General features: G+C 31.8%; 1 protein-coding gene across 3 annotated transcripts; it reads right to left on the reverse strand.

The window, feature by feature from the left end:
• Positions 1–10,697: 10,697 nt before the first annotated feature.
• Positions 10,698–43,171, reverse strand: LOC127699847 (F-box/LRR-repeat protein 7-like). Of its 3 annotated transcripts, none has more exons than XM_052203232.1 (3): positions 43,015–43,171; positions 14,952–15,851; positions 10,698–12,054 (listed from the first exon to the last, which is right to left on the reverse strand). In XM_052203232.1, the coding sequence occupies exons 2-3, from the start codon at positions 15,760–15,762 to the stop codon at positions 11,321–11,323; spliced, it is 1,545 nt and encodes a 514-aa protein (XP_052059192.1). In that variant the 5' UTR covers positions 15,763–15,851; positions 43,015–43,171; the 3' UTR covers positions 10,698–11,320. The 3 variants fall into 3 exon arrangements, with proteins under 3 accessions (XP_052059192.1, XP_052059190.1, XP_052059191.1); XM_052203230.1 differs by lacking the exon at positions 43,015–43,171 and adding an exon at positions 31,148–31,387; XM_052203231.1 differs by lacking the exon at positions 43,015–43,171 and adding an exon at positions 18,476–18,844.
• Positions 43,172–72,089: the final 28,918 nt, after the last annotated feature.

Genomic DNA, 72,089 nt, shown 5'->3' on the forward strand with positions numbered 1-72,089 from the left:
TAAAAAAAGTACATTCAAACATGACAATAAATCGTTCCATTGTTTACAGCTAAATTGTAATATTAGAATAAGGAATTGTTTTAGTAAAATTGAGAACCTTGATATTTTTACTTAGTTAAATAAATCGTTGAACCCTTTTAACTGACATCGGACTCAAAATATACCAGAAAAAAATATGTAACCTTTGACATTTGTATCTGCCCTGGCACCTTTTACATGACTTATTAATCACAAATGCATAACAGGAGATGCTTACCCTATCAACGCACCTGGTTTGGCTCCTTTTTAAGTTCATGTATTTTCACCAGGATTGTTTTGTTACCTTGATTTTGTATCTTTCTTATCGATTTATGAGATTTGAACATTGGTAAACTAATGTTGCCTTCATTTACCCGTGGGTAATATCACGTGGTTAGAATTCGAAAATATTGTTTTTCTTATTCATAAGTATAGAATGAAAAAAATACCAGTACCAGAACCTCTTCATAAAAATATAAAAGTCAGAATAAGTCGTTGTGCTAGTAAATTAATATAAAGTGTGATCAATTTTAACAGCTTCTTAATACAAATTTTGGTGTTTCTAGCAAGCGTTTGACAGCACATACATTTGTAGTCCTAAACAACTCCATTATATTCTCACCTAATTGAAACGCAAAATACTTCCAGATATAAGATTCATGTTCATTGTCTCTTAAATGCACGAACAGACATAATTTCACACATTTTCTAATTAAGGGCATTGATTGAATTTTTATTTTTTAAGATAGTTATCAGAAGTAATTACTTCAGTGTCTTCTATCCTGATTCAATAAAAGATTTATATTTTTACAATGCAAGGAATTTTCTTCGAGAAAGACATGCAATAAAATCGTTTGTAAAGTATTGCATTTGTAATTAAAACCTAACATAAATTCTGTAATGAAAATCTTCATTCGCATCATCTTAGTCACTTAAAGGAACAGAGATTTGTAGTTATGAAGTGAGTAACATAAACTGCCATTGTTTATTCTGTTTGTCATGGTCACGTCACCATATTAATGCTAAACGATCAATCAGTATAATGGAATTTACAGGATTCAGAAAAATCGCCATTTTAGAAGATCAGGAGGCTATCACTATTGCATATAAGGATGTAAGGGATGATCACACTGACACTAAATGGTAAGTTTAAATAAATAGCATTCTACGTTGTGAGTTCCTAGTTGACCCTTTAAGAAATGTTTGATTGTTGCTTAGTTCAAATAAATTAATTACAACAACTAGAAACAAAACTACCCACTTTTGTTTGGAAGAATAGAGCTATCCACTTTTGTTTGGAAGAATAGAGCTATCCACTTTTGTTTGGAATAATAGAGCTATCCACTTTTGTTTGGAAGAATAGAGCTATCCACTTTTGTTTGGAAGAATAGAGCTATCCACTTTTGTTTGGAAGGATGAAACTATCAAACTACATTTGGAACAATGAATCTATCCAAGTATGTTTGAAGAATTTAGCAACCCACTTATGTTTGAAAGAATAAAAATATCAGCGTATATTTGGAAGAATAAAAATATCAGCGTATATTTGGAAGAATAAAAATATCAGCGTATATTTGGAAGAATAAAAATATCAGCGTATATTTGGAAGAATAAAATAAGACATACAATGGAAAAGACCCCTTTGATGTTGGCTGTGTACTGATTGACATTAAATCTTTTAAATACATTTAGTCGTATATATATATTTTATTAGTTGATTTCGGCTTTGAACTAGCTTTCAGTAGTAGCTGCGAGCACTCTCAGATCTGTACTTTGTGTCTTTAGTAATTTTTTTGGTTGTGTTTATGCTTTGTAAAAATCTGATAAGTTCAGTCCTTTTCAACTGATCTTTATAGTTTGTTAACATGTTTAACACAACCACACTCTGGATGTGCCTGTCCCAAGTCCGGAAATTGGAATTCATGTGTTGTCATTTGTTGCTGTATATCATAATAGTTTTTCGTATTTTGTTTTGTACATAACTCAGGTCGTTAGTTTTTGTCGTTTGATTTTTTTACATTAGTCATTCCCGGTATACACCAGCAAAGTGGTTTTCACGGTATGAGTTTTACTCATTGTTGAAGGCCGTTCGGTGGCCTATAGCTGCTAACATCTACGTCATTTGGCCCCTGATGGAGAGTTGTCTTATTGGCAATCATACACCATCTTTTCGTCTTTATATTTACATGTGTTCTTAACACATTTGATAATAAAGCGAAATAATGAATACCTATTACCTTTACATTTCAAATTACCATTACATTGTTTATCACCTACTCCTGTCTACTTTTTAAAGTTATTCCTTTTATTCACAGGCTACTGTTAAAGTACAGCGCTGAAAATAAAATAGTACTACATTGGACAGGTTCCGATTTCAAGAACTTTTTTGTCAAGTTTACAGGTAAATAAAGAAAAAGAATTTGATGTTATTTTATGTCCCACAGTAAAGTTATTTAGTTTGTATTATTACGACAAAACCAGAGGATACAAAAACGTCTTGTAGTCTAAGCGTGAACACGTGATCCGTATTATAACCAGATTATAGTCGCACCTAACATAAAGTTGTTTCTTGGGTGTTCACATACTTTTTCAATATGAAATATATTCAAAAATTGATTCAATATATCAGGTAAATCAAGAAATATTTACAAAAATTACAAAACAATTATTCAATTTCCGCCATAGTTTTTTGCATTAGTACCTCGTTAAATGGGAGATTTGCTTTTATTTTTTGAACAACCTTTTGCTAAGCCTTGTAAGGGCAACTTTGAGATCATAACGTTTAAATTTGCTATTAACTTGCGGATAAATATGGCCTTCTGTATTGCCTGGTTGTCATTATCAAAAAAATACGTAATTAAAACATCAACAAACGTTTTAAGTGCCAGTCTTTGTAAGAATCAGTCAATTTGGAAAAATTTCAAAACATGGCAGAAAAAAACCCACCGACCTAACCATCCTATTATGAAGTTATCCTCATCCTGAGTTAGAAATGGTAGGTCTTTTGTTTCTGCGTGTCTGGTAATTCTAGAAATCTCTAGAAAACTTTTGGTTAGAATGATAGCAAATTACGGAGTTAGCTCCCCTTAGTTGTCAATTTCTAGTGCATTTCAACCAAACTATATCTTGAATTACCAGAACAGGAAAAGGAAATGAATGTTATATTCGTGCACCATTATACAATTTGAACATAAATTTATTTTCAACTTGAATGGGTTTTTGTTTGTCATGTAATCACCACTGCCTGCTTCTTAGGCAGATTGGCATTTAAAGGTTAAGTTTATGTACTGTAAATGGGCTATATCACACATTTTGGTATTATTGTACATACAATTTGTCTTGTTGATTTATAATTGAAAATCGAAAAAAAATATGCATTTTCTAAAATACTACTGAATGAATTTTTTCAAAGTAGTTGTATATTTGTATAAAAAGCACATAAGATACATAAACCGTTTCAATGATGTTAAATACTAACACTGTCACCGTTTTATCAGTATGCATCAGTCAAAGTGGTGTTCCTGATGAAAAAAATACCACAAAACGTCCAAATTAAACGTTTTTCACAAATAACTAACGTTAGGTAAAAGATTCGATTTATGATGAGTTTATAACAAAAACAAGATGGTGACCCTTATATGATTTTTTTTATCAATCAAACGGAAGTGTATTTATCAACAACACATCAATATGTTTTTCGATTTTCAGTTTAACATACCAAAGCTAACTGCATGCAAACTTTGACAAACAATATGTGACATGACCCATTTAATATAACTCGACCTTGAAACCAAAATTTGGTCTTCCAAAATGTTTTTGTTATTGATATGTAACAACAACATTTATAAATTTCATGCGACCGAACGCTTTTACCTAATTGTAATATTGATTTATGTACATTTATTCTTACATTATTATTATCATATTTGTTAAAGTTTTATGTTGCCTGTAGGTCATACTGATTAAGTCCTAACTTACGACATTTCTTTTAAATAATATATACTTAAAGTAAGTATCCGATGTATAGTCCCTAGTGTGGATAGTGTATAACTTGCAAATTTTTTTTATACACTTTCCAAATTCATTTCTTTATATTTTATGCATGAAATATTACGTAGTGGGATATATTACATGCTAAAAAATTCGTTTGCTGAATTTTTATGTAAAGTAGTGTTTTGGTCCAGTTAGAAAAGGTCAAAAATTAGTATGTCTGAAGCTGTCAAACTGAATTCCCTTAACATAGAATTGTCCATATTTTGAGTTAGAGCTGGTAGACTTTTCTATAATGTTGATATTATTTGTCCCAAAAGTAGAACACTACACTGTAGAAATCTTTTTGAGATAGAGCAGGTGATATTTTTTTTTAATTTGAATTTATTGTCTAAAAGAAATGCAGTTACGACATAACTGTGTTCTCGGGCCAGAACGTGACTCAAATTGGATTGTCTCCCGTTTACTGGAAATAATCTCAAATGAATAAAATAAGCTTTGTTTGTAGAATGGGAGTTAGGTCTGATACCTAAGTTATGTTTATGTGACGTTATATTACGTTAAGTTATGATATAATCATGAAAGCAGCACTTCATAAATGTTGAACTTCCGAAGCGCTTTTCTAGATTTACCTTCATCAGGAATGCTCAAAATCGAAAATCTGAAAGCTAAGTAGGATGTATAAGAACCGAAACAGTTGAAGAGCTTTATCATGTATAGGACCAAAAAGGACCCACAATTTAAAGCCAAATCCTTCAAAGGTCAACTTTGCCTGAGGGAGTTGTGAACCTTAGTTTTTTAAATAAATTCTAAATTTATAAACGGACAATGAAAGAAAGTTTTGATATAAATCAAGCTGTGTTATGTTTAATGGTACGTTGTTAAAGTCAAAGATTTTATTGATATAGAATCCAAAATATGGATTGTTATGCTATATAATATTCATGTATGTATGGGTTCAGAACATTAATTTATATGGTCAACTGCATTTGTATTTTTATTCCAGATAAAATCAGACTGTTTGCCTTCATTCGACTGGATTTCGAGGAAAAGGGACAGGAGACAATTAAACGAACAAAATTTGTGTTGTTATCATGGATTGGTCAAGAAGTTGCTAACGAAAAGAAACAGAGGGTCCATGGAGACAGGGGTTGCATCAAAAGTGTAATTAAGGTGCTCATGCAAAGTTACTTTTATACTGATTAAAAAAGAAAGATCTGAGTGTTCGTGGATCAAAAATTTAATCTTAATTATATTAGACTTTAGGAAGCACTCATATAGGAATACTAAATTTCACGCTGCATGGGAATATCTTTTATATTGTGGACAAGAAAAGTATATTTGTAAATATTCTTAAATATTGTAACTCATTTTCACTTATTTAAAGTGTTCTTGCTCTTATCCATACAATTTTACAGTAGTTTATGTATAATGTCCCTCTATTCATATTTACACAATTAAGAATTTAAAAAAAAACGAACAGTTACCGATTTGACGAGTCCATTCTAAAAACTTCTGCATTGAACAGTTTCTTTCAAAATATAAAACTATAAGGCCACAAATGAAATGCTCTTAATATATTTGTTTAAAGTAAAAGACCGTATATTAACTTTGTCCTCCAGATGCCTTTTCCGCCTTATTGTATTATAGGATTGCTATTTCACTAAAGAATATCCTAATATATCTCTGTCTTTTCACAAGTATCACTCAAATTGTGAGCTTTTAATAATCGAGATTTTATAAATAAAAATAGTAAAAAAATTGTTGATTATTGACGAATGAACCAATTCTTCTAAATTGTTTGGCCAATCGAGAGTTGATTTGAATGACAGAATGATAAAGTAAGAAACTGACGTTAATGTGTGTCCACACTTCTAACATTCAGATCACCTCGGGAAATTCCGAAAACAACCTATCAGTAATCGGAATATTTCGGTTGAATGCATCTGTAGTGATGTTCAACGTTATCTTCAATTCCCATATTTTTTTAATATGTTACATAAGAAAGTGTTTAATAATTATCAAAGTCTTTTTAATCTTTTTTCTTTCTTCCAGGATTATGACTGTGAATTATTTTTGTACGAAGAAACTGGTATTGATGAAAGATTAATAATGGAAAAAGTAGAAGAGGCAGAGACAAAATAATTACAATGTAGTCACTAACAGTAACATTTACAACATGAAATCGGGAAAGTGTTTGTATTAATGCACTTTCAAAATATATCAGGTGTTTTTATATTAAAGGGAATAAGGATCATCTGAAACTGCTTTGTTTAAATCGGTGTTTGTCTAGGTCTGTTACTTTCTAGGCTTAGATTGTGAATGTTTGTGTAATATCAAACTGAAGTTTATCATAACAGAACTATATGTTTAATCTCATCACATTCTGTATACGCTTGTGCCAAGTCAGGAGCCTGTTATTCATTGGTTGTCGTTGTTTGTTGTCTGCTTATTTGTTATTTGTTTTTTTTGTTTTTTTTTTGTTTTTGTTGTTTTTTTTTTTTTTTAGCATTTATCCAACCGATTGTTTTCTTTTTTGATATTTATAACTGTGAATGTAGCTGACAGTCTTATTTATGTATTTAAGCGCAAAGTTTAAGAATTATGACAAAAACAGCAACGATTTATTGAAAAGATTAAAATGTTAAGGTAATATAAATAAATGTTTAAAAAATATAGAGATTCCGTCTCCATATCGTGAAATCTCTGACCTTATTGTACATATCAACATAGTAAAAAACAGAAAAAAGTTCAGTATAATTAATAACAAACTTGAATGAAAAATATAATAGTTCTAGAGTTTAAGGTTATATATAACATACAGTCAAAATTTTGAGTTATTTCGCTTTGAATATTAACATTTTTTTTAGAATTTTTCCCAATTGATTATTGGTTGTATAATATCATCTTTTTCGCTTAATAATTAGAAATCTTTTACTACACTTGATAGAGTTATTCTCTTTTAGTGAGGTTTTTTTTTTCTTTCTAAAAATGGCCATTGTTAAAGATGCATGTGAGCGACACATGCCCTTTAGAGTCTCTAGTTTGATAAGCCATTGATTTTCCAATATTTTGGCCTCGAGCTGAAGAGACATTTATTGTCGAAATGCGCATCTGTTGCAGACAAATTGTTATTCATGTTATTACTACAACTAAGTCGATACCTTTGCTTTAGACTGTTAGTCCCCGAGAGTATTGTGTTATAAAAATTTGCTGTTACAAAATTTGGAAATTATTTAGGAATATATATCCCTAATGCAAAGCTCTGATTCCTTATCCAGCTTTCAATTGGCTATACTTTTTTTTTTGGTTTATAAGCTCATCATTTTTTTTAACCAGTTTCTGATTTTCAAATATTTTGGCCTCGAGCATCACTGAAGAGACATTTAATGTCAAAATAAGCATCTCGTGCAGACAAATTGGTACGGTTCATGTTAGTGAGATCTGATACGTCACTTAGAACACGAGCATATCGAACCAATTAAGAAATGTATACTCAATAAGAAGAGGAAAACGTAACATCACCGCCGAGAAAGGGAAGATTAACAATAGGAAAGGAAAAGTCGTCCCGGTATCAAGATTTTCAGGAAAAAGTCCCATTTCAAGGTCTAAAAAGAACAATAGTCACTATTAAGGTTGGATTTAGTAGACTCAGATAGATAAATTTCATTCGTATATTTTGAAAAAGTCCGATTTGTTTACAGACATTTTTTATTGCTGAAAGAGAAATTAGAACGACTGCAACAGATACATCCACATCATAACGGGTAACGAAATCTAATAAATACTGTCATAATTTTTTGGCAATGTCATTTTGAAATACATAAAACCAATAAAAACATTTCGACGGCAACTTGATTTTTGATAGATAACTTCGCAGGAACTACATGTACATCTTAAATGTAAAAATAAGGAGATGTGGTATGATTGACAATGGATTAGATATTCACCAGAGACCAATGGACGATGTAGGATGCTAACAACAATAAGGCACTGCACGGCATTCAACAATGAGCAACATCCATACCGTATAGTAAGCTGTAAAAGTCCCCGGCATAATGAAAGTTAAATAATTCAAAAATGAAAACCATCTGTCTGGTTTATGCTTAATATGTTAAACGAAACACAAGTTTATATAATGCCAGACAGCAGCCAATGAGAACAACTGAATCACATGCTCCTGACAGGGGACTGGCACATAAATAATGTTCAATGTATGTTTTAAAATATTCACCAAAACGAAACATTCTAATATTAGAGGAGTTCAGCAGACAGTGCGTCGCATACGAAACTTAACAAATATTGACATAGTTCAAACAACAACATGGTCTAAAATCAAAATCCTAACACATTACACATCGTAAGTAAGTGTATAATAAATAATAAAAAAACAGGAGACAATGTTCAACAAACCATCATTTTAAATACACAAATCAGCTAACTGACAATATACACATCATTGCTTTACACTAAACCATTAAAAACAAAAACATTTGTCCATTGGACACCATGTGCCGCTTGACTTGAACCGCGAAATCTAGGTCAAAATCTTGATTTGGCACATCGAAATATTCACATCATATAATAAACGTAAATATTACGGACAAACCACATACCACTTAATCGAACAGACAATGGTATATTTTCGGAGTGAGTAACGATAGCTCATTCGTACAACGTCGAGTATTCCAAGTTGTCAAATTGTCAAACTGTAAAAAAAAGAGGCGAAGGATACCAAAGGGACATTCAAACTCATAGTCGAAAATAAACGGACAATGCCATGGCTAACAAAGAAAAAGACCAACAGACAAACAACAGTACACAAAACACAACATAGAAAACCAAAGACTGAGCAACACGAACCCCACCAAAAATTGGGGGTGATCTCAGGTGCTCCGGAAGGGTTATCAGATCCTGCTCCACATGTGGCACCCGTCGTGATACTCATGTTAGTACAAACTCGGTGATAAGTCTAATTCGGTAGTTCACATTCGGGGAAAAGGGGACGAGATTGTAGTTACGAGAATTGGAACTTATCCCTTGTCATCTGTGAAACGGATATTCCATAACGGTCAACCAACTCGTTATGGCGTCCGTAAAATTTACGAAGGGACGATTTCAGCTTCACCACTTGAAACTCTTGGTTTAATAGCTTCCTTGTGAGCAGCAACCCTCTATCAAGGAAATCATGATAGGAAATACAATCCGTGGAATATCGTTTCACCTGGGATATATATACTCCGTATGAAGGCGCTGCTGGAATGTTGTTACATAGAAATGGAAAGTTCACAATTGGGAAGCTGAAATCATCTCTTTTGTCGTAAAGTTTTGTTTTCAACCGACCACCATGGTCAATTTCTAGATGTAAGTCAAGATATGAGGCAGCCTTAACTGTATCTGTTGTATCCTTTATCTCAAGTTCGATGGGACAGATGCGTTCAACATAGTCATAAAATTTTGAATTATTTAGTGAGAGAACATCATCTATATACTAGTAGCGGAAAGTGAAGTTAAAGGATACTGCTAAGTTCTTTTCGTTCTTCCTAAGAAGAATAAATGTTGGATCTTTGTCATTTTTCATAGATGAAAAGACGTGGGGTGAATTTGCATCAGGACAAATAAATAGTCGTCCTAACAATGTTCTTGTGGTTTGCAAATTGGACTAACGAAAGAGCTATAAAACATGTTAAAGGAATGGACACTCATTAAGTTTCATGTACACATAGGTTTTATAAAGATGAAATACTAGCAAATTATATCAATCCTTCTTGTCTTCATTGTGCTTTCCTATAGTCTACAATAATGAAGACTCGATTCACTTGGAATCGTTGAGTACTTTCTAAAAGTTTGTCCTTTCCAGGTATAAACACGACTGGTGCTTAATGCAAAGTAGGTAAGGTTGACTGTGCTTCACCATTCTTGAATGAGAAACGACTGACATTTACTATTTTTTCTTTCAATCTAGTTTTCATCGCAGTTTCGTATTCATTTTCATTTTGCATTGTAATTGTCCACTTATCTAGATTTTGTTTCTTGTTTGTTTTTTTTAAGTGGTTCTTGGACATTTGTTGGTTTTTTATTGTTGGTTTTGGCTAATGTCCTATCCGACTAGTTGGTTCGGTAGAATTTCTTTTTTTTCTTACATTTTGGAGAATTTAACTTGTTTGATCAATTCAGTGACACTGTTTTAGAAGCCAATTCATAAGTTATATCATGTTACCTTATTTAAACTAAAGAGTTGCTGGCGATATCGTTCAACGTGTACCCTCACTCGTTAGTATACATTGACGAAGTATTTTACGAAAAAAATAAATTACTATCAAACAGGAAGTAACTGCTTTTAAAAATCGCTAAACCAATCAAATCATTCAATCATATAACAGCTGAGTTAGATATAACGCTCTTCACAAACGGAACTAAGAGAATACAGTATTTCCACCCACTCCGTGAGTTGAGATTTAGATGTCATACAAGCGAGAGGTTTGGCTAGCTATAAAACGAGGTTCAATCCACCATTTTCTACATAAGAAAATGCCTGTACCAAGTCAGGAATATGACAGTTGTTATCCATTCGTTTGATGTGTTTGAGCTTTTGATTTTGCCATTTGATTAGTGACTTTCTTTTTGAATTTTCCTCGGAGTTCAGTATTTATGTGATTTTACTTTTTAATAAATGAAATAAAACGTAATTATTTTAATATTTTATTCTCCAGCACTGTTGTAACAAACATAACTTAGTAAAACAAAAACAATCAACACAAGAAAATAATAATAATATATAATGATTCTTGTAGATTATACATGATACAATATACATAACAATGGACTATATGCTTACCGGTTACCGGGACATATGGGAATGGTCAAAACTCTGTTATGTTCTGAACATCATTGTTTTCGCATTTTAATTTGCTGTTAGACCTACATAAATTGAGGCAGATAGAACCATTTTTAGTGAAATAAATATATTAAAAACTGCCAAAAGATTAAAACTCGCGTTTAGTTTTATAAAATAGACGAAAAAGTCGTACTTGCCAAAAATAGAACTGAGAGTACATTGAGCAAATTTTGTTTTTCTTAATTAGTACAAAGTTTGGGAACATTTCAGAATTTTCAATTGGACTTAAAAATTATATATGGGAGAAAATGCAGAAAACGATATTTCTGTTAACATCAGACAGTTTATGAGCAGAAAAGTGAGGATACATTTTAGATATAAATTTGTGTAGAAGAAGAAGAAAAAGAAGAAGAAGGAGAGGAGGAGAGGGATAGGCTTTTTCCCTTGTTCTAATATACAAGCTATTATATATTGTCAATAAAAACCAGGATTTGTATGTTCAATAAAGCATTTTTTACAGTAACGTTTTACAGCTCGGTAAGCGTCCACTGTCAGATGGCAGTCTTGAATATTGAGTTGCTCAAGATGGCGGCATTTCTTGGCAATACATTTTACACCGTCGTCTGTAATTGCATCACAAGACTTAAGACTTAGTTTCTTTAGTTGAGAACAATTATGTGAAAGGACCTGTAATCCTTCATCAGTTACATCACATTTTCCAATATCTAAAGATTTGAGTTTCGAGCAGTTTCGTGCTAAAACATCCATGGCGTCGTCTGAGACAGCTTCACAACCTCTGACATTGAGATAACGTAACTTCCGGCAATTTTTAGCCAACTGTATTACACCTACGTCAGAAACTTTATCACACTTTGCTACACTTAAATATCTTAAATTGTCTCCTATTTTCGAGAGTGCACAAACTCCGTAGTCGGTCACTTTTCTACAGTCACTAATGCTAAGTTCCTTGATATACGGACAATTAATACCTATGGCTTGAACGCCAGCGTCGCCAATGCGCACACATCGTCTTAGATACAAGTGTTGTAATTGGGTACAATGAAGAGTAAGTGTTTGTAATCCTTCGTCCTCAAGCGCATAACAGTCTGTCATGTCTAAAAAGCGGAGGTAGATCTGTCGAAGATGGTGTGCTGTGGCCTGTTCTAAAACTTGAGTGGTAAGACTAACACTGGTAATACAAGGGCAACCTGTAATTAAAATTAAAACATTTCGTCAGTCATACTTCATAAAACGGAACAAAGGTTATCTTCTACATGTATAGATTATTTTCAACTTGCTCGTAGGTCTCATGGAAGCGCGCTCGTCATTAGAATGTGATCACGGTTGTGTTGTGCAAATCACGCGCGGCATTTAAGAATGCATGTACATCACATTAAAACGAGGTTGTCCTGGATGTGCATGCATTATTTGCCGCTCAACTTAAAGCATCAATTAATCAAAACAATTTACTTTATTTTCAATATTCCTAGATATATAGATGAATAATTTAATTTTGGATGTAACACGTCTTCTGACTGGCTGAAAGTGTTTTGTCTATCAGCTTACAGACATAATTTTGTCATGTGACCGTGACGTCACCAACGTTTTTTTTTTTAAATGTACTCCTTAAAAATGGAATTTAGAATTAAATTATAAGGAATGACTGTAATATTTTTTCTGCCTATTCGAAATAACCTAAAAAAATGTGGTGCACACTTTTAAATAACCCGCGCACCACATTTTTGATGTTATTTCTTCATAGACAGAAAAAATATTAGTCATTCCTTAAATAAATGGAGATGTGGGGTACAGGTCAATTAATTGGCAACCCAACGACACTATCTAATAAATTTGAAAGTATTTCAACTCAAATTAGTTAGTCGGAAATACTTGAAACATAAATAAGTAGTTGGTCAGGTAGGTGTGCAACCATTAACAGTTTCTTGTTATGTGTTTTCATTTTACTTTTGTTTTCTGCGATGACATGTCTTATGTTGATGAACACAGACTTTGCATGAATTCTTGAACAAAGAGGGGTTTTCTAAAATCAAATGAAAATGTTCAAAGACACTGGAAGTCAAACACTGAATGCGGAATCATATTGCTGGATCGAACCTCTTTATCCCCCTTTTGTACTAAAAATTGTAAATGGCAAAAAGTTGCATAATGGAATACACGAGTTTTTTACGTTTTTTATTTGGTCCCTTTTTATACTGAATCTTGAAGAGATTTAGCCCATTTCATGAGCTATTGTAAATATATTTAAGACAAATACCTGAGTTATATTTCTTTTAAGTACATAAGCTTTACGTTACATTTTTCATCAGTAAAACATGGTGTGCAAGAAGTCACATCGATGAATTGTAAAGTCTTATACAATGGGCAACTATGCATGAAATTTCCAAAATGTAATCAAAATGTTGTTCATTTATGAAAAGTTATTGCGGCCCTCAAAGTTAAATTTTGATTCACACCTACCAATGCATGGAAATGAAAATCAATGCTTCTATAAATTTCAATTTAAGCATCAAAGGAATAAATAGTCGTGTCATCAAGAACAAAATAACTTCTTAACACTATTTTCACTGTCATCTTCCCACTGTTTCGGAGTATTTAAAGAAAGATGGCTTTATTGCTTGGATTTACCTCACGTGAATTATTTCAAAATTCTCATTGTGCACAGTCATTTTATGCCTGGCTTAACGCCCACCATTTAAGTACAAGACTGCTGGGTTGTTATTGTGAAGGCTATAAGTTACATAAGTCTTATGTTCGAACAGACAAAGATATGTTCGTTTAGTTTCGTATAAGTGAATTGGAGAAACTATGAGTTTATTTCAATGTATTATTACTGTTATAAATTACGTGTTTGTTATTTGGCCTTTCTGATAAGATTTTGGATTTTCTACAATTTTCCGAGCGAGAAAAAAATCTATCCGTACAACCTGTATGATAAACTGAAAAGATTTCTAATGCTAAGCGTTCAAAAATAGACCAGAAAACCCGAATAGTCTCTATTTTTCATTAAAAACCTAGAATATTATTTAAAGTCTTTATTAAGTACATCTGTTTTGTTAAAACTGAAATCATTTATTTGGCCATTCAAACTTATGACGTGCCTAGCAAAGCTAGTGAAAGTTGACGGAAATGGAAATAAAATATTATATCCTACATAGAAGTTGATATTTGTCATTAATACTTTATTACCTGTTGCTGTGATTTATAACATATAAACGACTCTTTTTTCTCTATCTGATTTTAAATTTTTATTTTCTCAGGCAATACAAAATTTAATTATGTTCAATGGTCTAGAAAACGTTTATAGATGTTAATTTTCCTTTGACATATTTTTATTATAGTTTTCAGGTAAATGACATTGTATTATAGCAATAATCATCACTATTTACGTCAGCTTAGCGTTTGTTACACTTGGCAAGTAGAGAGTATAGCCTTTTCCCTTTTAACAAGAGGAACTTTAAAATACTTTTTTACACACATTTATAAATGAAAACATTGAGTTTCTTCACAAAGTTTTTAAAGAATTCCGAAAAAAATAGTCCCATAACCACATTTAAAACATGCTTACATTTTCTTTATCAATCTATTAAGCTTTTTTTTCTCAACTTTATTGCATTGCTCTTTATTGTTCCTACGTCATGCAAACGTCTATCATGTTTTAACATTTATAATTCTGTAAAACCTTTACTTCAATTGACTAAATATGTCGTATTGTCCTCGAGCTACGCTTACTTCGTTTTCAGAAACATGTCAATTCCTTGATGGTAAAGACAAATAATTTTCTTTTTTATATTATCATTTTTTGTTTGGTTATTTGTATAATTGCTTTTGTTAGTTGGTGTTTTTAATACACCAACGTTACATGTATAGTTGCTTGATTGATTGAATGATTGTTGGCTGTTTAACGTCCAGTGCATGTACAGTTGAAGAAGAGATACTACAACCAAAGACTGAAGTGATGACATTTTAAAGAGATGTTTATATTAAAGTGATTATAACTAAAGACTTTAAATTCAGTAACAGGTTGCTAATGTTTTTAGCGCCTTCGGATAAGCGTTTATCAATAAGGATTTGAAATTGTACCTACCAGTAACATCTAAATATTCCAGGTTAACACAGTAAGATGCTATTTCAAAGAGAGAATCATTAGTAACATTGGCACATCCCTGTATTTCCAAGTGGCGTAACTCTGGACAGCGTTTGGCTATCGTATGTAATCCTTTATTGGTTAGTTTTTCACAACCAGTCAATATAATTCTTTCCACAATCACACACACTGTGGGAGTATTGTAGCTGAGTCTCTTTGTCAAATATTTCAAAGCTTTATCAACGTTTATCTTCTCGCTATTTATAACAATGCGTTTCCATAGTAACGGGTCCCATGACAACCGATACCATCGGTTGCACACTCGAGAACACCGACACAACTGATCAGTCGGCAAGTTTGAGAATATATTTACGATAACATCATCCGTCACTAAGTCGAAAAGAGACGGTTTATGGTGACGTGATTTCGGTTTTGATGAAATGTACTGTTGACAGTCTTGAAGCTCAATTCGTTTAATATTATACTGAATTTCTTCGATATGTTTATCTAGCTGATATTCATATGCAGGATTTTTATAACTTATCACAGGTGGCGCTGTTGGAAGTTTATTTGATGAAATGTGTGATGATTTTGAGGACGAACGGTTGGATGATGTTGTTTTCACGGACGAAGATGATTTATGAGACATTGGTGACGGCGTGGACATCCTGTATTGCATGTTTAAGTCACGTGGATTATAATGGTTAGGTTCTCTGTGTGCAGGAGTCTTCGTCCCTGACCACGGTGGTTCTCTACACGATACTCGTCCAGATTCGCTGCTGTCAGAGCAGCTTCCTTTGAAGGTCGACATGCTGGTCTTTGAGTACGTATGACTCGCTGCATCAGAGGCAAATCCTGATGACGAGTCATTTATTGAGTCTGTGCATGTTTGATTCGGATCTGAAAAATATAAAAAAAAAATGATAATTAGATGTATAAAACGTACGTAGCTAGGATTGTGTTGCTGTAATTCGTCGTCGTGACGTCATCATATATGGTTCAGAATTACAAATGCTTCCTAGTTTTACATTGTAAAACTATATTTCAGTGAACGCGTGACAAGGAAATTAATATTGAACAAATCTGACATATGTATGTATCAATTGTATACCATGTCATTTTACCTTAAATTTTCTTTCTTAAAAGTCCATTGTAACTCATTCAAAATCGTCAGGTGGAATTTCTAATTCAGATTTATTACCTTTGCATGAATTTTGTAAGCTTCAAACGAAACTATGCTATATTAGTCAGCAAAATATAGATAAAACAGATCAAAACACTTGAAATTCTGATTACAATATGATTAAACCTAGGTATCAAAGGTAAAAATGGACGTCAGTGGATAGTTTATCAAAGTTCAAAGTTTGTATCATGTAAACAGGAGAGAAGATACGAATATACAGGTATAGAAACATAAGACAGTTAATAAATGTATCCATGTTTTGACTCGGGTCAGAATACATTTATACAAAATGGCCGAAATACGGTATTTTAATTAGGTTTACTCTCAGTATTTTAAAACGTCAGATCATGCTGACGAATTTTGATCTTATCCGTCTTCTTAACACTGACCAAAGCATAGCGGACAAGAAAGAATATGTTATAATTATATTAATTAATGACACAAAACTACTACAAGTTCTTGCCAAACCAAAAGCAAAGGAACAGTCAGTATCGATGTTTTAATCTCAAAGTCGCAGTGAACCCTCATAGATATATTTGAAAAAACAACCAGTTTACAACCATATTAAATAGTGTGCCAACACCTTAACGCATATTTAAAATCGAAATCCCCCTTTACAAACCTCTAAACGAAAGAAACGACACGTGTAGACCCAAAACTCATAATATCAAGAACCTACAGTAAATACACAAACAACTCTATTTAAACATGTTTTATTTCTATTCATTTTCATACATCAGAGTAAAAAGACCCCTTTTATACTGATAGTATTCTCCTGTAGAATTCTTTCAGGTATGTATGTTGTATCTCAAACTCAATGTTTTACTTAACGTTAACATCACTGAAAAGAAATGCAGCCAAAGTATACAAAGATATGTGATACCAATAATTTTCTATTTTATATCATTTAGACTACTTTGCCAATGGTTTCAAATACAATTCTGATGCTTTGGAATAAAAATACTTTGCAGAATATAATTCAAAAGCTATTATTTATGAATTTCAATACATTTAAGTATTCTTTTGAAAAAATGCCTAAATAGCTATTTGATAATCGCACAAAAGTCAAATATGATTTTTTAATCCTTTTTAAAACTTTTAAAACCAAACACAAAGTCAAATGTTCTAACATGTCAGAGTTAAGATTGTAAAAGCATTTATAATAGTCATGAAATACAAGAGCTTATGCAATGAACGACTACTTGACATGGTAAAACTTATTGTGAAAAGAAGATGTTTTGACGAAGTCGGTTTACTTTTAACTCAACGATAAAAACGTTTTGTTATCTGAAAACAAATCCCAAGTATTTTTTTTTTTAAATCTGTCAAGTTCATCGAATTTCAGGACAGACAGAAACAGTTATATTTGTCTATCAAACGGGGAAACCATCATTCTGTAATTAGTCATTGGCAGCGTCTTTTTTTTTTATATAGGAACATTACTTAAATTGTACGTTGGTAGTATACCAACAAAATAAACTGCCTTTCGGTACATTTACAAATAAATGATGCCTAACATATTTTACATAGAAACTATATTGTGCAAAACATCAACCCCTGGGTCAACTACCGAAAACTTGTATGTAAATATTAAACGATTTGTTCCAGCATTTAATGTCAGAAATATCACATAAAATGATATTTATGTCAAAATTATTAATATGTATACAATCAAACTCTATGGTTCATTGTACAAAATCACACTTCGATCCGTGCTTTGGAATATTATTATTAAATCCTTAGAGCTTAATGGGCAAAAGGGGAGAGTTCCCACTAAACACTTGAAAACGCATACACAAACAACAATATATATTTGCTCTGGCAAATTGATATATGGGCGATAGCTCAATAACATTTGTTGGTTTTTTACCAAATGTCTTCGAGTGGTTTTCTATATTTCAATAGGAGTGAAGATGTTTACTAGTTAATAAGAATATATTATTTCAAAGACGGGGAAAATCTTTCAAAAAAACTGTATGTTTTGACAAAGTATGCAAAATTTTAAATTTATAGCCCCTTTAATTTGGAAAATAAGAATTTTTATCATTTTAATCAGGTGCAAGTAGTCGTATAGAAGGTATATATTAAAAAAAAAAGCCTTCGCGTTACGTCAACATTTTTTTCTTTTAAATAGACCAAATATAAAAGCCTGTCAATTTATTTCAATCAACGTCATTCTTTCTTCTTGATCTAAATAACTTCAAAACATATACCAATTATTATTCGTTTTGTAAACTCAACAAAAAATACATGTTTATAGTCAAGTCCCAAAAATAGTTACATCGGAAACAAAAAGTTGAGCATCAAACACAGAAAAGTTCTGAAATTAGAAACGACTTACTGTAAAAAAGTACTGAAGTTTCGGGGAAACACCACTGACTATTGTGTTTATCATTTCCCATCACGAGCATCCTCATTCCGATTGTTTGTTTAATCACGAACTTTGATTAATCCCCTATCACGAAAACTCTTCACTTAGTTTATACTATTCCAAACGTTATCAGAACTTTTAAAGTATAAATTTTATCGTTTGAATCCACAATTCTTTACACATCAGAATTCGTTAAATCTCAAACTATCAATTTTGAAAAATTACGGCCCCACAGAACGATTCGTTTTTCACTTTTTTTTTATGTTTTTAATTATTTCTGTGCCTGCGATCTTAATGAAAAACAACTGTGTATTCCATATAGTTATTCGAAGCTTTAAAGGAGGTTAGTCATTTAAATACAGATACTCTTTCTATTCAAATCCACCTTTATTAGCCAGTCAATTGAAAGTTATTTAATTTTTCAGTAGAAAATATTTACTTGCAACTAAGCAATTAAATAAATATCATTTTTCGTATGAATTAGTTAATACCAAGATTACTTTGTTCGCCACTTGAGAGGTCAATTTTCTTCTTCATTCCTTACAGAAAAGGCTATTTATAGAAACATTACATAGAGAAGGCCTTTAATTTTCTGCTACTGGCATTGTATTCAAATAAAGGAATTTAAGATTTGTCATATGTTTTTTTTACGACAATCCCGAAATACCAACACGAGAAGACTATTTACAGTCCTTAATTTGTCATAAAACAAATGGCGTTTCTATTATTACAAAACAAAGTTACAAAACTAAGGAGAAAAGTGACATTAACTTCAGGCTACGAAGATGTCACTTAAACTTCAATTTTTCAACTTGAATGAAAGTCATTTTATTTGTAGCGTTCGGATGAATTGTAGTCTCTACTATACACTTTGAAACTTCTCGACTATCAGTTCTGAAGGATACAGAAATAAGTCTTTAAGTGTTCATCAGTATTCTTAAGCGTACAACGCATGCCGGATTTGAATTACTAGTAACTGATTGGCGGTTGGTTCATCAACGTCTACTGACCAAGCATACTTACAAAAACAGCATAGTCAGTTGAACAACAACAACGACATCAACGAGCACGAAATAAAATGATTTTGAACAGGACTTTTTGGTTAAATGGAAATATAATTCTGAAGATACTTCGGAAAATGTCAAACTAAATATGTCCAGAGAAGACACGTTGCAGACTGACCAGTGATCCTCCTTCAGTAATTGTAGCATTGATTCTTTATTGTTCATATCTATTTACTTTTAATAAGGAAAAGATGCTCCCCTTCATTCAATTTCATTTGGATTGCAATTTGTCATTTTCGTAAATGTCATTCCGATCCGTCAATGTGAATAATCTAAAAAAAATAATATACAAACTTTGCATACTGATCATCTATATCCAATTTTTAACAAAATATAATAAGAAATTTTTAGAATCCATGATCTGAATTAAGATATTTACGTTACTAGCCCGAGTATTTCGATTTACCAAATGCCCCCTAATATGTTATGCAAATGCATCGTTAACTGTTTTAAAAATGTCGACCAGCAACCACTATCACTAGGCTACTGGTCCCCCCTTATAGAATGATCAAGAAAAACAATCTTCAAAGAATGATTAAGAAAACAAACTTTACCTCTGACGTGGCAAAACAATTTTAAAATAAAACATAACTGAAAATATCTTCCTATTCGATTCAAGATTAGAAACATTGTACAATATGTATGTTTCCTTGTAAACTCATTAAACCCCAGGATGATTAAATTACAAAATGCAACCACACGGGTCTTTTTGGAATGGCATGAGTATCAAAAATGGAAATCATTATTGCGTTGACTTTATAATTGCTAAGCTAGTTGAACAAGAACCATTTGATTTTGATCCAGAGCCTAAGCACAACTTTTGTTTTGTTCTAAGCAACATTTTTGTTTAAATAACCTAAGCGACAACTCTTCGCTAAAGACTGTATGTTGGATATTGTAGACCACCTTTATACCACCGGAAACATATACAAGTATGTCCTTAGCCAATAATTCGTTTTCCAGTTCAACTTTTTAAAAATGCAATTATATTTGCTTTTAAACATGTGCTCGTCCATAAAAAAGATTTTAAATCGTATGAAATGGTTGGAACGTAACACTCTCTTACGTTAAAGAGCTTTCTCTATCTGTTTAGGGTCCACGGGAGTTCTATCGCGACGTTCCACTACCCAAGATACCCTCTTTTCCTAGTGAAGTCTAAATTTCCTGGCATTTTCCAGTTGACCCACTTAGCTCAACCTACCTAATCGATTTATTGTTTAATGAAATGTAAATAATATTTGTCACTGGACGTTAAGCAAACAACAATCATGTTATCAATAAGAAATAGTACTAGCCATTAGACTGATCAATAAATCACTTAAAAGGTCCCTAAGGTTCACTGACGCAATGTAAAATATAATGTTCATTATCATCATTATCGATTTCCTTCTTTGGTCTAATTGATTATAAAGAGACTAAGAGAATATATCTTATCTACCTGTTATATCGGAAACAGTTTAAACTTCGACTGACTCTATAATGGATAAAGTCTAAATCAATAAACAATTATTGGAAAGACACGCGAATGGTTTATTCCTGTACGACAATTATGTTGTTTCTAGCTAGAGGTTCTGACATATTGGTGGGCAATGGTAAACCTCGTTGTGGTTTTCACTCCTAGTGAGGTTATACCCTTTTTAGAATGTCTCGTTTTGAATGACTTCCTTCCTATGAGCCATCCTTGGTATGGCCTGAAACGTCTTTCTTTTTCTTTTGTTTCATCAGGCATGTTACAATTAAGTTATGTTCTTGAACAAGGTAATTGGCAAAATAACGGTAATTTTAACTGATTCAAAATAAAAAATAAAATTATGATATTAAGTACAGTTCTGATATTCAATCTCTAGATATCTTCTGTGTTTTTGTCGTTAGTTTGGTGTCTCAATAATGCATGCCAAGCTTCTCGTTTTTAGTTTAAATTTTGTATTATTCGTGTCCGCTAACAAACAATATGGATGAAAAGTGAGAACCAGTATTTTTTTTCAGATAATCAATAGCAATGCAGTGTTATGTATGGGCTTTGCTCATTGTTGAAGGCCGTACGGTGACCTATAGTTGTTAATGTCTGTGTCATTTGGTCTCTTGTGGAGAGTTGTCTCATTGACAATAATACCACATCTTCTTTTTTACATTATAAAATTAAAAATGCATTTCCTTTAAATGTCATATATTATTACCCAACAATATCAAACAGACTGAGATTGTACTATTTTAATTAAGTTAAACATGTATACAGTGTTAATCGTTTTCGTTTCCGCTTTATTTAAAAACTTATTTAATTTACCTTTTCAATGTATTAAATTTTCAAATAATCGAAGGCCAGTTTTAACGCTTCTATATCTTTGACGTACGAATGTAGGAAAAAATGAGGACTTGAGTCCATGAACAACATGATTTAATACTATTTTTAGGTGAATCGCATGGAAACAGTTTTAAAACACACTATACAGCTATAAAATAGACATAAGACAAGCATTTTTTACACGATTTTAAAAGAAAACTTTCATGACATGCATTTGTTGTGTCGTGTCACATTATCGACTTAGGTGTTACCTTAGCAAAACAGAAAACAAAATACGAAACTACTAACTTTGTAAAAACTCCTACGTCAAATATCTTTTTCCGTTAAATTTAACTTTCAGAAAGACAGCATTCAGATCATTCCAAACATTCACATGATTAATTTTATCCGATTAAAAATTCTGTACATTCAGTAAATTGATCTATTATAACGACATAGACGTATATTATTGTATGACGGACCACACCAACGTAAGTAATCCTGTTAGTTCTAAGTCTTATGCAGTAGAATGTGAGCGGAAGTAACCACATTATTTTTTATGGGAAATAAATCTTTACCTAAACGAAATTTGGTGCGTGGATATTTAACGTCATTTTTAAAAAAAACTGCTATACTACTGAAGCACGTATTCATAAAATGCCTATATTATTCTAACACATCACGTTATTGCCTTTCTTGTAACCCTAGAGTGGGGTCTCTATAGTTTTTTTTTACATAAATCAATAGTTTTCTTAAAATTCAGTCCGTCCTTAATAATTCTGAATAGTAGATGTTATGTTTTCTAAAAAAAAAACATACATGGACTATGGAATGTTATGAAAACAAGCCCAGTTCTTAAAAACCGACAAAACACTTGAAGAAACAGTTTTTAATAACATCATTAGTCTTAGATACATAACTTTTTTTATTAGTTGTTATTGTCTTTGAACTAGCTGTCAGTAGCTGCGAGTACTCTCAGATCTGTACTTAGTGTCTTTTTGTTTTTGGGAGGTATAGGTATCCGTCCACGTCCACTCTGTGTTTTTGTGAGATGTATTTCTATTTGTATCCATCTGATGAGTTAAGCCTTTTTTAACTGATTTTTATAGTTTGTACTGTTGTTGTACTGTTACACCACTGTCCCAGGTTAGGGGAGGGTTGAGCGCTCACAAACATGTTTAACCCCGCCACATTCTTTATGTGACTGTCCCAAGTCACGAGCCTGTAGTTCAGTGGTTGTCGGTGGTTCATGTCTGTCATATTTGTTTTTCGTAAATTGTTTTGTTATAATTAGGCCATTAGTTTTCTCAATTGAATTGTTTCATGTTTTTCATGTCGGAGCCTTTTTTAGCCGACCATACGGTATGGGTTTTTTCTCATTGTTGAAGGCCGTACGGTTGCCTATAATTGTTTTCATCCACTTCATTTGAACTTGGTGGATAGTTGTCGCATTGGCAATCATACCACATCTCCTTATTTTTATAAAGTAAAGAACCTGTAGGTTATTGCTCACCAGATATATGTGATTTAAACTTTTTAGTCAAGTATCTGTAATAAATGTAATGGAAAATTAACATTTAAAGACAAATTCGATAATATGCAGACACAACCATTACCAAAACAGCTAGTGGTACTTAATTTTTATGAAAGTCTTCCTCAAACACATATTCTAGTCCATATTCCCTGTCATAACGACAATACTAGTCATTTTACAAACTAATATGTACATGACTGGCTTAAAAATTCCGATCTTATTTTTACGTTTAAAGGAGTAAATATTTCCCGACAGTAAAAATGTCAAATAAAAGATATATAAGATTATGTCAGTATATTTCCATCATTTAGAAGATAAATGTTTAAATTAAACGATGGTATGTTTGTGTACTTAGCCGATAACAGTACCATAGTTTATCTGTAGTCTACATTCTCTCCGTCTGAGTCAGTTTCGGTAGCTTTAGCTCAAACCGACACGTTTCACGGATTAAAGCTGACATTAAGGATTATTACTGATAAATTACTTGCTTTTTGAAACATTATGAATGGACTGTTTTATTTCCAACATGCCGGGTAATGATCGATCAACATTCGCAATGCGGTACTATGCATATAAGCAGATGTGGGCTATACACATGTATTTAGAGTTTATTATTTCACTACACAAATTTCATTTTTCCAAAACACAGTCGAATCTTCCATTCAGTTTGTACACTCTTTACAAATGCTTCAAAATTGCTTATTTATGTTTTACTGTTTAAAGTATCTTTGTTCATAACACTCATGGACCATTTATTTGTTAATCACTTTTACTTGATGTTTTTTCCGACTATTTAATTTAATAATAAAAATCGTTTTTCTTTTCAGTTTGATTCTTGATGCATTTATATTCATTTTATTGCAATAAATAAATTTTGTCTTCCTCAACATCTTATTTCAAGCAGACAAAAATCGTACTCAACCAAAACCGTTTGTTCTTTTTATATGTGGCGACATCAATATCTGTATAACAATACATATGCATTCATATCCTATCCTACGGTTGTGTACATTTTATATGGAAATTAATTTCTTATTAGTATATGTATAGACACATTTCTCATTTTCTGTTATTACAACAGCGTAACAGTTACCTTTAACATCATGTTACAGGAGAAATTTGTGTAACCCAATACGTCAAGGGTTCTCTGTTAATGGAGTGGTAGTTGCCTATACCATGGAAGTAAAATGAAATATAATACTTCCATGCTTATACCAACGTAATTTGGACGCTGGTGGATAGTCGTCTCATTGGTAATCATACCACATCGCCTTTTTGTTCAATTAATGGACAGGAATGACCTTTTTTCTTTGGCTTTCTGTATAACATAAAAAAAATTATAACTCCTTGCCTGTAATCCACTGTAGGGACAGGTCTGGTCATGCTAAAACCACGATATAAAAAAAACATGAGATGACAATTAATGATCAGTACTTAATTTCATTATCATTCGTGATACAAAATCATTAATTATAACAACAGGTGAAAGTATACCGGCAATAAACGTCTGGTACGACATGGATTTACAGCTAACCATGTATATGGTTGACCGTACAATAGTTAAACACGATAGTTTATAGTTCGGAGACACATTCCATTCATATACACACGAAGAAGCTTTTACAAAGGTTATTGGTATACCAAGAATGTCAAAATTATAAGAAACGAAGATTTTGGGGAACAAATTTAGAAAGTGTAATTGTCGTTCTTCCGGAGCGGCATGCCACTCAGAGTTTGAGTAAATTGGTTGCAATAAAATGTTGACAAGATTGGGTATCTTGTGACCGACCGTGCGAGATCATCATGGGTAGCCAAGGTCGTGACACACCCGTAGTAGTAGTGGTATCATTGTATTTGTGATTCCAAAGGTAAATTGAACCTACGTCTGTAGCTTATTGAAAAAAGTTTCCCTGACGTATTTCATCTGTTGCCCGTTTGAAGCTATTTTAAACTGGTAAAATAAAATCCACCATAATAGATTGCTGAACTAAGGTTGATTGGGGGGAATTTAAATAAGGATGTTTATTCCTAACGCTTTTTGTGAAGATTTGTAAATTCAATAATACGTGTAATATATCTAGCAATTTGTAACACTATATTGTTGACATCAACAATAAATAAGGGCATGAAACCCGCTAACACTGTGTTAATATATGTCGCCCCAAAATAAATACCAATATAGTCTAAATCTCCAGTATTTGATGACTGGTGTCATATGTCAAATCTAGTTTGTGTCATTTGTAAAGGAGATACACAAACGGTTCTCAATAGATATTGTATTCCTTTATCCGAAAAAGTAATTGCTATGTTAAAAATAGTTCAGCAATTACATTTTTGTACGCGGGTTTACATTCAGCTAATTGGAGAAGTGAGACTTGGTTTTCACCGCCTTGAAATGTAAACCTATAATAAGCCTAGGTCAAAGTAAACAGAGGTTTTGTTACACCATTGCATTGTATCTGACAGATAGTCTTAATCAGTGTTACTCGTATTGTACTCACCGATCTTTAGTACTATATTTTAGAGTTTGCAATTGGATTTAATGACATGTTATATCGATCCGTTTTTCTTTTAAAACTAATATAGAAAGTTCTTGGTGCAGTTTTATAGCTTGACATATTTTGTAAATATACAAGTCTATTGTTGAAGATAGAATGTTGAACTTTAAGACTATGTGTCTGTTTTGTTTTTGTGTCGTTTCGTGTCGTTTGGTTGCAGTCTTATTGGATTATATTCCGCCTCTTCTGTTATTTATATTTGATAGACACAATATGTAACACCACACAACTGATCTTAATCACTTCGGAATTCACATGCTGTTGGTACTTTTAAATCCCTTTTGTTACCAGAAACAAGTCAAGTCCACCCAATGCATCATAGAAAAAGCAATAAAGGTGGTTGTGCGCACGTGCGTTATTCCATGTTGTTTGTAAGTCTTCTTTCGGAGGAGTCGGGTGTTGGGGGTTACTTTTGTCTCTTGTCGAGGTGTTGTTGGTTACTTTTGTCTCTTGTCGGGGTGTTGGGGGTTACTTTTGTCTCTTGTCAGGGTGTTGGTGGTTACTTTTGTCTCTTGTTAAGGTGTTGGTGGTTACTTTTGTCTGTTGTCGGGGTGTTGGTGGTTACTTTTGTCTGTTGTCGGGGTGTTGGTGGTTACTTTTGTCTGTTGTCGGGGTGTTGGTGGTTACTTTTGTCTGTTGTCGGGGTGTTGGTGGTCACTTTTGTCTCTTGTCGGGGTGTTGGGGGTTACTTTTGTCTCTTGTCGGGGTGTTGGGGGTTACTTTTGTCTCTTGTCGGGGTGTTGTTGGTTACTTTTGTTTCTTGTCGGGGTGTTGGTGGTTACTTTTGTCTCTTGTCGGGGTGTTGGTTGTTACTTTTGTCTGTTGTACTGTCCAACATACATATTTTTGATAATTCCTGTTATCCTTTTTATGTAGATTATTAAATTTATATTACTTAGAAGTTGAACCTTCACAATATAAGTTAGTTGGCAATTTTTATAAGTAATTATTCAAGACAAACATTTAAATCTTTTGAAATGGCATATAAAATAAAGTGTCAGCCCCAGAATTAACTCACACAATAAACGGGTCGGTTGATGGAGTGGTAATATAGAGAATACGTGCATGGTCGTTTTGAAATCAGTAAAGTGTCATTTTTCCTTTTTACTTAAGTGCAAATAATTAGCCTTTTCAAAATATAGTATTATAGTTTGTGCTTTATATATAAGTATGAATTTAATACTTTATATTGACGAATATTAACTTTCACAGTTAAGTTGCCTCAAGGAATTCGGTAAACTGAGAATGAATTTTGAATAATGCATTTTTTTTACTGAATCCACACAAAACAGGTGCGTTGTTCTGTGCAATTTCTTTTGGTGCATTGCGGTTAAAATATTCTTTAAAAGTTGTCTTCGACGACTACTATCATTTAAATAGATTTTGACATGTAGCTGAACAAGTACACTCGAAAATTTTTTATAACATCAAACAATTTTCGGGACAAATGTATAAACTTGACAAGCATTATATAACGTTTAAATATGTCAATACACTACAATTGCAGATCAGACAGTCCCTGTAGGATATGAAGTAGTTACAATGGAACTCTTCAAAACAGAGGCATAAAAAGTATCGATTATACCCGGGGTACCACGGTTTATTTACGATTCGGTCTATCATTTCTTATATTTCAATAAGAAACTGACAGATCATTGATTCAAATGTCTCATCTTGAACTAGAAATGAAATATGACTACATATAATCAGTCTTTACTTTGAAGATAAAATCCATAATAATTATGTTTAACTTGACATGAAGTAAACCCGCGGAACATTTCAATTTGGAATGTAATATTTGGTGAGAAAGAAAACATGTTTTCTTATTCACAGATTAGGATACACAATTGGGTAAACAGTCGTTAATCCATTTCTTTGCTTATACCTGATATACTTAAAGATAATCTACCTCAATGCATAATCCATTATAATCTCTGAAATTTGGCAGTGTATTGTTACTCAAAATTGAAAGTATAACTGTTTGTATTAAACGAAGTTTCTTATCAGTTTAATGTATGTTTAAGATTGCTCAAGATAATGTGGTGTTTTCTACTATGTCACTTTTTGATAACAAAACTAACAAAAACTTTCATTTCCAGTTTGAATAAAGACTAAATAGAAGTTTATTATCGCAGCTCTTAATGAAAAAGATATAAATCGACAAAATTTAACTTTGAGTTCGGTATTTTATTTCTCTTAAAATTTTTAAACCATAGTATTTGCAATTACTTTTACACAAAGAACCCTCGAGATACAATTGAAACCAGAGTAAAATCGGAACGGCGAGAAGGTCAAATCTTAACGCTGAATCTAGTTGTGATAATGGGTTGTCCTTGAAAAATACATTTTTTCTGGGACAAAAGATTTCTCGTTTTACTTTAACAAAATACAAATTAACTGCTTCACAATGTAGAAATTTGGCAGTTATTACAACTTTAACGGGTGTGTCTTTAACAATTGCTGTCTGTGTTTATTTTCTTTACAACTAGGATTTGTAATAATCTAATGGTATTAGGCTACATTGTTAACTTCCGTTCGTTTTCTGTAGCGATTATTTACATTTTGTGACTTGCAGTTTTATGATATTAACGTCTAGCCGTCAGTGCATGCAAATGATCAGATTACTTGAAAATAACAGAATCTATTGCATAATTATTTTCAATGTTGGTATCCACATAAAGAATCGAATAAAAAATAACAAATCATGTGTCTTCTACAATCAGTAGGTTAATTTAATATTAAGATTTCCAGGGAGACAACTACCACCATAAAACAAAGAATGGGGATGCAAAAAAATATAGGTCACAGTACACATTTCAACGATGAGCAAACCCATACCGGTAAACCTGGTGTCTGGAATCAAACCTCTTATATTCACTTGAAATACTGAAATATTGAATCTCACTAATTCAAAGAAATAAAAAGAATGGACGGAATTTAATGAAGTGTAACACATTGCTATTAATCTTTTGTAAACAAACAAATTGATTTTTCTAGCTTTGATGAAAATATGTTTCATAATACATTATAGACATCTCCTACAATAATGTTTCCAAGTTAACATAGATTTATGTTATGTTTTACATATAACTCTACTTATCGCCATCTGTGTTGGTGCAGTTTAAATTCAATTGATTTAACGCCCAATAATTGATACATTCCAACATAGCACAAAATCACGAATGTTATGCCCAGATTCTTAAGCTTAATGGAGGACATTAGGTTTTGTTTCTTTTTGTTCAACCCTTAATTTCCACAGCACTTCCAGTTTTAACAAAATATTTGTATTTTTTTCCTGGTTTCAGCATTTTATAAGCCGCACCTCGCATAACTTTCAACTATCCAAATAAAGTAAATCTGCTCTGCAGTTTAACTTTGAAAGTAATAATTATTACATTTAATTTGCATTCACACTACTTATGCGTTTACTTCGTAAAAAAAAATCAAACCAATAAATATTTTATCGGTAGGATATTATTTGCTAATTTTCCCGTTTTAGGTCTGTCATTTTTTTTTTTTTTTGGCTATAATAATGAAAGTTTAAAAGAGCAGACATGGCCAACAGCAACAACAGAGAAATATTAATTTTCCGACAAAAGTGCAAGTTTTTGTCTTTTTTACCTGTGTCTGCTTGAGGTTTAATTAATGGTTTACAAAGATAATTACCTTTAGGCAGTAGAAAATTATGTATTGTTAATAATTAGGAATGTGAAAAATTTAAGACAAATGGCTTATTAAATTAATTTAATTACTTGTACAAAATGGCAGATGAAAGGATGCCTTGTCTCAACAAAATGCCAATATTCCGTGTCAATGCAATACTTAACTTGAAATCAATATTTCACGCATTTTCTACAAATTGATTTTTGTTAAACAGTAATGTCGTCAAGTTATTAAGGTCTAGCAACGCAGATATGAAAACAATATCGTATTTGTTAAAATTTTAAAGGGTTCATTCTTTTAAAATTTACACTTTTTTCAGCTTTAACAAATGTATAGTATCAAGTTATGACAAGACATTAATGTTTATGCACCAATGACTTGTAAGGTTGTCATCAATCGAAATCGATTTGTTCATGTAAAAATGAATAATTGTCCAAATATTTTAAACACCCCAAACCAAATATAATGTATTTATTTGATTATAATCTTGGTTAGGTTTTCAATTTTTACATATTCCACTTTTAAATAAACAAATTTGTCATAAGTTCTGCAACTATTTTTGGTACTAATATTTGAGCTTTAAAGATATTGAAAATATACTGAAAATTATATGCATTTTGTCTCGCATCCATAAACAAATAATCCATCTGCACAAAAAAAAAAATGACGTTTATAAATATGTTAAATGCGTGATGGGAGTTCTTTTCAAATCCAGGCTTTACTGAGCTCCACTATAATTTCATAACTTTAATGCTCAATAGTCTTTCGTACAGTCATTATCGAAATTGTACTAATAATCCAGATGTACCTATCTGAGACATAATTAAGGTCACAAATTTAATACATAATTTAATAAAAGTTTACCTAAAATTGTCACTTTTGATAAATACAGCCATTATATATAGGACTATCAAATGAAAGCAGAGACATATACACATTTGTATATATGTCTCTGATGAAAGTAAGCTGTCAATAATTATAATTGTCATTATACACACTTAAATTACACTAAATTTAAAAAAAAAAACCTAGTTTACTTTTTACGTTTTATTCTGTTGATGCGCTAAAAAGAATATAATACTTAAAAAAATATTGTGCGTCCAACAGCTTTTCTCGATTTACCTTCATTAGAAACACTGAAACCTAAACATTTATAAGCTAGGGATATATAAATACGTAGAAATCTTAAGAGATATATGACCAAAAAATTACCATTAAAGAAAAGCAAAAATATCTATGATGTTAGCTTTGCTTGGCGGAGGCGGAACCTTAGTTTCTTAGTCATTTCCTAATATAACAAAATTCTAAAAGAAAAGTATACTTTTAAATTTTGGTTAACTTATTTGTCCTATTCGCTATGTAATAGACAGGAAATACATTTTAACAAATAACCACCGCACATCCTTAGAATTTTTTAGTCTGGTTTCTCAATCTGCACTGAAGGCTCATTTAATTTTTACCATATATTAGATGATAGCCTGTAGCCTAAACCCATTGAAACTTGTCTTCTCAAGACTTCTATTTCGATCTTCTGACACTTACCAATTCCAAATAAGTCTTCCAGAACTCCGTCCCAGTCCGTTCTTTGTTTGTGTATTATTTCAGACGGCATTATAAATGTCATGCTTTAAAAATCCAAAACCAGAACAAAAGTTATTTATCAAATATCCATTTCTATGAATTATACATAAAATCCACACTCAAAAAAGCAACCTTTCCATAAATCCGTAATGTAAACTATTACAGCGTGCTTTTACAATAATCTATATCACGTGACATGCAAATTAACATATGACTTCATCACAGGTGAAAACGAAGGTACAATCAACATACCTGAAGAAAATCAATCGTCTGACTGAAGTTTAAAGCGATCACCAGAGATTAACCAAAGTTTCATTGTAAGGCATTTAACGTCCACTTTATTAACTACACTAACGTACAAAGAAAGTCTTTTTACTTATTGATTTGCCTTTCATGAATATGAAAATGTTATAATCCTGTAAATTCTCTTGGGTGTCGTCAAAGTTGAATATCTCATGAATAAGTAAGTATATGTTAAACGGAGAAAATCTGTGATATTTGAAAACTAAGACCCGAAGTGAAATCATATACCTTTTGGGAGATTATAGAAACCGTGGATTAATTGTGCTATATTACATGTCTTTGTTAACAAATCTGTAATTATATGACAATCCAAAATATGGATAGCGGTTCTTGTCTATAATTCATAAGTATCACCTTTTCAAATTGTGTCGTTAATGGATATAATAAACACTAAAGCAAGCAAGAATCATTTATAGAAACCCATCAAGGCTGAATGTAGTTTGTCATTACTGACTGTTGCTTGCATTTAAGAACACTCGTTTGTTCGAAGGAAAAAAAATGCACTCAATTGAACCTATGTCGGATGTTGTTTATTCGTTTATTTGTCTAACAGTTCTTGTTAATCATCTTCCAAATGCTGGTACACGTATGTTGTATTTGGTTATTAAGTTCGGCTTTTGGAATCCCTTGTTGCTTTAAAGCCATTAGATGTTTAATAATTTTCGATTGGTATTTTCCTACTTTAATAAACTTTAGAAGCCATTTATTGTTTGGTTGCCGTCTTAACGTACCGATTCAATGATTTTAGTCTCTTTTATTGTTTGGTTGCCGTCTTAACGTACCGATTTAATGATTTTAGTCTCTTTTCAACTGATGTGTACAGTTTGTTTTATTGTTGTACGGTTATACCACTGTCCCAGGTTAGTTGTACGGTTATACCACTGTCCCAGGTTAGTTGTACGGTTATACCACTGTCCCAGGTTAGTTTGTTTTATAGTTGTACGGTTATACCACTGTCCCAGGTTAGTTGTACGGTTATACCACTGTCCCAGGTTAGTTGTACGGTTATACCACTGTCCCAGGTTAGTTGTACGGTTATAACACTGTCCCAGGTTAGTTGTACGGTTATACCACTGCCCCAGGTTAGTTGTACGGTTATACCACTGTCCCAGGTTAGTTTGTTTTATTGTTGTACGGTTATACCACTGTCCCAGGTTAGTTTGTTTTATTGTTGTACGGTTATACCACTGTCCCAGGTTAGTTGTACGGTTATACCACTGTCCCAGTTTAGGGGAGAGTTGAGCACTCACCAACATGTTTAAACTCTCCTCATTTTTTTCCTTTGCAGATCCCAAGCCTGTAATCTTATGGTTGTCGTTGGTTTCCGTCTGTCATAATTGTTTTTCGCTTTTTGTTTTCGTTTGAAGCATAAATCAGGCCAACTCTATGATTTTCTCTTTTGAATTGTTTCACGTTTTTTTATCCGGGGCATTATTAAAGTCTACTTTTCGGCATGGGTTTGCTCATTGTTAAAGGTTGTACGGTGACCTGTATTTGTTAACATCACTGTTTTCTGTATAATATTTTTCTTTTTGTATTGGCCTTATTTTTTTCTTTTTACAATACAATCAAGGCCTATCGTTTCTAAATCACTTTGAATCAACGATTTACTAGACATTTATATTATGTGAAGTCACGACGACTTGCAATTTCTTTTAAAGTCTTAAAATTTAAGTTAGTAGAAATTCGAAAATAATCGACACCCTCGCTTTAGTCCATCTAAACAACATTTTTTATATCTTTCAAAAAATTCGTTTCCTTTGTATCTTTAATTATTTTGAACTTCAGCGCACCACTGATTATACCCTCATTATCGACATCATTTAATATTTAAAAATTGAATTAAATTATTCACGGGATGAAATTTAGAATAACATAATTATTTTAATTGCTTATGAACTAACTGATATTGTCTGGATTTCAATTTGAAGTATTTAACACAAACGTGATAGTAATAAACCACCACAGAAGACTAATGAAAATGAATATAAATTTAAATTAATTTGACAGTGCAGTCTATTTTTAAATATACTGAATGAAAGTGTACTAACGAACTTTGTTTTCTATCAGGACCACGACGCTCCAATATTATTTTCCTTGAAAGGAAAATCCACGAACATTCCGGGTGATTGTACAGATTGTGTTCCTTTTGATTGTTGGACTGGCAACTCAGTGTACATAGACATGGAACCCGAACACAATGTAGGATTTTAATCCTACTATATATATACATGTACAGGTGGTACCTTTAACAGGATTGACAGCTATTTTACACGTGTGTTATACGAGACTGAAGATCAGATAATTGGTAATAATAATAAACGAGATCAGGAAGGAAATTCTGCATATAAAACAGTTGATTGATTAATTGTTGGTTGCTTAACGTCCAGTGTAAAACTGGATGCCGGTGACAATTATACAATATATGCAAACTATATAGCAATTTTATAGCTAAGAAGCATCTAAGAAAGTCGATTATTTTATAATTTTCACTGTACATTTAACCATCGTGAAGGTCCTAATATAGAAAGTAACTGACTTGTGTTGCCTACGAAATATTTTCACTATATTACCACCATGTAGTAAATGTAACGAAGTATTATTATTGGATAGATAAGTTGACTTGCACAGGATACCAGTCCTGCTGCTAAAATGAACCTTTTTTCGGGGAAAGGGGGACACTAAATCGTATTTTCGGTCAGCGCTTTCAAACAGCACACAATACTTCCATGCTTGAAAAAAATATAACAAACAAGAAGAAATCAATACAACAAGCAAAGACCTTTTACTGTGCTGGTAAAACACGTAATAAGACCACTAAGACACACGAACAATTGACATAGACAAACACAGCTTTAGTACTGATTTCATGAACAAAGGTACTGAAAAAAGATATAACACAATTGTTAAGCACAAAGAGAGCTAACAACCGGATGGTGACTACTATTAAAGACCTTTGGTAATAACACCAACATATATATGGCGATTATTTTGAAAGGAGATTATGTATCGCAATGGTATTGTTGTTTTATTGTTTTATAGAATATTTTAGATGGATCTGAGATATCCTTAGGGGTCTCAAAAGCTTTTACAATATCTTTAAGTATATATGTAAGTCTTAATTTCATGCACTTCTATATATACTCTTCGTTTGATACCTAACTTAAAATTTTGAAAAATGTAATTTTTATTTTTTAAGCTACGTGTAAATACACCCGTATTTCCCATATGTCTAACCGATGCAGACGACATGATTCGGCATATTTTCGATAGTCCACGGCAACTACAATGTTTCTACAGAAAGTCATGCAACTTGCAGCTGTTAGTGAAATATACATGGATACATTAGAAAAACCTTATCTAAGTTTATTCTTGCAGGAAAGGTATGCAACTCTGCATTTTAATTCGATACCATTCACATAGAAAATACTTTATATATAGTCTGTGTATGGAATTTGATATATTCTTATTTGACAAATGTTTCAACTGTTATAAATTATATAATACGTCTGCATATTTTCATTTAATTCAGCATAAAGAAAACTGAAACGTGAAATTAAGATTTATATTTAAATACTTTTGAAAGGGTGTTAAATATTGCAGTATTTTCCTCTCGAATGAAGTACTGTAGGATACAATAGATTACATATTGAGTAAAACCAATTGCCTTTCTCTCAACCAAAAGGTTTAGATACCTAAGCTTTCGTATGACATTTATACTATTTTGACTTTGCACGTACCTAAAAATGAACGTAATAAGTCCTTTTCAGTTAACACTTTCAATATCTTTTCTATATAGTGTTGAATTAAGAAGGTCTCGTGAGCGCGAACACTAAATATGAAGATTAACAATATAACATAAATTTTATATCAAACTATTTAAACATGCATATTATAAAAGACTGCAATGTTCACTCTAAAATGTGATAGTCGACATTTAAGTGTGTTCCTAAGCACACTGAAATGTGATGGTCACATTGTGATGCCGACTATCATGAAAATAATTAGAATAGCTGACGCAAACTGTTAAACATGTTCTACAAGACATTAAAACATTGAACACTCATCCACTATGATAGATAAAATATGGAAATCCCATCCACAAGGATAGATAAAAGATGGAAATTCAATCCACTATAGGATAGATAATAGATGGAAAATCCATCCACTATGATATATAAAAGATGGAAATTCCATCCACTATGATATATAAAAGATGGAAATTCCATCCACTATAGGATAGATAATAGATGGAAAATCCATCCACTATGATATATAAAAGATGGAAATTCCATCCACTATAGGATAGATAATAGATGGAAAATCCATCCACTATGATATATAAAGGATGGAAAATCCATCCACTATGATAGATAAAAGATGGAAATTCCATCCACTATAGGATAGATAATAGATGGAAAATCCATCCACTATGATATATAAAAGATGGAAATTCCATCCACAAGGATAGATAAAAGATGGAAATTCCATACACTATAGGATAAATAATAGATGGAAAATCCACCCACTAGGATGTATAAAAGATGGAAATCCCATCCACTATGATAGATAAAAGATGGAAATTCCATTCACTATAGGATAGATAAAAGATGGAAATTGCATCCACTAGGATAGATAAAAGATGGAAATTCCATACACTATAGGATAGATGATAGATGTAAAATCCATCCACTTGGATAGATAAAAGATGGAAATCCATCCACTAGGATAGATAAAAGATAGAAAATCCATCCACTAGAACAGATAAAAGATTACAAGCAACGTGTGTGGATATGATACAACGAATGAAGTCAGATGGCACGATAGATAAAGAAAACGACCGGATTGCCCTTAGATATCTGATCTTGTTTCTCATTTTGAAGAAGACGATTGATACATCTTAACATAATAATAACTGTGTCTAGAAATAACATAGAGAATGAATATGGCTATAATCTGTATACTTCAAATACTAAATAACGTGTCTACATATTGCTGTTTAATTCAGCATGAAAAAGAAAAGTCAAGGCGTAAAATTAACATATATATTTAGACATGATTTTCTACAACAGCGATACGTATTACAATATCTCTTTCTGAGGTATGTAATTTACCATAAACATTGATATATAAAAAGAAAACTATATGGAAAAGTCTGAAAATTTGACATCAAACTTCAAAGTTAATTAAAACATATACGCCTCCTCATATACTTACATCATACAGGTTATTAAATGAAAATGGAAGAGCTGATTTTCATTAAGGACTCACAAAGCTAACCTGTTGTAAAGCCAAAAATTTGAGCTGTATATCCTGTTTTGTGTAGAGTATACAAAACCAATCTATTGCATGATATTGCATTTATACAACGAAGCTTTAAACTATATTTAGAAGATAACCAATTTGGTAGTAAATGTTTTAAATCAACACGAAGCAGATGACGCAAAATATTTCACAAAGCTCCCCTCTTTTGAAATGTTATGAAATACTTTTTATGGAAAAACGCCATACATGTCATGATGTAACAAACAAGGTATTTTTTTACCATTGACCATTGACCATTTACCATTTACCAATGACCATTTACCATTACGATATAGTTTAATTTCGCATATACCAGACTCGTGTAGATAGGGCTTCGTATACATTTAAAGCCGCGTATAACATATTTTTGGAACATTTCTAGTTCTGATGTTACAAATGAGTGTGAGGAATCTTTACGTTGTCCGATGGCTCTCCTTGTACTGAATTTATATTTTCACCAACCTTCATTTAAAAAAAAAAACAACAAAAACAACAACAAAAACAACAACAAACAAAATCAAACAAACAACATGACATAGCAACTATAATACATAAACATATATGTGATAAATTGAAAAAAAAAAAAATGAAAATTTTTGATAAAATCGAAGCTAACAAAATTACCATAATTTTGTTATTTTGAAGAATCTAGCAAAATAACTTGTCAGGGTGTTTTGAATCTATGTATACTTCATAAAAATGTAAAAAAAACTAATTTTGACCCTGGTACCTCCATAAGCTTGAAAATCTCATGGCTGGATATATTATATGGAATTACAAATAAACAGACATACGAATGCTTGTAACACATTAAACTGAAAACCAAAGCTGTGATAGTACGAATATTAGAATAATAAGACACATTTATTCAGGAACTAATACTCAGACCGACAGTCTTATAAAATCAAATTTGACAATCATGGATTGCAGACCGACGAAGTAAAATCAAACATTTTGTACAAAACTTTACTCAGCAGCATATCACAGCATATACATGAAATAACAGACTAGTATATTATATATACATACTGTACGCAAAACACGCGTATACTGTACAGTACTTGACCCATGTTGTACATTGCATTGCGATCTTCTTCAATTTTCATGTCGGCTTCGGTCATTAGCATGGTTTGACCGAAACCGACATGAAAATTGAAGAGCCAAAAAAAGAGACAGCGATACTATTCAGCATATTGGAAAGGGTAACTTAACTCCAAATTAATCTAAAGTACCTTATTTACCATTTCGGTATTATATAATATAACAGTTATTTGATATATGAGTTTATACATTTTTTGTTTGTCATGTTTGTTATGTTTAAAATTTTATGAAAAGTCGAGGCGTGAAATTCATTTCTATTTGCATGGGTTTTTTTTTGGCGAGGAAGATTTTTTAATTTCCTGCCTTTTGTATCGTCATGCAACATGCAACATAAAAATTAAACACCAAAGAAAGTGTGCATGTTTGAAATCATCCATTTACTCGATATATTTATTGAATGGTAGTGACAAAAGCTACTAAATGTATCAAGTTATTTTGTAAAAAGCACCCAAACCTATGCACAGAGTCACACTGTCCGCTTAATAAATATAGAAATCAGACCAATGAGGGTCAATAAGGACAACATGTTAAAAGGTCATGAAAGATTATGCCATGGATCGAACCTTGTACAACATATCAATGTTAATTGGTTCTAAATAGGAGACAACAGTCGTTACCCGATATTCAAAACTCCAAAAGTCCATTTCGAATATAGAAACCAAAATGGAGAAAGACCTGGCGCGTTAAAACATCTAGAACCATGAATTCTAACAACAGTTTAAACCATATACATATAATTTAATTTTGGATGTAACGCGTCTTCTGATTGGCTGACGTTGTTTTGTTTATCAGCTCATAGACATAATTTTGTCATGTGACCGTGACGTCATCAACGTTTTTTCATGGTTTACTTCGGTTTAAAATGGAATTTAAAATTAAATTATAAGAAATGACTGTAATATTTTTTCTGTCTATTCGAAATAACATAAAAAATGTGGTGCACACTTTAAAATAACCCGCTACGCGGGTTATTCAGTGTGTACCACATTTTTGATGTTATTTCTTCATAGACAGAAAAAATATTACAGTCATTCCTTAAAATGAAAAAACTTCAAGTAGTGTTAGTTGACTGACTTGCACCATCACATTTTATACAATTGATATTTTGTTTAAAGTGAATCATATTTTGTCCTTTATTGACGCTGTTTCAACTGTAATGAACGACTACAAGGAAGGTTTTCAATTCAGTTCATTGTCATAATCTAGTTAATCTATTCAGTTTATCCCTTTCAAAACGTTTTGTACAGAAAACAAAAGAAAGCAGTACATTATTCGATATAGTTTAAAGACAGTGCATTAGAACTAAAGAAATCAAATACATGATTGTAGTTACTTCGAACGAAAATTCACAGCATGATAACATAAAATGTTGAATTTAAAATTTGGTTTTCATCTTTTGCAATTATGCAATCTTTCATTTTTTTTTTTCATTTTTTGTCAGTTATTATATATACCCGCATTTATATTTTGTCTCACAAACATGGCGGCTTTGGACATGGTTGATATACTTCACATAAATTTTGGGTCATAAACTCGATTTAATTCACTATTTTTTCTTAGGAACATCAATACTGCTGTTTGCTGACTTAAGATATAATAGCTGTATTGTTTTTGTTTTTGTTATATTTTTTTTTAATCGTAGATTTGATCTTTGGGGCATTTAGTTTCATAGTCAAATTTATGTTAAGATATTTTCAACCGCTTTATCTGAAAATCAGAAAGGATGCACATTTTGTCTTTTTTCCTATCAACAATAAAACTGTGAAGTGAAAAAAAATAAATATTTAAACAGTTTACCTGTAAAAAGATTTCATTTTATAGATATCATACAAATTAATAACAATAATAAAAGCTTTTCAATCATAAAGTCACCCACTGAAACCGAACGTACTAACTATCTGATGAAGCAGCAGATCTTACTTGTGTAAAAGGCGGATCATGTTAATGATGTCAGTAATATTATATATGGCGGGAAATGTGCTTAATGATCCTGCCTCTTTGTCATCTTGTCAGTTTTTGTATGATGTGATTTATAGAGGTATCGAGTAATTGATGGAAGTGGCAGAAATGGCAATAGACGAATAGTGTCGAACAAAAGAAAAAGATGTTGGAAAACAAGGGCATATTTCTCAAAGGTCAACCAATCTAAAACTTATATTTGAATGATTTAAGTTTTTTTTTAAAGTCTTCAGACAGACATGGCGTTTATAATTGACACATTTTGGGGATTCTTGATGGCAATCTCCTCACAGTTCATCAAGTTTCATTCGATCTCATCTGTTCCAAATCAGATATATTTAGCTAAATATAAAGTGCAGTAATAAACATTCGAAAACACTCGCTTTTGAAGTCAAAACTACAAAATGGACGTCTTGCAAATTTAAGTTCGCAAATCACCAGGACAACAAACAGAACATTAGGTGAAAGCGAGGATAAGGTTGTAATCTCTAAATAAGACTACCTCAAATGGGCATCAGAATTTCTGGCGAATGTTGATCAGTCAAGAATTGATTTATGATAATTTTTGCCTGATATCACAACTATTTTAGGCAGTACACATGTGAGCAACATTGAAGTCTGCAAATTTGTTTAAATCGATTATTTAGATAAACTGAGCTATATTGTTATCTTTGTGAGGTAAAGATTTACATTTTACTGGTATCTAACTTTAGAAAAACAACCTTCAGATAACCGGCAAAATATTTAAGAGGACATACTTAGATGCCAATGAAGGATATTATAAGTACAATTTGCATTCACCTGAATGGTTTTATACTTACTAAATATGTATCTAAATTCAATTTAAATCGTCGACTGAGAATACATTATTAACGATAATCCGCAAAATATTTCACCATTTGAAAAGACATATTCACACAAAAAGACTTTTTCATTCAAGTGAAATTGCCTTTGAATAAAACATCTAAATGATCTGCTTTGATCTTAGGAAATATGGCGTAGTAAATACCTACCCCGTACTGCTATAAAGTATTAAATAACGATATAGACACAAGAATAAAGTTATAAACTTCTTATAATGCTATAAAACCTCTCGTGTTTTCAGAACAATCTTCCCTTTCAGGATTTATTATCAGGAAGTGTACTGAATATTGCTACAATTATTGAGTGGAAAACTGTTCAAATATTGACATGTAAATAATTGGAAAACGGGTCAATCAATATATCCTAACATTATTGTGACCTGTAAAAGCCTGCGTTTATGTGTTTGTTGTGTCATATAATTTTATAATTCCATAACTGAAAAGTTTACAGAGCGTCCCAGCTATAGCATCTATTTGGAAATGTTGCAATCTAGTATAAATAAAGGTTACTCGTTATTTTGTCGCCAAGAAACATTGCCAAGCTTTGCACCTCTAACTATGCAATAATGAAGACATTGACTTGAGTATTTTTCTTTTTTTGAACTTCCCAAATTTGATCATATTACTCAAAAGGTACAATATTTTATTAATTTTCTATGCAAAGTTTGAAGTCAAACGACATGAGAGCTAACAAAGAATGAAAACATAAAACCATGTTTGATTGTCGTTAACAACCTTGTTATAGAAATTTATTTGAGTCAAGCACTTAATTAAAAATTTTACAAGATGTAGTAGATATAGTTTTATGTCAAGTTTTAAATGTGTATTATTCATCCATCAAATGTTTATACAAAGCGAATACAGACGATTCAAATACTACTAGTATTAGATTTCCGAAAACATGCAATACGTGTGGTATATAAATAATTACGACCACACCATAAGTAAGAGTTGAACATACCCCTTTAAAACTGTTAATCTCATTGTTAAACTATCTATCCATCTGCTCTCCAATTAATTCTATAGATTGCTAATATATGGAAAGTTCAAGGGTAAACGTATTTGAGATTGATCAGTATATTAGCAATATTCTCATAAACCAATTCCGACAAAAGTACTTTTATATTTGTGTATACTTTTTTTTTTCCTTTTTTCGCAAAGTCATAATGACAGACTAAGTTTCGGTTACAATGAACGATATATACTAAAAGTCGAACAACGAAACAAGATTATTTTACAAAATGGCGAAGTGTTGTTACGTTTATATTTTATATTATGAATATGAAAAACACAACCGAACAGACATCACCGACTCGCATCAGACAAAAAGAGGCAGGTGATATCAAGGAGACAATAAAAAATGATAACTTCAACACATTAAACAAAAAACTGAACAACACGTACACTACTAAATACCGAGGGTGATCCCAAGAGCTCTGGAAGGGTAAGCAGACTACCCAACCAGTGTCACTCGTAATACTGCTGATGGCAAACAAAATTCGCATTCGGTGATGTCGTAATAGAAGAAAAGAGGACAGGATTGTGACTACCACTATTGGACCATATCCGTGGCCATATGTCACAGAGAATCCATGACGGTCAACGAAATAATGATGGCATCTGAAAAACCAGATGAATTCAACTTTACCAATAGGAACCTTTTGTTCATTAGCCACCTTGTAAGCAGCAAACTTCTATCAAGAAAATCATCATAGAAAACGCAAGCACAGAAATATCCTGTCATCTGGGAGATATAAAATATACTCCATATGTAGGCGCTACTTATTTTGTCATTTTTTATATTTTAATTTTGTTACATAGATGGACCATTTAAAAAAACAAAGATTTCCTATTCCATTTTGCATGTAAATGGAGGCATATTGTTAATACTGAATTACAGCAAAGGACATTTTTACTAAAATATTTCTGCATTTTTTGTTTATCGAATAGGTTTTTTTTTATAGTTAATTTCGAAAGGTATTTTAAATTGCACGGTTAAGAATTTCTTAAATGAAACATCTTTATATATCAACAAACCATCACATGTACATTATTGTTCCAGACTCAAAAATATGTACATGTATGAAGTCAGCGGTTATATATTCTCCAAGATGGTTGTATTTTGTATTTAAATTTGCAACCATATGCTCTTACTTTAAAAAATGTTATGGTCACTGTACATTGACAAGTGTGGATTATTTATCATAAAGGAATCTGCCATCGACGCTTTCTTTAGTTTAACTGAATTTTTTAATATCTTGAATCTCAATGATATCATAAAATGTTATATTCACTTACCTTAATACTTATTAAACAAATACATGCTGTAAAGAAACATGATAACACCATTTAACCTGTATAAAACTTTTGTAAACGGTTCAAGTTGAACCGATACGCAACACTACAAAAGAGGCTTTGTTTTTACTTTCATGTCACATTCAGTCTTTAAGCATTATACGATTTATTGAATTAAAAAACTAAACAGATTACATATCAACGTTTTGTTTGACCTACTTAGCAAGAATTGTGTCACGTGTAAGTTATACTTATGAATGGAAATTATACAAATTACGATGCTTAAAGGTTAAAGGTTAATGGTTCCGGCATCAAACTGAAGATGAAATAATAGAAAAATAAAACTTAAACAGCTTTATTTATTGTTATTTTTCATGTACGTTTTGTTTGTTGACTAATCACAATTAAAAAAAAGGGGGCTTATGTCATTTTTTAATGTTTGTTTGTTATTTTGGTATTGTAAGCAGATCTTTGATATATTCACACCTTTTATAGAGTCGGGACGTTGTATAGATTTATTGATTTTTGTGTGCTCAAAGTCCAAAGGCAAATATTTCGTGCATGTTTAGGACGAAATTGTAAAGACACCTATTTATTGTTGAAGACTTAACATCGGCCACGAGATGTCTTATATATGTCATTGGGTTGCTGTCTCATTGACATATATCCCACATCCCATTAGATGCATGCCTTTATATGTTTTTAAAAGTAGATTACACGACAACCTCATACCAATGATGTCAATGCAATTAAACTGGTTACGTTTTGAGTCTGTTCCAAGTCAGACTATCTGGACCATGTGTTTATTGATGTTTGTATTTATGACAATGCAATTAAAACTGTCTTAACCACCATCACATTTTATGCCTGTACCAAGTCAGGCTATCTGGACTATGTGTTTATTGATGTTTGTATTTATGACAATGCAATAAAAACTGTCTTAACCACCATCACATTTTATGCCTGTTCCAAGTCAGGCTATCTGGACCATGTGTTTATTGATGTTTGTATTTATGACAATGCAATTAAAACTGTCTTAACCACCATCACGTTTTATGCCTGTACCAAGTCAGGCTATCTGGACCATGTGTTTATTGATGTTTGTATTTATGACAATGCAATTAAAACTGTCTTAACCACCATCACATTTTATGCCTGTTCCAAGTCAGGCTATCTGGACCATGTGTTTATTGATGTTTGTATTTATGACAATGCAATTAAAACTGTCTTAACCACCATCACATGTTATGCCTGTTCCAAGTCAGGCTATCTGGACCATGTGTTTATTGATGTTTGTATTTATGACAATGCAATTAAAACTGTCTTAACCACCATCACGTTTTATGCCTGTACCAAGTCAGGCTATCTGGACCATGTGTTTATTGATGTTTGTATTTATGACAATGCAATTAAAACTGTCTTAACCACCATCACATTTTATGCCTGTTCCAAGTCAGACTATCTGGACCATGTGTTTATTGATGTTTGTATTTATGACAATGCAATTAAAACTGTCTTAACCACCATCATATTTTATGCCTGTACCAAGTCAGGCTATCTGTGTTGTCTGTTGTTGTTTACCTTTTCTGGTTTAACCACACACCGACATTCAATGGCTGTACAAAGTCAGGCTATGTGGATCATGTCGTTTGACTTTAAACTTTGCATAGAAAATTATTAAAATATCAGGGGCGGATCCAGCCATTTATAAAAGGGGGTTCCTAACCGAGGATAAAGGGGGGGGGGGGGGGGGGTGGGGGGCGGGAGTTCCAACTGTATGTCCCCATTCAAATGCACTGATCGTCAAAAAAAGGGGGGGGTTCAGAATATCTGGACCATGTATTGTTCTTTGTTGTTTGCATTTCAGACAATGCAATAAAAACTGTCCTAACTACCATCACATTTTATGCCTGCTCAATTAGTCTGTATATACCAAGTCAAGCTGTCTGGACTACTGTAAACCGACTTATTTTCATAGATACTTTTTTTTTGCGTTTAGCCATTTCTAGCCCGCTTCGCGGCGATTTAGTTTCGCGATTTTCAAATTCACTTGATGTAGTTAAATAAGGGAAAAGTCAAATCCTAAAATTTTTGTGACGATTTATATTCGCGTTATTTTTCTACTCGCGAAAGTCGCGAAAAATAAATCGCTCGCGAAAATAAGTTGGTTTACAGTATGCATTGGGAAAAGTCAAATCTTAAAATTTTTGTGACGATTTATATTCGCGTTATTTTTCTACTCGCGAAAGTCGCGAAAAAATAAATCGCTCGCGAAAATGAGTTGGTTTACAGTATGTATTGTTCGTTGTTGTTTGTCTTTGTTTGTACATCTATTTTCTCTCTTGGTTGTAGTTTTTTGTAGCTGGTTGGTATAGTCTGTTGTACTGTCCAATATTTTCTTGGTTATTCCTGTTATCCTTAATATGTACTATTGACAATCATTTTAAATAAGATGTGGTATGAGTGCCAATGAGACAACTCTCCATCCAAGTCACAATGTGTAAAAAGTAAATAATTATAGTTTAAAGTACGGCCTTCAACACGGAACATTGGCTCACACCGAACAGCAAGTTATAAAGGTCCCTAAAAATAACAAGTGTAAAACCATTCAAACAAACAGGAAAACCAACGGTCTAATCTATATAAAAAAAAACGAGAATCGAGAAGCATTTATGAACCACATCAACAAACGACAACTTTGGCCTTTTGAATTTGCATGTTTTGCATGATTAATTCAAATTGAGCGTATTTCATGCACGAAGTACAGAACAAATTTTGATATTAAACTGGTCGTTTATTCATACAAAAATGCAATGAGCTTTTTTAATAAGATATATGTACTTGTCATATGTAAAAGGAAGAATATTTTATGAAAACTAATATAGCGCTTTACTTCGTATCATCAAATCTTTACGAGAAATTTATCGATGAAAAATTTCAAAATGATGAAATAATCTGTCGTTAAGCATGCTTTCATATTAGTTGATAATTTTTGTGGTTGAACGTAATGTGTAGATTTAGCAGATAAGCTCTTACTGACATAGTTATAATCTGGTAATCATGTCTTATATCATCTCAAAATGAGACACAAATCAGATAAATATTTAATATAACATATCATTGCTAGTTATCTATTTATGTCAACTTTTGAACTTAAACACAATTTTAAAATATCATTTTACGACGTGATTTCTTCATCTTTACGCACCGCTAGCAAAAACTGTCATTTGATTAGATTTATTCTGTACAGTTATTGCTTCTCGCTATATTCTTGAGTTAATTGTTATCTATAAATATAGAGTTTCCCCCATAGTTGTTGTAGGCCAATGGAAAGTGTATGGAAAACCTTTGCTTTTGTCATTGTTGTTTAGAATATAAGTTTGAACAACTGAACTTGCTAGTTTTCTCGTTTGAATTGTTTCACATTTTCAATGTCGGGCCTTTTATAGCCGACTATACGGTATGGGTTTTTCTCATTTGTGATATAATTATTTACATCCACTTCATTTGATCTCTTATGGATAGTTGCCTCATTGGGGCCTTTTATAGCTTGCTATGCGGTATGGATTCTGCTTATTGTTGAAGGTTGTACGGTGATCTTTAGTTGCTATTATCTACGTTATTTGGTTTTTGGTGGATAGTTGTCTCATTTGCAATCATATCATATCGCCTTCATTTTATATTTCATGCAGAAACTGCATTTGCTCCTTTAAACCCTCATTTTCAATCTCTTTCAAATATGTGTGGTTGACAGATTAAATGAAAACATATTAACAGCGTGTATTTGTGGGAGGAAATAACTAGGCATTATGAGGAAAACTGCAGGTGATATTGTTCACCATGTTGATAAAGGTCGCATGGTGACCTCTAAATGTAAATCAAGTTTTCGGGTTGCTGTCGCGTTGACGTCTCCTTTTGATGACAACCAAGGAAAATACAAATAACTCCGCCTTTTTCGGCACACAAAAAATCATGAAGGATTAAAGTTGATCATTACCTATAATGAAGTGTTCATGATTAACAAATATTTGTATTCGTAAGAATTTTTGTGTGAAGAGAGCCGTTGGTCTTTTTAATACAAAGACATGTACAATGATGTAAGTCATGATATAACCCTAGTATGACTGTCAAATAACTCATTAAATGATTAGCGAAGATTCAGATCGCAAACAAACAGTTTATGTCGTTTAAAAGTTTATTCAAGATGAGATACATTTATACGGCATTTAATCCAAGTATTTTCAATTTACCTTCCAAATATACTTTTCTGGCTTAGGACAATAATCCACGGTAAAGAAATGAGATATCAAATAAATGCAACGCGGTGTCATTGTTTGTTAAGAAAGGAAGCACTTCGAACAGAAGTAAAAGTAAACAATACTAATTATAAAATAAACAATAAACAAAGCGTACGAATTCTCGTCGGGTATATTTATCCACTTAAACAAATATTACTATAATTGAAAGACAACACATTTGCTCCTTCAGGGACAGTTGTGCTTCTTATACGAGGGAGGTCATAGGTCATCTTTAACAACATGTAATTCAAGTAATTCTAGAAACTAAATCCTGTATCAGATTTCGCTCAATTTTGGGTTTTTTTTTACCTTGATATGCATCTTCTTTATATTCTTATATTTATGAGATGTAAACATCGGACAACTATCGGTGCCTCTAATTTATCCATACAAGGCTTCAAATTAGTATTTAAGGTGTCAATTTCATGAGCTTTTAACAAATTTTTGGTAACTTCATTTTTCTATCGAATAAGCCGCCAAATTTCGTTGTTTTCCGTCCTCTTGCATTGCTTAAAGGTTTTTTTAATGGTCTGATAGAAAACAACATGAATAACCAAAGACAACAATTTCTTTAGAAAATCACTTAAAAGCTAAAAATGTAAGATTTTTTTTATTAAGGGACATTTGAACATACTAGTTAGTCCTAATACGTTATTAATCATTTATTGTATAAGAAAGTAACATGAAGTGTTATTCCTCCCTCCATAAAATATCGATTTGGATAGTTACACTGGAGATTGTGGAGTCAGATTTCGCAGCTGGGAATATTATTCTATTCTAATCTATTTTTCTGAATTCTAGGGATCTGGAACCCATATGGATGGTGTTCTGATAAAATAGAAACTATTAAATTCACTGAGACCTCTCCTGTATATTGATACCTTGTATTACATTAGTCATTCGCATGCAAGGACCGTGATCTATCACAATCATTCATTGATTGCCTTCTGTTATCATCTTCACTAGCCAAGGGGTACGACCCGGTCCCTTCCTGTCTACGATGAATAGGTGGGGACCAGACCATAACTATTAGCTAGCGAAGATGTTTAATAATACATTACAGAATATGTTGCAAAAGTATAAATGCAACTTCCTTTGTTGGGTTTGTGCATGAGATGGTGGTATTCCAACGTAAACATATATATTATAAATGTTCAAACTATTGTACTTTATTGTTTTGTGTCTAAAATATTGTCTGATACATATTGCACTACATGCAAGTTCCATGTGTGCCAATTTAATAGTATATGGACATCGTCTTCTTCTTCTGTGGCTTCCTTTCTTTTTAAGAAAATTAAAAGACCAACCAATATCGAGTACCATGATATTCTACTTGGCGCCTCCTATTATAGCGTTTCTGAGCTTTATAAGTATCAGTTACACTCTGAACTCGTTAATATCAGGAAATACTAAAAACGCAACTAAGTCCCATTGTTAAGCTCTGCTGATAATTCCATACTGATAAATTGCATGAGAAATAAAACAAATTTTCGTGAAACAATGTCAAACAAAACATTTTTGAAATTTAATCAGGGTCGCCCAAATACACTCCTTTTAGTCCAAAAGTCATTGCACAAGTCTCGAATAGTATTTCTCATTGTTTATCATGAAATAATACATTTCGCCCGAATTATGATATCGATAATTCCCTTAATCTGCAGCTGATTAAACCCAATAATCGCTAATATACATGAACTTTAATATACTTTATAAAATAAACCTCGTATGAATCAATTTGTTCTTCAAGGACTTATTGTTTCACACTTAAATTTGGGCCACACCCGAAGACCACACAAATTTGAGAGACAGAATCACAACAAAAAAACTTTATTCTAAATACTAAATGAATTAAAAGTACAACTGTAAAACATTCATTCATTCATTTCTTAAATATGGACCAATACATTCAGTGGCGTAGCGTTCAGTGTGGGTGTGGTATTGTTGAAACTGACAGATCTCCAGGTTAAGAAAAGAAAAACGGAAAAAATTCGTTCAATTTTCGTCTTATCTGTAAGGCTTTTGTTAATTTTTGTAATTTACGGTAGAATTCTTAAACATCTCGACAAATTCTTTTGCAACGACGAGAGATTTATATCCGTTTTTTTCAAAATTTATTACGTCATAAAACAAGTTAAATTCAAAATTGAATACACAAGACACGACACATATGTTAATAAATTACTTGGTTTCTATATCGCGGCACAGACACAATCCTGCATGTCACATGTACTTCGTTTTTTATATGTGTGACCACATGCATGATTTGGTTCGAAAACATTTGTCTTACAAATATATGTGGTATAACACTGTATAAATCTGTTTAGGAACTCCAAATATTTTGTTTAAATTGTATTGATTATTTTCAAAGATGAGTCATGTATTATATAATTCATGTTATATGTTTGTAGATGCATCCATATAATACAGATGTATGAAGGATTCTCAAAATAAATATTACTGCCTGGTAAGCACCTATGAAATAATCTTGCCCATGCAAGATAGGATGCAAATGAATATTATCTGCACCATAAAATGCAGAAAATAAATTAATACAAAATTTAAAATAAATTTTCGTGCTGCTATGTCGCGCTCAATAATTAAGTCGGCCTAGCAATAAGTGAAAACGAAAAGTCCTTCCGCAAAAAAATCCTCCTCTCCAAAACATGACAATACATTGCTCGTCCCCTTAAATGATTCTGTTTGATTGTCTGTAAATAATTTTCAAACTTGTCTTAAAATTATCAAAGATGCAAACAAACAAACAATACGCAAGTCCTTATTAGCACGCTTTTATCGATATTAAGCATTTTTTTCAATGATGATCGAAGCCAAAATATTTGATAATCAAAAACCTGATACAAACGTCGAAGAGCTAATGTTACTGAAAAGGCCAACTATAGATTTATATATTAATAGTATCTGGAAAGACGGCATTAGAAATGGATACTGTCGCTGCAAAACAAACACTATGTTGTGATGTTACACTATTGTTTCATGTTAGGGTGAAGGTTGGCACCTATTTAGACGTTTAAACCCGCTGCATTTGTTTATACCTGTCCTAAGTCAGGAACCTGATGTTCAGTGGTTGTCGTTTGTTGATGTGGTTCATAAGTGTTTCTCGTTTCTTGTTTTTTATATAGATTAGACCGTTGGTTTTCCTGCTTGAATGGTTTAACACTAGTCATTTTGGGGGCCCATTATATATAGCTTGCTGTTCGGTGTGAGCCAAGGCTCCGTGTTGAAGGCCGTACTTTGACCTTTAATTGTTTACTTTTACAAATTGTGACTTGGATGGAGAGTTGTCTCATTGGCACTCATACCACATCTTTTTATATCTACGTATTGGACACAATCAGAAATTATACATCATAATAGTTCACCTACGGAGCAGTTTTTCTGATTCTGAAACGCAAGTGTTAGCTTAGTATTCTCGTAACATGTTCCTTTAATTTACACCCCGCATAGCCGGACGGAAAAGACTTACAGACGGACGGAAGAAGTGAAAGCAGCCAAATTTCCATACTACTACTTGAGATGATGAAGTTGAGTATATGATCTTTTGAAACCACTATTGAGGGTCCCAGTCGGTTGTTTGTTGTTCTAAGACAATATGTTAAAGGTCGATTGGTTCCCTGTTCTTTAATTGTTTGGTTCTGACAGAGTGTGACTCAGATACCCGTATGTTGTATGGGAGAGCACCAACTTAATGCCAAAGGATAACCGATATGTCCTCTATTTCACAGTTGTGAACTTTCCCTTCGGTATATACTATATCGAAGCTTCAGTTTAGCTGTGATATTTGCCAAATGAACTAAATATTAAAAAAAACAACAATTTATCAATTGAACACTACGATCTTTATATGATATCCACAAACATCGATAAAAAAAAAAGAACAGAAATCATAGTTGAAAAAGAAATTAAATTATGCATTTACAAGTTTTATGCATGTATCTTACTGCGCACATATAATATTTGATCATAACTGAGATCTTAAAAGATGAAGAGAAATGTATAAAAATAATGCCCACGGTCACATAATCGTCGTGAAATATAATTCCCGTATAGTGTTACACTGTCGTAGGAGATTGTATAACATACGTTGGAACAACTCGCTAATAGCTGCAATAATGTAGATCTTATTGTAAAATTAAAGCATTAATCAAATTTAATACCTGCTTTAGAATGTTTAGTAAATGATGAAATCCGATCACATGTAATTTACCCATTTTAATTATACGGTGATTTATACACGTTCTCATTCAAAAGTGACAGCTATTGAAAAGGACATAACAATAGATGTCATATTTAGGTAGAATAAAATCTGTCCGTTATGTTTATTTAGTGCAATTTCCCGAAACGAAATTAGAGGCATTAATCTCATAAATGTACATTCTTATTCTATAATGACTATTGACATTTAAATCATTACTGTACTGAAAATTCCTATGGATACAACACCAAAAAAATTCTAGGTAAATTTAAAAAGATTAATATTAATAAGTCCTTTTAACAATTCAACAAACTGTCATACAAACATGTGGTAAAGAGTTAATTACATTGTAACTATAATAACTTAGTGCATACATTTATACATTGCATTCGTCCTTTTGTTACAATAATTGATTATGATTTTTTACATACTATGTCCTGATATTTCGGCAGTGACAATGCCTATATTTTCTCACATTATGCATTCTCTCACTCGCTTAGTTGAGGTTAAATATATATGAAAAACTTCGCCGTAATGAACGTAATTTTCACTAAGTACATACATTGCTCCTTCATTTTACCATTCAGCATCAGCTGTTCAACACACCGTACTGGACTAACAATTGTATTACTATATTACCATGTGACATATCGAATACATAATAAGAATCAAAATTTTTCAAGTTGATAATAATATTTTTCTGCTCTCTACGTAATGCAGAATAGAGGAGTTGCTTATCCTTATTGATACTTTGGAGCTGGGACCAATATATATATACGCAATCATAGGTTTGAACGTTGTTTTCAATTTAGACTTGTTTATATTTTTTTCGTTTGGGCTTGTATTATATTTGCCTTTGGGTTTATATGATCCGTTCATCCTATTTCGACTCTTCAAAATTCAAGAGTCTATCCTAAATTGAGGTAAATTATATGGCCTTCAAATACCGTTTCGATTCCTAACATCACTGAAGAGACATTAATTGTCGAAATCCGGATATGGTGTACTAATTTTTGCACCTTTTGTTTGCGGTATACCATCTTTTGCGCAAGTTTATTGTTTTCTGTTTGGTATTAAATTAATAGTTTAGATCCATTTTGTTCCATCTGGTGATCCGTTTATTTGGCAATCGCCAATGGCAGTCAGCAGGGTTTTAAGAGCATCCGTTGTTCGACCTGCTAGTCAAATGCGTTTTGTTAAAATATACTTTTTCACTTTTTTGGTCTTTTGGAAAATGTTGTTTGTGCTGTATTTAGACCCCTCTACCAAGAACATTGTTTTGCATGCACACGTATAAAAATTGCGGTTTTTATCCTCGAGCAATCATAGGTTTGAACGTTGTTTTCAATTTAGACTTGTTTATATATATATATCTATACAGATTCTATTTTTCAGCTTTTCTTGAAACAAAATCGTGACATACGATTAATCCATAATAGTTAATCTTTGAGACATAATGTACATAATCATTTTATAAGTGTAGATCTAAAGTTACAAGCAAATAAGTACCTCTGGGATAGTGAAAAATCAAGCTATCTTTGTACAAAAAAAATCAAGTCCCTTCATGTATTAGTCCCAGTTTGGTGCGAGTTTGTGCCGTTTGAACACTAATAAATTGATAAATTAATATGGCTTTAAAATATATTTTGAATCAAAGAAGCATTGAAGTCCTGCCGTTTCGATTGAGAACTATAAAATTTCAGTATGCTATCAGGCATCGAGGACATATGGAAAATGAGTGGATCTGGATGTTATTTCATAAAAAATATATGGGGACAGGAAAAGGTCAAACAAATTAAAAATTCACACTGACCTGTGTCATCGGTAGCATTTTCTGGTATATAAGTGGACGTGGAACTCCCTTCTTCATAATTATATTCATCATCAGTTTCAACAAAGAAAACAAGTCTGTCATATTGCAAAAATTGTTTATATTCTAAAGTTCCCATAGGTAAAGCCAGGTTCAAAAAACACTTTTCGACTTCTTCAACATTCAAATACAAGTATTCCGTGAGAAATTTCTGTTCTGAAAATGTTTTGTCAGGCTTGTTTAATCCATATGTTATATGACTTTTTGTACAGTAATCCAATCTTAAACTATTGCATGATCTATTATGTATTTTGGTGATCCATTTAAGACAAACTGTGCCAAAAGTTTCAAAAAATAAACTCAAAGAATGTGTTTCTTTTCAAAATTCGGAATTAACTTTATGACTGACCAACTACTTGTACATGTAGCACACCCAAGTTGACAAAACAATAGACCTATAACATATTACATTTATCATTGAAAGTTTTAATCTCCCCTTAATCTGATTAAGTTTAATATAGATTAATTTTTATAGTTTATGACAAGTTATTACGGCCCATAATCTGGTTTGTAGTAGTATATCACACTCGACTCTGAAAATAATCGAAATATGCGAAAGGTTTATACATGCTTGAGATAAGTGTTTATATTTAATTTTCATATTTAATTTTTATTGTATATTGTGAAAAGAAAATTCCCTGATATTTGATCCGATTCATTAATACTCTCACATACAATATAAACATAGACTTCAATCAGAGGCTCAGTGATAAAAAAGTGTCTGTGATATAGTATATATTTTGAACTATCAATTGTTTCATTTAGAATTGATTTTTGATTAATTTAAAGACTTCAGAAAAAAAATCATAAAATTATATTGATTTCGCTCGTAACAGAAACTGTCAGCGTCCTGAGAGATTTCCTCCACCCCCGCCTCCAAAAAATAATTAACAATAATCCAGAGATAGAAATAAAATAGAAAAAAATCCAAATTCTATATTTGTTTATTCATACTGTTCATTTCTATGATGTTTACAAACTGAACTACGTTATAAATCAATCGTTCAATGCAATAGAGAAATATAAAACAGTAAAACTCAAAGAAATCACACAGAAAATATTTCAAGGTTGCAACGTCATGTTATTGAACTCTTAAAAAAACTATTGATTGTCTTTATAAAAAAATATATGATAATTGTGGCTTTGATTACCGGTATGTGTCATTGTGGGCTTATTTTCTTTTACAGCAGATTATTTAAATGTTGATTTTAGCATATTATTCTAATTTTGATAAAAAAAAAAGTAACCAGCATTTCCCCTAAAGATAGACAATATAAAACAAGGTTCATTTCTATAGCGTTGACAATCCAGACATACAGACTAAAGGGTTTTGCGGTTGCAAGTACTAAAACAACAAAATACAGTGTGAATATAAACTTATCTTATATTTTTCCCCCTCAATAACTATTTTGTCTGAAATAAATTATCAGAAATATTCTCTTCTGAAATGCCATGAGGGTATATGACAATGCGCACTTTTAAAAGTAAGTGCATGCTATTTTTATCGTTTTATCGTTTCATTGCTACATAAATTAATATGCTGCCATGTGAATTTCAAGACCAATACTTACATTGCACAACTTACAACTTACATCACTCGTTAGTCGCATAGTACATTGTACTGTATGTTTATTTGCAGTATGTTTTAAATAGATGTAGAAAATTGATCAAATATATAGTAGCCCAGTAAAAACAAAATACTTGTACTTCCTTATAACGTTTTAAAGTTAAATATACTAAACAAATATTGATATCATTTATTGATTACTGTAACATTGTTTCAAAGAAGGTTTAAAAAAAAAAATACATGCCGTTAATGATTGTCCACTAAAGTCAGAACAACTTATTATAGAGCACGCACCAATATTTTTATTTCACTGTAAATGTTTTGTCAGAATTTCATAATGACCACAGTGCCGTCTAATTTCTATGTTTTATCAACTGTGTTTAGTTTTAGTAAGATTAGTGTAATTTATTTTAACTTATAAGCCTTTTTATCTCTTTGAAAGTATCTTTATCTAGTCAAAAAATAAAAATAACACATTCTATTATGGTGCGATTTCAAATATTCGATAACTATACATATAAATATATCATTATAAAATCGACCTAATACACCATCTTTGTTATAAATACATAATATTTAGAACAATGATATAATCAGTGTCATATTATATTTGAATGATGTCAACCCTTGAGTAATCTTGAACTTAATACATTCGACAATCACCCTTCAGGATTATCCTTAATAATAATATTTAAATGTGTAAATTGATATATTTGTTTGAATTTATGGAAAACAGTTGGTGGCGTATTATAAAATAAATTTAGATACTAAATTTAAGTGTAATTATGTTTAATATTTGTTTACTTAGATACTAAATTTAAGTATAACTATGTTTAATATTTGTTTATACGTGAATGACTTCGTGGGAAATCGACAGTTATTAAACGAATGTTATAGCACCCACTGACCATACTTTTGATTCATTTGGGCTTATAGTATATTTAGAGTTGAAAATATAGGCAAAACAAATGCACTAAAAGTCCTAAAACAGTTCAAAGTGAATGTACTTTACACGCATATTTGGTCTCGGTTTCTGATTTACCGTGAGTAAATCCTTCCATTGTCAATATTTTATTTGAAAAAAGTATGCACTTAATTTTCGCCATGATATTATGATGTCTGTAATTGATTGAGAAAAGAGAGCCGAAGATATCAAAGGGAAATATAAGACATCATAAATCGCAAAAAAAAAACAACAAAAAAAACCGCCTTGGCAAAAAATCAAAAAAAGCTACGAAAAGACAAACAACAGTCTACAAACTTGATCACAATTTAGAAAATTAAAAGACTGAGCAGCAGGAATCCAACAAAAAACCGAGGGTGACCGCAGGTCTCAAGGAGACAGAACTTTAATTGTGGTACTTTAATCTTTACTTTGCAGCTGCAATCGGTAAACTTATGTTTATCAATTACTGTCGCAATGAATATTACTTGTTCTCTTTTATTGAACCTTAAACGGTATCTTCATTCTAGTACAGGATATATATCGTGTAGAATTTTTAATGGTACATGCGGAATATATTGTGAATACATGGTCCTGATGTAAATTGCGGATTTTTTATCCCGCTATGCAATGTATTCTCAGTTCTGGAAATTGTTCTCACATATATCATAAGAACCATAACAGTAACGGTTCTGCGGCTAGTGCAAGTCTTGAATATAGTTGCATTTTTTGTATTAATGATGTCAAAACATAAATGATAGAAGAATTATTTCAAAACAACATAAAAGTTATGCATCATGATAAAGTATTGAGGAAAGTGTAATATTTTGAATAGGTAACATATATGCTGTGGTAACACCAACTTAAATATTTGGGTATGTTCCATATATTGATACAGAAACACAAGATTTTTAAACTGACAATAAAAATATAAATTTATCCCAGCAACTCATAATATATTCGTCTGAATACGTATACCTTCAGCAGGTAAATAACCCTTGACTCGATAGATAAATCCACCACCCAGTCTACCAGACAACTCCTAAAAAGTAGCAGAGGCCCTCAAAGGGTAATTCGAGGTAATAGACTGAAGTCGATATTTAAATCATTGTTTATCATTTACTTCGCCTTTTAATAAGTATAATCCTATTTGTATCCCTATAATATTAATACATTTTAAGATTTTGTGGCAATTTGTCATCCTCATAATACCCTCAGACTTAAATAAAGTAAAATTTTATTTAAATTTTCCCTTCTGTACCTTCTTAGAAGAGTTTGATTGATGATGATATCTCGTTTGATGTTTCTGACATTTGGACTTTATGAAAATTACATTTGATATACTTGTAAATTTATTAAAATGATAAGATCTTGTCATATGCATTGAATTGACATCATTACATTGGGATTTTTGATAAAGTAATCAAGTTTGATATACAGAATAACATGTTTACTTCCAGATGAATGAAAAAGTTATATGTGCATACGTATATGTTTGATTGCTTGCGTATGTGGAAGAATAGTACAAATGGTAATTTAAAATTATTAACAATTTAGAAGTTATTGTGGTTTGTTTTGTTATTCCAGAAACTTAGGCTAATTATCAGATACTTGCCCTTCCTTAGTTCATTCCTTAAATTAAAGTTGTAGACTAATTAATGTTATACTCATTGATATGGTCATATTTACAAAACTTTGAATTTTTCGAAAAAGTAAGGATTTTCTTCCCAAGGAATAGATTACATTAGCTGTATTTGGCAAAACCTTGCTGAATTTTGTGTCCTCAATGCTCTTCAACTTCGATTTTTATTTGGCCTTTTCAACTTTTTTGATTTAAGCGTCACTGATGAGTTTGTAGACGAAAAGCACGTCTGGTGTACAAATTTGAATCCTTTTTTATATGAAGATACAAAAAAGAAGATGTGGTATGATTGCCAATGAGACAACTCCTCACAAGAGACCAAATCACACAGAAATTAACAACTATAGGTCGGCCTTCAACAATGAGCAAAACCCATACTGCATTTATTGAAGAGTTTATTGATAATGAAACATGACTGCTTTCCTGTTAGGTGTAAAAGAAAAAGAGAATGTAACATTGAAAATGATTTTGTATCCAACAAAGACACACAGATCTGTAAATTAAAGGCTACCGTTTTTCCAACAGAATCAAAAGGTTACGTTAAATATATAGAATAACTACAGAAAAAAACCGATACATTTACAAGACGAAAACAAAATGTGTAAGTAAAAAGTAAGAAATCTTTGAGACTAATAAGCCACAAGTATCTAAACAGAAGAGCAAAAATCGTCAATGTTGAACTTTGTACGAAGGAGTTGTAGCCTTAGTTATTTCAATATATGTAGTGGAGATTAAATAATTTTATTACATTGCACAATCACATTGCACATTGCACAAAGCCAAATTTTTCTCTGACTGTTAATCACGTCTTTACACTAAATCCATTTGAAGTTGGATGTGTACTGATTGATATTTTGGTCTTAGATCATGATGTTTTATAAGTTATTACTGTCTTTGAACTAGCTTTCAGTAACTGCGAGTACAATCAGATCTGTACTTTGTGTCTTTTGTATGTTTGATATATACCCATGCAGTTATTAATAATTTATTTTATTATTAACAACTGATATAGTGTTCAACTAACATCACACTGATTTGCTTGGTACCAATCATTCACCTTGTCCATAAGGATGTATTTTTTCCCCTCATGTTTCAACTGATATGTTGCAATATCCTTGTTATATATTCAGTTCAAATGTTCCGATAGAAATTCCCATTTTAATCATTAACATCGTGTTATACGGTTTTGAGGTAAAAATGTATTTTTAATGTTATTTGTCCGAATAGCCAATTAACAGGTTTTTTTCTTAAAGATGACAAGAGCGCAACCAAAATCATCATTTGACGGAGGACATCTTAACACATGTGCTTTTCTGAAATCTTGCACTCTTTTTGCTTATTAGGTGTAATACCACCATTGACTTTCTCCTATTAGTCTTTGTTAATTTTGCACTTTTCAAAACATTAGGCAGAATTTATCTTTGTTTCAAATAAAGAAATACTTGGAAGTTAACCAATCAAATTTCCCCCCTTTTTTAACCTGTGTACAAGCTTTAGTAACCATGTAACCTCAAGTTTCCAAAATATTCTATAGAAACCCCAAATAAAAAAAATGGTGCTTTGAAATACCCAAGATATATGTTTATGACCCAGAAATGTTTTACTGCAATGAAATGTAGGATTAATTACCTACAACTGTCAAATTCAAGGAATATTTTTTTTCGACCTATTTTCGTATTCAACCGGATGCGACGTACTATGATTTGGTGGTATTGCATGAAATGTAAAAATGATACAAGTACAATTGAGATTTGAAATTTATAATGCAAATTTGCAATTAAAAATATGTTTAACGTTGAAGATGTTAAGTCGACGTGAACTTAAACATACATGGAAAATGAATTTTTAAATGAAATACTTTAAAAGAATTTAATATGTTGATGTGGAAAAGACTGCTTCTACGTAGTACATGCATTAATATGCTAATGATCATGATGATTAGAGTGCTACAGTACTTATATATCCACTATTCTGTAATTGAAAACAGATAATTTATCTGCTCAATTTACATATATGATGATTATAAATATATTTTGTCGGATTATATTTAGAAACATTTTCTAAACTTAAATGTGATGTGGATGATATTTGATACATACATAAGAAATGCATTTTTCATTTTCAATATTTCTATTGGTTAATTCCAATTTTTCATTTAAGTTAACATTGATAAGACAGTTCTCTATATAGAAGAATTTAATATTTTAACAGGTTTCATAAAATATGTTAATCGCACACGATATTTCATTTTTACTCCTTTGCGTGCATAAATCGTAGCAGCTGTTAAAAAGTAAACCAGGACATTCGGTTAAAAACAACGACTGACTGATCATATCATACTACTTTCTACATGAGGTCGTTGGCTATATACCCCATCGCGACAAATCAAGATAATAAAACTGAAATTTGCACATTTCATTGCTAAGCAAAAAGAATGCAGGGTAAAAGCAAATAGCTGTTTAATTTGGAGTCAGAATAATTTGTCTGATCGAAAAAAACATGTAAATGAAAAATTCTTCGAGACCAAAAGTTTTGAAATTCAGAAGTATAAAAGGTTTGAAAGCATAACGACCAAGTTCATATAAACATAACTGATTAAGACTGATAACAATTTTGGAGCTTATGCGATTCCCTAAGTTTTTTGTGTGTATTTGTTTTTACCTTGATTTGTATGTTCTTAATGGATTGATGAGATTTGAACATTGGTAAAGTACCGTTGCCTTTAACTAATGAGAAGTAGCAGAGCTGAAGCTGCGGATGAAAGAGTTGCTTTTTGAAGAGGCATACCTTGGTATTTTTAATACATCTTACACATTTTAACAGCTGTCATTTTTACGAAACAAAAAATAAGAATATACGGTGCCGATCTCCTTCTGCTCTTGAAACACATGAATCGGATACTGAGACGTTTAAGGTACAGCCAGACTATTACAAATAGTCAGTTGATTACAACACAAGAGTTGCAAATGTTCATATATTAAAAAACAGCTTTATTTAGTTGGCTCTTCAGACAACTTCCGATCTCCTTCTGTTCTTGAAACATGAATCGGATACGAATATGTTAAAGGTACAGCCAGACTAATATAAATAGTCAGTTGATAACAACACAAGAGTTGCTCATTGTTCATATATTAAAAAACGGCTATATTTTATCGGCTCTTCTATCAACTACCCACCAACGATATCTCAGTACTGTTGCGTTTATATTTATAAAATCAAAGGTGTTTATGCTTGTTACTTTGTAGTATTTCAACTTGAGGTAATCATTAATTTCTTTGTCAACAATGTATCACAATTTATCAAATAAAATAGAGTTTCCTCACACAAAACATATTATAAAATCAACGAGTATAGCTATTGCATAAGACTCATGATTAGTTTAGCTAAACTGGAATAGTTTAACTTGAAAAAGAGATCATTGGGCCACGTGAAAAAGGAAATTCCCTTGTAATTTATACGAATATTTCTTTATGCCACATCCTTACATTTTTAAGTGTCAAAACGTTTAAATCATTAAATATGTCTGAATGTGTTTATTTATATTATTCATTTGTATTATTCATATTACACACTAATGAAACCGACTTTAATGGTTGATTACCTAAAAGAGGAAAATGTCAGTTAACCAAGATAGAAAAAAAACAATGTTCTGCGTATATTCACATTCCTATGTAAATGATATTATGGATTTATCAAAAACTGAAATTAGCATTGAGTTTTTTTCGAAATTTTAGAGTAAAAAAACCAGTTTTCAATCAAGTTATAATATCGACTTACAGTCAAGGAGAGAGGTGGATGATCCCAAAGGGATATTTAAACTCATAAGTCGATGACAAACTTACATCACCTTTTCAAAAAACGAAAAACGACCAAAAGACAAACACCAGCATACAACACATTGAAAACTAAAGACTGAGCAACACGAATCTTGCCAAAAACCGGTGTGATCTCATGTGCTCCGGAAGGCTTAGCATATACAACTCTACATGTTACTCCTGTCGTGTTACTATTATAAATCCGTTGTTAAGTTATAGTAAGTGATCAAGCAATACACGCACATGGATTGGTAGTTGACTCTTATCTATTCCTTAGACATCATCAAATTCGTAAACCTTCGGCAATGTAAATGTTCTGAACCTGAAACTTGACCGAGTGCGAAACTTTGAATTTCAAACACATTCGTCATGACAAAGAATTGATATAACTGTAATCGGTATAAACACAGACATTACAAAATTTACAAAAGCACAAAAAACAACGCTTGAAACTAAAGCAAGAGTATCACGAACCCCTTTAAAACATAACTAGGAGTGATCTCATGATATGAGCTGGCTACTTTGGAAGGGTAGGCAGATCGACAATTAGAACATATTCGTCGTCATCTTTAAAATAGATGTTAAAAAACGGTCAACCAACTCATGATGGCGTCCGTAAAAAGTTCGAAGGGACGACTTCAACTTCACTACTTTGAACCTATGATTTGATATCTTCCTTGTCAGCATCAAACCTTTTTTAAGGAAATGATGATAGGAAATGCAAACTCTGGTATATCGTATCAACTGGGAGATATATACTGGCGCTGCTGGAATGTTGCTACATAGAAAATCTGGAAGCTGAAATCATCAGGCAGACTTAACTGTATATGTTGTATCCTTTATTTCAAGGTCGACGAGATAGATGCGTTCAACAATCATCAAGTTTGAATGAGATAATGAGAGGATATTATCTATATAGCGGAACGTAAAGTTACAGTATAAAGCTAGCTTCTTTTATTCTTTCTAAGAAGCTTCTGTATGAAGTCTGGCTCATATGAATAAAGGAACAAGTCTACAAGAAGAGGAGCACAGTTTGTTACCATGGGAATGCCAATTGTTTGTTAAAAAGTTCGTTCTCCAAACCCAACAAATATGTTGTCAAGCAAGAAATCAAGCATCTTAATAATGTCAGTATCAGAATATTTTTTTAAATCAGAGTGGTGTTCTACAAAGTATGGTTTGTCCCTTCCTAAAACAAGATATTTGTATCTACGTTGACTATTATTTTTGATAAAACAAAGTAAGACCAATGCTGATAATTGATCCTTAAGTTTTAAACTTTAAACGGGGAATACTTGTGTATAGGGTAGAACAGTCAAATGCGTTTATACTATTGCAAGAGGTAAGAGATTTAGATTGTATGTATTCTAACAGATCTTTGAAACTTTTATACCAGTCTCAATTATACAAATTATATTTTGTAACAGGACATCATTCTCAATATCTTGATAATAAAATGTCATTGGTTTTTTTATCATTGGCTTGGTAACCTATCGACGTTCCGATTAGTGATGAAATTAGTCAAAATGCAATAAAAGTATATCCGTCTTTAAACGTGAGCATGTATCTATAAAATTGCAATTTAAAACATATTTATTTTTGACATTTTGATAATCATTAACATGTTTTTTTGACAAAATTTATACATGTTTATACCTTCTGTATTAAAACAATTAATGTACATTTTGTAAGTTTTATCGTAATTGAATGTTATATAAAAATTGTACACTTCATTTCATCATTTCTCTATTCATATTAATATTAGTATTACATTTCAAAGTTGTGAGAATGTAACAATAAAGGCTATATAGTAAATAAAGGCAACAGTAGTATAAAATGTCACTCAGACAACATACTCTAATTATTCATTTGGTAAAACCAGTGTGGGAATGGATCAAAGAACAATGATCTCAAAAGTTGTACTTGCCATGAGCATTACTATGGGTGCAAAATGTTGAGCAGGATCTGATTACCTTTCCTGAGCTCCTGAGATCACCCCACGTTTTTGGTGGTGCTTGTGTTGCTCATGTTCAGTGTTTTATATGTTGTTTGTATGTTCGTGGTTTCTCGGTTTTTTTCCCACGGTATTGTGGGTTTTCTTTCGACATGCTTTTTATGTCCCTTTGGTTTCCTCTGTTTCTGCCTACCATGAATACCATATCAATACGTGTAGGCGTTCATGTGCTCGGTCTCTTGCCGAGTCAAACCTGCTCGTTCATAATTTCGAAAGGTAAAAAATTGACAGATGCTTTATTTACATGCCCTGTTTATGGGAATAATTAGTTTGATGTCATCCCGACGGAAATGCATTTCAAAATAAAGTTTTTCTTTTTTTATAAGTGTGAACCTAAAACACGATTGGGTTGTTGCTATATTTTTGTCGTCTGAATATTTTCGGGAATTTGTTTAATATCTTGATTAATAAAAAATAACACTTTATTGATTTCGTGCGTCCGAAGCGTTTTTCTGGATTTACCTTTAGAAAACCAAAGATAACAGGCTAATTATTTGGTAAGCCATTCAAAGACAAGTATTTCATCTTTGGGACAAGTTATTTTAGACCAATATGCAGTTTTCATAGCTTAATATAGTGGAATATTATATAGATTAAACGTACTATTTCAATTGGGAAGTCAAGATCAAATAAATAAAGTACAATTTAGGATCTAGTGATAAACTCACATTAATTTTTATGAACTAACTTTCAATTTACTAAAACCACGTTTGACAAATAATTAAAGTTAAACGCGTTAGTAACAAAGAATACATATATTTATGTTTCATTTTTTTTATCGTTAATATTTGTGAAACAAAAATATTATTAACATAATTTTGGTAAATCAAAATCCCATTCTTTTATTTTAAAACTGGAGAAAAGTCGGATAGCTTAATTTTAACATTCGATATAGGAATCAATGTGTAATGTGCCGGATGATCGAGACATTACCAAATTCTTTTCGTCTGCTAATTAAGGGAACGTAAATCTAGTTTTATTGTAATACTGAGAAAACCGTTGACATCAGCTATATACCTTTTTGAATGTGTTTATTTGATTGAAAGTAACATAAAATGTTTAAATTGTTATATTGCAATATATGATGATGTGATTTCCGTGCTCACATCACGTTTTTGAAATAGCCCAATAGCTTTCATTGGAAACAATTGTTTGGATATTTCAATTTTGTGATGTTATGCTGATAAAAACACCTACCTCGAATCTTTTGTAACCATAGAAGTCGTGGACTTGATATCTTGATGTTGATGATAGCGAAGTCCGGATAATCTGAACTGAATTGAATACCAGTGTCTATATGTACCAAAAGAAAAAAAAAAGACCTGTTAAATCACTGTCAAAAGATATATTAACATATATTTTCACTGCTTTATATCCTACATAATTAGGGCAAAGAGAATCAGATCATGTCGTTTCAGGTATTGGTGTCAAAAGAAACGAGACAAAAAATGTAAAGATTTTCCGGTTAAAAGACCTTCTTGTAATAGTAAATGTTCTTCTTTCTTACATCTCTCGTACATGTATGTTTTCATTTCATCTATATATATTTATTCAGACAATATCGTTCTACCCATTACAGTTTTTGATAACAAAGCAGGCCTATCATAAAAAGTTTAAATGGATCAAGCATCTCTCCGACCTTATATTTTTTATTCTAAAATGTGTTGTCAGTTCTGCTGAGCAAATACCGGGAAAGCCATCCTTTAATACTATTGATATATGATAATATATAAAAAATCATCAAAGATGTTAGAGCTGTATTACAAACAAACTTGAAGACAATATAGTATATAAAAAATGATAACGAGCCATGTGATATTCAAAAGCCGGACAACAACAACATAACTTACAACATCTGATCGAAAAAGAACCAGGATTATCTCAATTCCGGTCTACAAAAAAACAACAACAAAAAAAAACCAGACTAGAAAAGCTATGATCGAAATAAAAAGAACTTTGGCGCATTAAAAATTCGAAATATGTTTTAATTTTAAGGGAATTGTAGATTTACAAATGAGCCTTACATGCGTTTTGGATACTATAGTTTGATCCAAGCACATATAAAAGGATGTTCTGTAAACGTCTTGTGTTTTAATTTATTTATATGTAATATAATGGGTTTTCTGTCTTGTTTGAATGTGGGTTTATTTGTTTTTGGTTTTGCTTCATGAAAATAAGAAGATGTGGTATGATTGCCAATGAGACAACTCTCCACCTGAGACCAAATAGCATAGAAAGTAAGCAACTATGGGCTATAGATCACCTTCAACAATGAGCGCAAACCATATCACATATCATGCTATAGAAGCCCCGAAATGACAAATGTAAATAAAGGCAACAGTAGTATACCGCTGTTCGAAATTCATAAATCGATTGAGAAAAAAACAAATCCGGGTTACAAACTAAAACTGAGGGAAACACATCAAATATAAGAGGAGAACTACGACACAACAGAAACACAACATTAAAATGTAACACACACAGAAACGAACTATAATATAACAATGGCCATTTTCCTGACTTGGTACAGGACATTTTAAGAAAAAAATGGTGGGTTGAACCAGGTTTTGTGGCTAGCCAAACCTCCCGCTTTTATGGCAATGTTAAATATAACATCAAAACCATTGAAACGGGAAAAATAACGAACAGCCTGATTTATGTACAAGACTATAAACGACAAACAAATATATAATACATTAACAAATGACAACCACTGAATTACAGCATCCTGACTGGGGACTTGCTTTTTTTTTGCTTTACATACTATTTCCTTATTTTGCTTTAAAGGTTCAAACCAAACTACTATCAGTGATTTAGTTTTTAAAATGAATCAATATATTGTGTCAATGTTTTGACAAAGATAAGATATGTCTGCTTTTGAAGTAATAATTTATCTTGTGATGGTATTCATGTACTGTCGTCTACTTTTACTTAAGCCAGGTAAAGCCCTTCGTACTAGTATGTAATCCCAAACAGTGAATTCACATATCTACACAGGGTGAGTAGAGATAAACAAGGAATTTACACACCAATAGTAAAAGGACAAAGTTTTTTGTTTAACATTTTCTACTTGCTTGATTTTAATATTTACCCCCACTGTATTGGATTTAACCAATGTTTCCTTATTTATACGTACTGTCCAGGTAAATTACTGATATATATAGCCATTGACAAAATGAACGCATAAAACATTGACATATTTTGAACTAGTGGGTACACGGAATGCCAAAATCAAAAAGCACACGACTGTAATTTAAACTTGGAAGGAAATACAACTTTCGTTTGTGGTACAGGGGCTTAGTGTGTGAATAAACGTTACATATTCGTGAAGTAAAATTGATAAGGAATCGAACGATTTATGATATTCTATTTTAAAATGAATCTTTTACGATTCCGAGGTAGAAACTTGCCGTCCTATCTCAGGGTCGGTAATAACCATGATGTCCATATGGACTGCGATCTGACGTCCCACGGCTGATACAAGTCCTACAAAAGTCATCAGAAGTCTTGGCAATCTCGGACTTAGATTTGATATGTTCACAATACAACAAGGTCGGTTGCTATTCTACATGCAGGAATGGGATGGGATTGAATATATAAATATAATGGAATTTGATGCGACTGTCATACAAGTGAGAGGTTTAGCTAGCTATAAAACCAGGTTCAATCCACCATTTTCTACATAAGAAAATGCCTGTACCAAGTCAGGAATATGACAGTTGTTATCCATTCGTTTGATGTGTTTTTTTTTTTTTTATTTTGCCATTTGATTGGGGACTTTCCTTTTTGAATTTTCCTCGGAGTTCAGTATTTTTGTGATTTTACTTTTGAACACATCCAAGTGAGCAAGCGCAAATAAAAATTGGACAATATTTTTAAGTCTGTAGAAACACTGAAAAAAAACATTTCAGCTTCAACTTTTGTTCGCCTCGCTGGGCTAAATTGTTTAAGATGATTACCATTTTTTTGGTCATTATACTATGAGATTAGTGTTGTAAATGAGAAAAAGGGTAATGAAGTTTTTAAAAAAAAAATCACAAATAAAGACAACACGCGAGTTTGGAAAAGTAAACAATTGAAAAACCATACAGCTTTAAAGTCATAAAGTTTTTAAATAGACAGTATTTCAACGGAGATAGGAATTTTTAAACAGTATTCAGTTTTCTTATGTTGTTTCTAAAGATCTATACAGAAAAGTTTATTTTGAAGAGACTTTAATTTTTAGATTTTCTTTAACCTAACTTTTGTATATTTCTGTACTTTAAGATATTTACTTTAACGTGTTTTATGCAGTAGAACCGAGTTTTTACGTAAAAATGTTTTATTCATTTTTATCAATTAAAGCATGTACGATAATTGTGTAATCATCATTCATAATTGAAGAAAGTCATGCAATTGCAAGTTCTATTAAAAGGGGAAATTGTTCGCCAAATAAAAGATAATAATTTCATTTATAACTTTACAATCTTTAAATTGCAAGTACGATCAAAGAGAAATATGTTCGCCAAAAGAAAAAAAAAGCAATAACTTCTTTCAAAATGTTAACTTTGAATAAATTTGTAACTATTACAAAAACATTTATGTATTGATAGATTTTATGTTGCGTTTTATAATTTGAAAAAAAATAGCAAATTATGTCATACATTCAGTTTTGAATTCTCCTTGGAGTTCGATATTTTTGTTATTTTACTTTATACAAAGTATGTTAGAAATTAAATTCCGTTATTTATCAATTAATCATAAAAATTCCTTCCAAAGACATATTTATGTGAGTGTCACTCTTAAATGACACAAACTATAAGATGTTTAAGAAAAAAAAAGTTTATTAACAAAAAATTATCGGTTCGAGATGTATATTGAAATTCATTGAATTTGCATTCGTCTTGGTAAAAGAAATTTCTGTCATCAACTGATAATTATCAAATGTGATAATGTATTATAGTGCAAATTGAGTATACTATAGGCAATACCAAAAAGTAAAATCACAAAAATACCGAACTCCGAGGAAAATTCAAAACGGAAAGTCCCTAATCAAATGGCAAAATCAAATGATAAAACACATCAAACGAATGACCAACAACTGTCATATTCCTGACTTGGTACAGGCATTTTCAAATGTAGAAAATGGTGGATTGAACCTGGTTTTATAGCGCTAAACCTCTCACTTGTATGACAGTCGTATCAAATTCCATTATATTTACAACGATGCGTGAACAAAACAGACATAATAGGTAACATTGTCAAAATATGGGTACAGCAGTCATCACTGTGTCCAACTTATTCCAACTTCTTGGATAGTTCTTTACTTGTTTACTTTATTGTATTTCCGTGATCTTTCCCCTCTTTTACGACTCAAACCTCATCATACATATATTTATCAAGGAACTGAGGATAGTTGAGTACTATAAGTACTAGTTTAACCACACTTGAACATGCATGTTTAAGTTAGGAACCTCGTCCGATGTTGCCTTCATGTATATATGTATATATATATCTTAATCTTCTGAAAAACCTCACTTTCAAAATTCGTTATCGGGGAATTTATTTTCTTCGACAGGTTAAACCACATTCGCACACCCTTTTGAAGTAAAATAACAATAATTGATAAAGTCAAATTTTATAATTTTTTAGAGTTGAGCTTTTGAGTTATTGGTGATCATAAATCATTTACGATAGACAACTACGGCGAATCCAAAAGTTTTTGAAAGTGTTTAATCGGTGAGTAATGTTGCATAGCATCCTTACCAGTGGCTTTCTGTGATTTCGAACCCTCGCCTTTCCTTTTCACTACTGTTTTACTTTATATGCCTTCTCAGAATTAATTTGGTGAAAAAATATTAGAATATTAAAATTGAAATGTCTGTTTCTTTTGACTTTAAAATAACTGCTTAAAAGTATCGAACACTAGCCATTCAATCGTTAACAATTGGAAAGATAGATTAGAATAAACTCCTCATAGATATCAGGATTAGAATTTTGTATGCCAGATGCGCGTTCCGTTCAAAAAAGACTCACAAGTGACGGTCGAATAAAAAAAGTTAAAAAGGCCGAATAAAGTACAAAGCTGAAGAGCACTAAGAACCCTAAATTTGCCAAATACAGCTTAGGAGATCAATTCTTGGAGTAGAAGCTCCTTAGTATTTCAAAAAATTCAAAGAACCATACAAGTGCCAATAATATTTTACATGTCTTATTAAAATTATAGATTACCTGTCTTATTCAAGAGATGAACTAACCAAACAATAGAACATTTCAAAGAGATGCAGAAGATACTTAAAGAATATTCAAACTAATAAGTTGAAGACAAATTGACAAATCCATGGCAAAAAACGACGAAACGACAGACACCAGTCTAAAAGACACATCATAGAAAACTAAAAACTGAGAGGACGAACCTCAGCAAAATCCACTGGTTTAATATAAAAGACGAGCCAGGAGTTAGAGAAAATAAGGGCGGTTTCAATAATTATAGATGTAGACGTCGTTTTTTCTACAACGTTTCGGAACAGATGTTTTTTAGTGAATCAGGTGCTTTAAGAGAATCGCAACTATTATGATAAAAAAAAATACTCACAAGTCATGAACATTATAACTTGCGATAAATTTAGTCAAAGGATATTTTGTGACAAGTGCTACAGAACAGAAGTTTGAAAAAGTGAGTAGATCCGTTGATTGACTATGGAAAACAGAAGTATTTTGGTTGGAGGAAAGAAATCAAATCTTCTATTATCACAATTAAAGTCCTCTTAACACGGAACATTTGCCTTCGGAAAAAGGACTTGATGTCTTTGTACATTTTGCAGTCTTTTCTACACATAGACTGGTAGGTTAAAAGTCACATGACTACTTACAATATCTGTTTTGCATGTTACCGCCTTTATGTTGCTATGGATGTGCATTCAAATGTAACATGTAAAAATAAAAGTTAACGTTTGTTGAACACAAAGTTGTGTAATAATTTACATTTTCAATATGAAAGGCCGCTTAGGGCAATAAATCGTTCAGACGCTTAATATATTACAAAGGACATAATCTTTAAAAATAAGTCAGATATTTCCGCGATTTCGACATGGTTGAAATATTCAAAGTGTTATTTGTTCAACTTTCAAAGTGTGTTTCTTCCGAAAATCAAATAGTTTACTTTTATCCTTTTTGAATTTCACGGAGAGTAGCAAATTTTTTCATATTTTTATTGAGACATTAACATACAGATGTTTGCATATTATCGAGTTTTAATGACATTTTTATAATAAATTATGAATTATATCACCTTTAATATGAATAGAATTGATCACTATGCATCCGGGTATTCTGACTTTTGCACTTTTACTTGTTTAACAGCTTTATCAAAGCTCCATTTTATAGATACCAGGATTAAAATTTTGTACGCCATACGCACGTTTCGTCTGCAAGACTCACTAGTGACGCTCGAATAAAAAGAGTTAAAAAGGCCAAATAAAATACGAAGCTGACTAGCATTAAGGACCCAAATTCCAAAAGGTTTTGCCAAATACAGCTTATGTAATGAATTCCTGGGGTAGAAGGAATGCACGCTTGTTAATCTAGCCACATACAGCTAATTTAATATATCCCTGGGGTAAAAGGAACGCACGCTTGTTATCGACAAATCCTTTACCATTAAATGTTGTAAAGTTGTGGTAATTGGTTGTTATAGAATCATTTTTATTTTGTTATATTTCTGATTTTTCATTGGTAATTTTCTGTGTATTTTTTACAACTAAATGGCAAACATCGCATTGTTTTCGAGTTTGGAGTCCTCGGTTTCTTGCGTAATAGCAAAATTTTTGAATGTTCATCCATTTTTCGCTGCAAAATCCTAATATTCAAGAAACGTATTAATAAAATGCAAGGAGAAATAACAAGAAGCAATTTGGAAATGAAAATCACAATAAAACAGCCCCTCCTCGCAGACATGAAAAAATGAAATTGAAAAATACATGTAGTTGCTTGAAATCGGGAAATAATAATAACAATAAAACAAGAAGAATATGAGCTACGAATGACTGACAAAAACAAATGACAAAACAATATCACATTTGTGAGAGTTCAGGTTAAAGTTTAAGTTAAGTTTGGGTGACATAGGTAGATTAATTGTATTTATAAGAAGTTTGACCTTTAATATAGAAACAACATCTTTCCAGTGCAAGTGTAGCATACAAACAAAGGAATTCAATATTTTGTCTGTCAACTATAGTATTTGGCTTACTTTTTTCTGTTTATACAATAATAAAATGTGGTATGATTGACAATGAGACAACTCTCCACCAGAGACCAAATGACGTAAAAGAAAGCAACTATAGGTCACTATTAGGACTTCAACAATGAGTAAAACCCAAACCGCATAGCAAGCTATAAATGGTATCGATAAATGCAAAACAATTCAAACGATTAAACTAACGGCCTGCTTTATGTACAAAATAATAAACGAAAAACTAATATAATATGATAAACATCGACAACCACTGAATTACATGCCTCCACTTCGGACAGGCATATACCTGTTAAAAAAGTCTGACATACACTTTTCATTCATTTTTATCATCCAAAAGCTTTACCACAAAATTCCATATGAAGTTAAATGTATACACTGATGTGAGAACTGTTTGATACAAATTCCGAATCTATTTTAATCAACTACAACGTCTGCTCGCTGTTAAACATCTATTTATATGTTATGATTACAATCCGGGATTTT

The sequence above is a fragment of the Mytilus californianus genome, unplaced genomic scaffold (assembly GCF_021869535.1).
Source record: "Mytilus californianus isolate M0D057914Y unplaced genomic scaffold, xbMytCali1.0.p SCAF_42, whole genome shotgun sequence".
NCBI classification, from domain to species: Eukaryota; Metazoa; Mollusca; class Bivalvia; order Mytilida; family Mytilidae; genus Mytilus; species Mytilus californianus.

Coding starts and splice junctions, on each gene's coding strand:
- LOC127699847 (XM_052203230.1), bottom strand. CDS start 31,229: ATGACATTTATAATGCCGTCTGAAATAATACACAAACAAAGAACGGAC. Junction 15,852..31,147: donor GGAAGACTTATTTGGAATTG/GTAAGTGTCAGA, acceptor TATATTTTTCAG/ATCCGAATCAAACATGCACA. Junction 12,055..14,951: donor GGAATATTTAGATGTTACTG/GTAGGTACAATT, acceptor TTTTAATTACAG/GTTGCCCTTGTATTACCAGT.